This window comes from Watersipora subatra, chromosome 6, assembly GCF_963576615.1.
Source record: "Watersipora subatra chromosome 6, tzWatSuba1.1, whole genome shotgun sequence".
Lineage (NCBI taxonomy): Eukaryota > Metazoa > Bryozoa > Gymnolaemata > Cheilostomatida > Watersiporidae > Watersipora > Watersipora subatra.
In genome coordinates, this window is record NC_088713.1 from 44087273 (window position 1) to 44159361 (window position 72089).

Consider the following 72089-nt stretch of genomic DNA (forward strand, 5'->3'; position numbering starts at 1 on the left):
AAATAAATTATGGAAATGTTTTTGAAATGGAAATAATATAGAAATGAAGTAAGGAAATGTTATGGAAATAGAATTAATATGGAAATAAATTATGGAAATTTTATGAAATGGAAATAATATGGAAATAAATTATGGAAATGTTTTGGAAATGGAAATAATATAAAAATGAAGTAAGGAAATGTTATGGAAATGAAAATTGTGACATACACGTAATCCCTGATACCTGCATGACTTGCAAAGGCACTGAATAGATAGTGTTAAGTAAATGAGTTAATGCAATCAGTTACTCATAGATAAGATAGATAGTCATACTGGGGTTGTATTACATTAGTGTGATGGGAAGCTAGTTGACTGCCATCAACTATGAGCTGTACTACCCGAGTTGCCCGAGTAATAAAAAAGTCTTTGGACAGAAAATTTATTTTTATATAACATTTACCATTCTAACTTTTAAACTTCATATAATGAGAAAATATTTTTAAGCAGTTCAAATGAATTAATAGAAAAAAGAAAACAACCGTAATGGTTTTCAAGCTTTTTAAAAAACTACAACTTTTAAATTTCACATCATGAAAGAAGTGTTTTGTTGAAATAAATTAGGAAAAAAAACTGTAAATGTGTTTAAATGTAAAATAATTAGCAAGTAATGGCTAAATATAATCTGTTTAGCTATGATTACAATAAAAAATTATTTAATAAATAAAGTAATAAAAAAGTCTATTTTATTTTTAAATAGTTAAAATTTAGTATAATTAAGTATAATTTATTTTTATCTAACATATAACAACATTTGCCACACTTTCAAGCTTTTTGCTTGCTTACATCAAGCAGCGATGTCCACTAACTAGTGGACATCTTTGCTTCAAGCTAGTCTATGTATTTGATTGATATGTATTGAAATCTAATATTACATGCAAGGGCTGTTTGTGGACTGTGGGTCAATGAATCACTCTATCACCATACAATGTCAATACTTTCAGTTGATGGCAGTCGATTAGCTTCCCATCACACTAATGTAATACAACCCCAGTATGACTATCTATCTTATCTATGAGTAACCAATGATATACAGCCCCCCCCATGTGTGGGGGCTGTATATCATTGGAGTAACTGATTGCATTAACTCACTTACTTAACACTATCTATTCAGTGCCTTTGCAAGGCATGTAGGTATTGAATTGCTTTAAATAATAAGCATATATTGGAGTAATAAACTATAATCATCATTTCTTTAATATGAGCAATAATTACTATCTTAACTGTGGAAATTCATGATCATTCTCATGGCTGATGTTATTGTTCTGTCAATTACTACGATTGACTAGCACAAAAAAGGGGCGTGGCCTAAACGCTCCTTGTTGGCACCGGAAACGCTCGTGTTGCTGAATGCACAGTTATCACTCTAGGGGGAGATTACTCTATGGTCTCACCAACCACCTCAGCCCTTCTCAGGGCTACCATTTCCATTTTAAGAGTTTTGTTCTGCGTCTACAATGGCGAAAACTCAGTGTCGTACTTATCATCCATTTTTTTATTACAGGTTGTCACTTTACAACCATAGCTGACATAAGAATAGTAGAGTATTGTGTCACCCGCGTTAAAAAATTTTAAAAAATGACCATACTAATAATTACTAACTTGGAATCTAAATACTCAATCAACTCAGCTTGCATATATATACACTATATATATATACTCAGCTCAATCAACGATCTTATTATCCTCTTTTAGAAATCATATTATTGTAGCCACTATCAATTTTATTCTCAATTATCATATTATACCACATTATATTAGCTTTAATTTTTAAATATGAGGTCAACAGAATACTATTTTCTCATGAAAACCTCAATAAATAATATTCACAAACAAACACGAATGAACAAAAGCGCAAAAAGTTAAGTTTTTACGGGTGCGGATCGCTACAAAACTTACCCATATCCTCAAACTGCGAGAAACGATAGATAGTTAAAAATCTATAGATATTAGCCGAAGTTTTCAATGTTGACTAAGCTTCAAACTACAACTTGATTTTTACAGCCTCAGAACTTTCTTGTAGCACTTCGGCTTCAGTGACACAATAAAAGACGAACAAATGTATTGCGTATTTCTATTGCCCCACACACGTTTCCGAAAGAACTGCTAAAAGAAGGCGGGGTTTCGATGCGAAAACTCGTGAGATAGTTTTGCGAACCGGGGCCTTGGTAACGCGTACACTTATAACACTGTTATTAGCACTCGTGCGTAGGGTAAATTGAGGATAGCTTACACGCTCGACGATTGACAACAATTTTTTTCTGCTAGTTTAAACGTACGATATAATCCTGGGTGGAAACAGAGTAATGGCGGAACAAGATAAACAGGGGCCTAGCTATCAAGAGCCGGGAAGTTTTGAAGCTCACGAAGAAGAGGGTATGGTTTTATATACATGTAATGGATGCTACTGTTCGTGTCATGTTCAGACCTGCCAACCCACGAGTGGGGCAATGCGTGAGATTTGGTTTTGGGGCAATTGATGTATCAATGATAGTATATATAAAATTTTGGAAATTGGGGCAAAAATCTCACGCATTTCTCACGCATTTTCATTTTTCTTTGGGGTGATTGCGTGAGAGTTGGCAGGTATGGTCGTGTTTCTGAGCACTTAAGGATTTTAGTTGCTATTTACTAGCTTCTTGACAGGCTAAAATGTGTGAAACAGTAAAATAGTGACATACCTCAATAGTTTTTTTATATCCTAGGCCTATTACACTTTTATGTGAGCTATTGGGCGACAGATTTCACTAGAAAAAATTGACTTAATTCTAATTGACATTTTGGTGGATATTGCATGTTTGTTCGGTGATATATCAGGCAATTATACGAAAATATCTTTATTAATGTAAACCTTTATTGGCATCATTTGTGATTAACTACTAAGCGCTATAAACTTCAACCATGTAGTTGTACTATTGGTTACATGCATACTAAAATATTTTGTTGCTGTATTGTTTTAGTGACTGTTTGTTACCTACGAGCAAAGGCTACAAGCTTTTTATCTGTTGAATTAGTACTGATATTGTTTGGTTAACATTGTTTAACATTTGTAATACATTCAAGTACTGTGCATATTAATATTGTAAAATATACGAGCATTAATTTTGGAGATGCTCAAAGTTTATTTCCTTTTCAATGCAAATCGTTTCACAACAGGAATGCATAATTGCGTACATCGAGGAAATTTTTTCTTAATGCAAAGGTGGATTATTGAGTTTCTAATCAGATAGATCGGGGCATATTTATATGGAAAACGAAAGTTCTAAGATTGCCGATCGAGCTAAAAGTTATATCGAGCTAAATATCACTAAATATTACTGCTAAAAGTGACAGCATTACAATGATGATAAAACAGATGCATAAGAACAATAGATATGGTTTTATTGAATGCGTGAAGTATATTTGTGAAAATATTTCGACGAATAAGGTTGCATGAAAGTGTAAACAGAAACCATCTAACACAACTCCGTCACATTTGAGCCGTTTTGGAAAGAGAATCCAAACTACGGCGGTCTCGTGTGGCTGCGATTAACTGTTCGTTTTTGAGCTTTTAAGAGCTTGTAATCACATTTCCACATATTTTGTACCTACAACACAGCAGAGTGAGACATGGCGAATCTGTTGATACTAAATAACTGTGATGTGAATTTTGTCGCAAGTCAACCTTTAAGTTTTAAAACACCTAGACGTAGTTTTGTGCTAGCTTTAGCTAAAGAATCCATTTAGGATCAAAGTTTGCCAACTACAGGTGATAGTTGTGTTACATGTATGCGTCATCGATATACTGTATGTATAAAACTCTGATTGCCTTGCAACCATGCTTGATACTATCATGCTGATGAAATAATAGGAGCTGTGATTAAAATGCTTCATAAAAGATCGCTGCAGACGGGGCTCGAACTCATGGCATTCAGCATCCTGTACCAATATTCTGCTAACTGCACTAATCTAGCTTCCTTCCAGATTTGTCCAATTATTTTTACTATAATAAGGACAGTGTCCACAGTGAAAAGGCTTCGCGTAAGTGAAGAGTTATAAATGTAGACTGCTAGAGGTCTACAATAACTAGTGTCACAACTAGTGCTACAAATCTTTGAGCTTCGAAGTTGGGGTTTTGATCATAGGAATGAGGAAGACATATTTACATAATATAACTCCCAATTGTTTGTAGCTGATGAGTTTACATGCTACGACAAAATTGTCGCACAAATCTGCGTTTTCTATATTAGCCTGTTGCGCTTTTAGTTACAACGAAGCGCAATTTTTATATCGCGACTGACACTATTAAAATGTGTCCAAGGTCAAATTTCAATGTCAAAAAATGTGGGAAATTTCTGTCTTAAATTCGGAGTTAATGATTTTTATTTCAGAGATAATATCTATAAAACATGTGCGTTGAAAACAGAGCTGTGTAGGGATGCTGTAAGAACATCACTAATGAAGGCGATGAAAATCCAATCTCCGATCGCAAAGATTTATGCAATAATACGAATATTGATGTTTACATCATACACAGTAGCCTACTTGGTTGTTGATACGATATTTTCAAAAATACCCTCCTTGAATCGTAGGTTTAAATCGCTCCGAAGAATTACGTATATATGACATTTGAAACCATTTACTTGCTGCGAAGATGAAAAATTCAACAAAAATTCGTAGCATGTAACACTAGTGAATGTTACTTTTGTCTCATTTATCATGCAAAAGCAGGCCGAACTCGAGCAACGCCTTGCTAAATCTTCAAACTTTTATATTCCATATAAATGCACCATGATCTATCTGATTATAAACTCAAAAATGTGTCTTTGCATGAATTATAGACCCTTGTTTTCATGGATTGTTGTCCTTGTAGCAAATTGCGTTTAAAATGAAAGAAATCCTGAACAATGCGGGGGCTCACTGCTAGTAGATAATGAACAGTAAATATTTGTGGCATAGCAAATTACTATATCAAGAAAGTTATCTCAAATGATTACAAAGCTAGAGAGTGTTTATTACTCACTCGACCACACTCAATGCAGAACTAAAACATTCCATTATGAAAATAACATCAATGCATTCCAAGGATACATATCAAGACTGGTTCACATTATATCGCTGTATCTCAGCGTTGATGCCACAATACTTCGGTGATGATAACAATTTTCACACTATCACAAACCCATCCGCATTTGTATCAGTAAATATTCCGTGACGTAGTGTTGTTTGTTGTTTTTTGTTTGTGAAACCTTGTTGTTTTCGCGTGCTTAAATAAAATACTAATCCTGCAGCGACTATCATAAATGGAAATAAATAATGCACACTATCAGCGACCACGACTTACTATCGCCGAAATGTTTTACCATGTACAGGTGTTGGTCGATGCTCGGCGAAATATCGGCAAAGTTTGACAGCTGCAAATTTTTGCGACGTATCTGCATTGCTTCGACGATGCCATTAGTTTACGGTTCACATAATGGATGATGGATGCCGAAAGGAAAACGCCGTCATACAGCGATATAGTGTGAACCAGCCTTTAGTGGTCGATGACATAAACTGGGAAGATTTGAAATCAATGAGCATAATGCTGTCAGGATTTGTACGTTTTCTTTTTGTTCACCATTGTCTTTGTTGCTAATAATAGTTTGTTTTGAGGTCAGCAGACCATCACACAATTCAATGAATGATTTGATTTTAATAGCTTTAGACCGTACCCTAGTTGATTAGACGTACTGTTACCATGGTAACCCTCTCCACAAATATATAGACTATACCTAACTCAGACTTCTATAAAACCTAGTTGTCTCAACAACGTCTAAGTGATTCCGTTATTGTGTTCGGTGACTATTCAAATATTCATACATGCCAACTTCATTTATTATTTAAGAGTGTGCATAGAATGTCTGACCCTATTATGATGAAAGTAAATGTTTATATTTCATGTTGTGCTATCTAATTAAAATATGTGCATTAATGTATAATGCATAAACGTTCGAAACTGGATCAAAAACTCAGTTTATTGATTAGGCGTTGAATGGAAAACTTCTCAAGTTGCGTCTAAGAATTATTCCAGTGGAGCCAACTTAACAGAAATAAAATAAGCTAATATAAATAAAAAATTTGGATATATTATTTGTCAACTAAGTCCTATATTTTAGACATTTTAGAGACGAAGTTTGTTAATGAAGTAATGCTATATTTTAGATATCTTAAAAGTGGCATTTGTTGGCAAAGTCTTATTCTTTTGGCTTTAGTTGCTAATCATAATTATTAACAGACGAATATTATGCTTTCGGCATTTGTCAAGATTACAAAAAAGGATGAAATTGAACACTCTAAAAAAGATTTGTTTTTAGGAATTAGTACTTTGGCACTCTAGAGAGCCGTAAAAGATCGTCAGGTTCACTGATAAAGCACAGAAAATAAGTATATGTGTAATATGATATATAATAATTAAAGAAAATAATATATAGAATAAGCAACAATTATTCTTTAAAACTCGAAAATTTAAACAATTTAAAAAAATAGCAAATGCAAAAGGTAATATATGTTAATAATCAAAATTGCACATTTATCATGTGCATACTGTATATGGTATATGGTAAGAGCAATAGAACGCCAAGGACTGTATAGCTCAGTGGTCAAATGTGTGGTTTGAGAATAGCGAGCTTTTAATTCCTAGATTTCAATAGCTATACCTGGACAAATCGAAGTACAGACAGACACACAAACATTGACATTTATATATATGGATTATTCTTAAAAACCCAAAGATGGTGTCGGTCCACCAAGCCGAATGTTTAGAGTTTGAATCCAGTATGAAACAGTATATTACTCCTCTAACCCTGACTTTGGACTGATGGACAAAACTCATCTTATAGTAAACATTTGCATTCATAATTGCATTTTTTGCACACATGATATCTAGCAACAGCTTGAATACATTTCGGCATCGAGGGTTTCCAAGTGAAGACTCTTAAACGTGTATTCTATCATTGATCTGTCTTCCCACTTTGAATACATTATCAGTAAGTTCTATTGATTTTCTGCTTTCAACTCTGCTTCAACAAAAGCTAAATATCGTTGACGTATCGAGTTTCCGTTTGCATGAAAATTTTTAAGACCAGTGGATATCAAAGCTGCTATTATCGATTGTTGAGTAGCAAAGACAACAATAAGTGTGTCGTCTGCTCTCAAACAGTGACCTGCTCTCAAACACTTTTACCAAGCTTTGCATTGGCCTGAGAAAGTATTTAATGACAAATTCTATTGTAAGACAACATTTTTGTCTTCACTCTCTCAGGCAAGTAAACCGTAGGATTTTTATCAGCCTGAAGAATAGTATACCTAAAAGTGTCGTACAAATTTACTGATTACTGAATTTGTATTTTGGTGTTGCTTTTGCGAAAAATGTGACCATGTATAAATGCGCTGTAACTTGAGTATTATATACTTTCTATGACTACTTTTTTAAGCTACTAGCATATTCTATGTCACTAACAAAGTTCTTGCAAGGCACTACACTCACATATATACCAAAATATTTCGCTTCATGTTGTCCAGCCTCTAAATACTACGCTTCATGACCATACTTGGTACAAAGCCGGCAGTTTTTATTTTAATTAATTTTGTGAAACAGTTTTGAGGTGATCATATTGTAAACACGGTCAAACATGTTTCTCAATTAGTGTTTGAGTTTGTATTGGTAATTAATTTTAACAGCTGAAAAGCATGTAACAGGTTATTCAAAATGTATTTCATACGGTTATAATACTATTTACAAATTTAAAGATTTCAGTTCTAAAATAATAGTATTAATTCTCAATCCATTATTATTTTAAAAGAGCTTTCCTGAAATAAATTTTGTGATAGTTGTGTGTATTTTTGACATCCCTGCTGAACTTTTAGCAGTTTTGATTAGTTTCTGACAGCATTGGTGTATCTGTGACAGCACTTAAACTTTGGTATCTATCTTACTAGATGTTCACAACCAGTTTTATAATCAATATTATGTATCTCAATACTTTGTTGGTTTTTATGTTGAAAGTGTAGCAGTCAGAGAACAATCAATAGCTCAGTTCTAAACACTTCATCCAACACTTTACCACTAAAAACGCTGAAAGTATCCTCGCTAGAACTTTAGCCGTTTGAATTTTTTTCTAAAAAATCATGGTATGCTGTTTTTATGCCTCTGGTGTCTGCTTAACTCACTGCAAGCCGAGGCTGTATGGGTTATTTAGGAGCATTGTCATACAAACAATAGTTCTGTTGCCTTGTCTGCACATGTCTGACGGAACCTTGAGCAATATAAGTTTGGATGTCATTCATGTCATATCATATATTATATATATATTATATATAATATATTATATATACAATATTATTTATATAATATATTATATATAGTAGATATTATATATAATATATATTATATATATATTGTTTCAATAATATTATATATATAATATTATTTACATAATATATATATTATTTATTATTATATTGTAATATACATGATATATTATATATTACAATATATATATAATGTAGTATTATATATAATATATATTACAATATATATAATGTAGCGTTATATATAATATATATTATGCTGTGTATAATATATATTATATATATATTAGTAATTGATTTTTATTGTTTTATGTAATAGCCGAAACAGTACTGTCTGTAGCATGAGTATATGATATATTATATATAATATATATATGTAATTAATGTTTATTGTTTAATACAATGTATTTGTAGAGCACTCAAGCACCTGCTGTGAGATATGTCTGATGCTTATATCCATCCTGCTCATCATCCTCACGCTGCCCTTCTCTCTCTGTATCTGTATAAAGGTCAGTTGATTTTATCTCTATTTGTAAAGGAGTCCGAGAATAGATAAGCTTCAAGTCGGTTTTATTCTAATACGGCATTAATAATTAATTATATTATTGATTATAGGCTGGCATAGGTGGTTTACCATTGCTGCCTTCTAAATCATACATTCAGTACCAGGTTTTCAAGGATACAAGTGTTATAGGGCTGAAATATCAATATACATTTATATTATATATGTAATATAAATATATATATTTATATTAATTTATATATATACAGTCAAACTCAGATAACTCGCCCTCGAATGGCTCAAACACATGGTTAAATCGAACGGATTTGTTTGGTCCGTTCCCACGCAATGATAAATTGCTTTAGATAACTCGACCTTAACATCGTTAACTCGAACAGTTTTTTGCCCAACGGCTACCGAGAAGATTGTTATCACTTTAGAATATCACTTTATTCCAAGCCATAGAGATAAACATCAACTTTTAGTAGTTCTTAAGCGTCATTATTACCATCATCAGCAAAATATTTTTGTTAACGACCTTTCTAAAGGTTTTCAAAAATTAAATTTTACCAAACATCCGCTTTGCGATGGCCTTTCGAAAACAAGGAGAAGCAAGGTAATCTACGGAAAAACTGAACATACAATCGGCAAAATTGATTTTGGTTAAAACGCTCAGGAAAAAAGATGTCTTCTTTTCTGGGCATTTTAAACACGATCAAGTTTTGCCAAATCTCAAGTGATAGAAAAATATCTATACTTTTTGATAAAAATTGTTAAAACTTTACATGAGAGGCCCTTTAACTTGCAACAAGCATTCTATACTTTTGATTAATACATAGTTTGTATATGTACATGTATCTACTGATAAATACATGGACTTGTGACAGTGCTCTAATAACTTGAACGCTCTAATAACTCGAACACTTTCGCTCGGTCCCGGGAAGTTTGAGTTATCCAAGTTTCACTGTATATATTTTTTTTTCATTTTTCAACTCCTCTGCTGTAATGCCGGTCAATTGGAGGTGGCATTCAAATAGAGGCTGGCGGTGCGTTTTTCAAATGGTTCGTCAGAATTTTGGAAATATAAGTTTAGCCCATTTTCTAGCGAAGCGAATGTCGCCTATATTTTGCCCACTTTTCTGGTGGAACGATATTAAACCCTTTGGATGCAATAAATCTGCCAACTTACCTCCAACTTGTCAAAGATCTCTTAATAGATATGATTCTCATGTTTGTTAATGAACCTGCAGAAGATGAGACCACTACTAAGATATGTTGGACCACCCACTAAGATATGTAGGACCACCACTATGATACATAGTCTGCAGACGAGCAGTTGCCGTTTCAACAAACACATCTCATTGGCAGAAAAATTTCTCAAAATACAAGCAATCTGTTGAAAGAGTATTTGTTATCAAGGAAGACTGTATTTTAAAAAGCTGTCACTAGAATTAAGTTTTTATACAGCGATAGTGTATGGAAACCGGACGAGTATAACTGGAGTGGCTCAGAACCTGGTCACTTGACGGGGGAATTTTCTGTTTTTGTCACATGTCTTGCACATGCCCAGTTGCATTTAATCATGTATCATGATTAATATTAGACACTGGCCACAATGCTATATTCTATCACAGCAATATTGCAATAATCCTAATAACCCAATACTGTTAAGAAATATAAGATAAGATATTATGCAAAAATGTGCATAAATAGTTGCAGAATCTTGCATAAGATTATTGTACACAGAGAGGTATTTGGAAAATGTATAGAAAAATAGAGAAACGTATAAAAAGAATATAAATCTCGAAAAAATTGGTAAAATTTGGCATGAGATATTAAATATTAGACAAAAACAGAAAATTCCCCCGTCACTCCAGTTATACTCGTCCATGGAAACCTATGAAAAGCAGGTCAATAAATGGGTAGGGAACCTATGGCTCTCTAGCCATATGTGGCTATTTTGATTATTGCATTTGGCTTTTTGATAAATCAGTGGAATAATAATCCTTAATTTGGTTTTTAATTTAATTAACATAATAGTACTATTACTAATACTGGTAACAATGAACAAAATAAAAATGATATCCATTTAATAAAAATATATTTTAATTTGCAACTTTTTGATGTGGTGCGCGTGGTAGAGAGTTTCTAGTGCTTTTTGTACTCCGCTCTGCGCAGGCCGTCACAGAGACCGAACAAGACATTTTTAGATCGAAAAGGTAAACCCTTCAAACCAACAGATTGCTAAAAGAAAAAATTGTTATTTGAACATAGTTGTTCGAAATAAATCCAGTTTTCTTATACTCTAAAATTGATCAAACATATTAAATTCGTTGGTCTTCCTTTTCATTTTTATGTTTTCGAGATTCAAAATACACATATGGTTCTCCTAGAATTGAATTTTAAAACATGCAGGTTTTTTGGCTTTCTCAGTCAAAAGGTTCCTGACTGTTGGTTTAGAGAATCAACCTAGCTTTGGTGAAAAAGACAGCAAATGATGACAATTGTTTGAAGTTCATATTATCGACTCTCCTTTTAGGTTGTACAGGAATATGAGAGAGCTGTTATATTCAGGGTGGGAAGGTTGGCATCTGGTGGAGCTAAGGGTCCAGGTAGGTTTGATGGCTATGTAATACTACATTTGGTAGCAAGCTTTCGAGTACGATTGTTTCCTTCCCCAAAGTCTGCTTTTACTTAAAACAATGTGATATCGATTGGATGATATGCTCGAAAGGGGACAAGCTTATAGATGAACTTTAGCGAAATTTCAGTAGCTTTTATCAGAAAACATCGGTATTTTTCTATTATTTGCGACTGTTTTTGATGTTTAGGGTGATCTGACTGCCAGGATGTTTTGAGATGAAAATTGACAAAACTTGATCACAGTTAAAACACTGAGATCAAGTGTAAGTGAAATCATATACATGTAGTTGCAAAGAGACTGACAGAATAGAGACCTGTAATGCTGCAACTGGAATGCTATAGCCGATATCAACTGTAGTAATTCATGGCAGCTACTGACATCATTTAAGGCTAGTTCACACTATATCGCCATTTCTCAGCGTTGTCATTTCGGCATTGGTCGTCGCTTATGTGAACCGTAAATTGGTGTCATTGACGAAGCATCGCTGACACGTTAGGAAAGTTTGCAGCTGTCAAACTTTCCCGATGCTTCGCCGAGCATCGACGACCGCTTTTCAAATGGGAACCATTTCGGCGATAGTAATTCGCGGTCGTGGATAGCGTAATTTATTCATATTCGTTTATGACAGTCGCTGCAGGACTACTTTTTGATTCTCGCCTGCGAAAACTTTTTGATTCTCGCCTGCGAGGTTTCTTCGCGAAAATAAAAAAAGATAAATGTCACGGAGTATTTTCTGATGCAAACGCGGATGTGTTTGTGATATTGTGAACATGGTTATCATCGACGATCGCCGGAGTATTGTGGCATCAACGCCGAAATACGATATAGTGTGAACCAGCCTTTAAGCGCGTAATTTGCTTCTGAGCATTTCAACCGTGATAAGGTTTTGTTGATTTTAATCTTGAAAAGTTCTGGCAGCCAGATCATCTCAAACGTCAAAAACAATCACAAATGATAGATAAATATCTTTACTTTTTGATAAAATCTACCAAAGTTTTATGTAAGTACATCTTTAACCAGTTAATGTACACATGCATGCCCTTGTTAATATGCTACTAGAGAAAATGGTCACATACAACTTTTCATTTTCGGGACCTTTAATATTATGAAACTAGCATTAAACTCGGCATTTCATTGGCCGATCAACGCAAGCACGAAAATTACCTGCCTCGTCAAACTTCATGAAGAAAAAACATCGACCTGCACGTTTAGCGCCAGCATATCTGGACATTGTCCCTTTCCATATATCACTGCCTGTACTGCGCCCTTGAGAAGGCTATGCACTGGCAGCATGGCATAGTAATACAGCATGGCGTGTGCCTAATAAGCAGCGTAATTATGATAAGGGTAGACTGCATGCTGACTCGTATCTCTATCTCCATAATTACTACTTGATGCTGTTATACACATAAATATTGAGTGAATTCCTTATACAACACTAGCCAGCTAAATTAGATGCGTAGTAGGAGCCATAGCAATAGCATAATAGTTAGCCTTAGGTCAATGTAAACACTTCTCACTGTATGGAACTTGTTTATTCTTTCCGTATTGTATTTAAACACTAAGGCATTTAAGCATCTTTTGTGTACATTGTAAAAATAGGTCAATAACCAGGCCATAGTTCTCCCAGTATGAATATAATGCTAACATTGCATCATGCTTTGGTCATAGCTTTATATATTAACCCTTTCGCCGTGTCAAATTCTCAAAACCTTGCGATCTTTGTTGGAAAGTTGATAATATCGGTATTCTGTGGACATACATGGCTTGAACTCAAATTTATTTGCATTAATTTTTTTTCTACAAAAGAATTGATTCATATGTATTACGTATAGTACGCTTTAGAACATTCTTTTTGGCAGACCGATACCACGGTCCGTACATCATGTTTTTATGTGTGTTCCTTTATCTAGAGCATCACGATATTGCGATTTAATTGTTTGGTAACAATTTTTAAGTCAGGTATTTTGAAAACCGCCACCAATTAAAGAGATGTCGTCGATTGTATCAACGATATAATCGTGTAATGGCGCTTTATCTTATAGGCCTACCTATACATTTAGAATTTTCAGAGTAAGCGATCCTGGAACTAAAACACATAAGGCTTCTAGCCTTATAATAAGCTCATATCATGGCCTTTCACACACTGGCTTTCATGGGATAAATGTTTCTAATTATCACCAAAACAGTTTCTTTTAAAGTTAACATAGAAATTATCAACAAACATTTACAAGTTATTGTACATAATAATAATATCGCTATATATCGTGAACCGTCTATTTGCAAAATTCAATCGAATTATCTAGTGATCTTTGAAAATTGTGAAGTATTTTATTAAAGAAGGTTGATGTATTTGAAGTATTTTATTTACAACCGTTATGTACCTTACATGATGACAATATTCGATGGATTTAATAATTCGCAATTCCGTGAACAGTCAATTCCACGAATTATTGAATTCCGCGAATAATTAGTGCTATTTTTAAACACAAGAGAGAATAACTACTGCCTCAAATTAAAAACTAGTCGCTAGGCAGAAGTACTAAATGTAGCTGAGTTCCAAACTTTTTTAAAATCATCGCCGGGGCTTTAGATAAATAATATATAAAATACATAATAATAAATAAATAAATTAGTCCGCGAATATGCATGAAAAAGACATTTTGCGTGAAACTTAACTCTGCAAATATATTCATACTGTAGGATATTTTATAGGTTGTGAAGGTTATAGTCGCTCAAACCTTTATCATTGTTTGAACTACTATAGCCATCACTTTCCTCATAGTATTCATCGTTCACATCGTCACTATCGTTTGAATTAGTATCATATTGATCGGATAAAAGATCATCGACCACTACGGGATCAAAGGTATTCTGTTAGCTAACATCTACCAAGATACCCTGATATTCTAGCCTGTCTTGACAAACTGTTGTTTTTGCGGAGTTGTCCACCCGTTGAGCGTGGCGAGCAAAACAATAGCGTGTCCCAAGACGCACTGCACCTGGTGCATCAGCTGCACTGAAAGGGAGTTGTTCTTTTCCGTCTATGCATCTTGGCTGCAATGTAATGTCGGTCGCTCCATTGGTACTCATAATGGATTTCGCGCCAAAATTTATGTAGAAAAAAATGAGATGGAAGCATTCAACCAGAGACCATTCTCTGCGGTAAACTTTAGTAGAACCAAAAGCAGCTCTGTGTGGGCATGGCTTTAGATGTTGTCTCATAGACCACACATAAAATAGGGTAGTGTAATCACTTCCATGTTCGTAATATTTGAAATATCTTAGCGAGATGTTTTTATTAGGCTAAGATTATCTTTGATATGGCCTGCGATCAAGTGAATAACTCTATGGACTTAAATCCGTTATAGACCACACATTCAATAGGATGGTACATGTATAATCAAATATTATAGTCATCAAATATGAAACTATCAGATATTTGTTTTTATTACTCTAAGGTTATCTTTTATATATCTTAAGATTCAGGGAATAACTCTATGAACTTATACCTTATAGACCACACACATCAAATGGATGGTATAATTACTTATTGTATTCATTAAACATGAAAAGTCATAAAGAACTATTTTTATCAGCCTTAAATTCAGTGAATAATTATATTTTAGGTCTCTTCTTCATCTTTCCATGCATGGACAACTACATCAAGGTTGATTTGCGAACAGTTACTTTTGATGTGCCTCCACAAGAGGTACGTAGCCCGTTTTGCTCAGAATCCATTTCTTTCATTTTTCCTGCTGCATACCTTATCAGTGTGTTCGGATGCTAGGTGAGTTACACATGTTATGAAATAGTTTGCCTAAAATGAAACTATGTGAAACCAAGAAAAAAAAGCACGTGGAGTGCCCTTGGCATACGCTATGTTTCCATGTTTCCATTATTCACAAATTTAAGCGAATCCGCAAGCTAACTGCATCATGGAAATGGCATGAATCCGCAAGCTAAGCGAGTTTTGCAATTCGCAAAACTTTATCGAATCCATCATGATTGCGAATAGTGGAAACCGCACTTGCAAATGATGTGCATTAAAATACCAGCTATTCAATTTTAAACATTTTCATTACTTCCGTCGTCCTTTTTCGATCAGTTTCACATTTTTGCTAATTTCCGTCGCTTATTATCAACTTATAGCGTACGGTTCCTCACCTTTTTCAACAAGGCGCCAGAGTCGATCCACAGCGTGCAAACGTCCATAGAAACACTTAATTCGCACGGTAACGCAGCGTGTGCACAACTCCAAATCTGCATGATGTGTGATGTTTTCGTGTCATGGAAACATAGTAGTGTATATCACAGTATGTGGTCGTTGATGCCACATTACTTCGGTGATCATCTGTGCTAACAATGTTCACACTATCCCCAAACACATCCGTGTTTACATGAGCAATTAGGCATAGCATTCTCATTATACGATTCATTTGCGTAAACAAGTAAATACTCTTGCAACATCTGAAAACATAGATGAAGCAATCCGTGACGTGACAGCCAATCAATTCGCTCAAGTGGTACACATTGCACAGGCTATCATGGGTGCTCACCAACTATGATGAAGTGAACTAATCGGGAGAGTTTGAATGCCGTGGCGTATCCGCGCTGCCCGATGATGCCATCGATTTATTATGCACAAAGTCGACAAATAACCATTGGGAGGACAACTCTGACATAGTACCAGCCCTTTAACCATCGACCTGTGATATACACTGCAAGTTATGCTAAAGCCTGGTTCCCATATACGCTGCAAGCACCAGCGACAGCACCACAAGGCTATCAGCGGTCAAATGTGAACCTACGCTCCGAGTACCGCTGGTAGTTGCCGGCGGTCAACGCAAGAGTTCAGCCCTGTTCAACTTTCGCGCAGAGCCATAAACAGAACTTTTTTGAAATGCGCTGTACAGGTGAAGGTCAGCATTTTCAAAACGGCATGGCAGCTAACATTTTTTATGCAATTATTAGCGATGCAGCTTGTGAACAGAAGCCTCCATGTCTAGCGTCGCAAGTGTTTTGCTGCGCAAGATTACTGCCGGGGTCTCGCATTCGATATGGGAACCAGGCTTTACTATTCCCATCTCACCATTTCATCTGAATACGGCTAGTGAATTTGGCAGAAGTCCCAACATTGTATGCCAGCCTTCTATAAATAGCATAGGATGAGTAATTTACCAAGTTTCTATACATTGAAAGTGTAGGGACACCTGGTGAGTCATAGCATTAGGCTATGCTGCCCCAACAAGCAGATACGTTTCCATGGTGCTCTGTAGAAGAGTGATGGCTGTGAGGTTTATGGGATTGTTAGCGATGCGTCCACAAGATTACTGTCAGCTATGGCGCCTTACAGTGCCTCGCCTTGCGGGTTCACAACTCAAGTTGTACAACTCGAGTTGCCGTGTTGTCCAACTCGGGTTGCCGAATTTTACAACTCGGCCTGGGTTTATGATTAACTCGCGTGGTGTTATACGCAAAACTAACACGGGTTTGTAAAAAAGCAAAGTGAGTAATTGGGGTGTCTCATTGACAGAACATTTACAGAAATTTAACACTCTTAATTTAAATGTATATACACATTTGAATTATATAATTATATTGGCGATATTTATTTCTATAAATATAACGAGACAAAAACAATTGTAGAATGTAAAAAGCAAACTAAAAACAATCTATATGAGAGCCGGGCAGCGAAATTTTTTTCCCAAACAGGTTTACATACGGCAGTAAAATTTTGGCTCATGATTGGCTTTAGTAATTGAGTTTTAGTAATCAAAACCCTTCATCATTACATTGAAAGTCAATAGTTATAATTAGAGAGGAACACTAAATTCCAAAATTTTATTCAAAATGGCTTAAATTAATGAGTTTTAAGTGAGCCCCTCTTACGTTTTAACAGCACTTTTTGAATGATAACATCAGTTTTGCTACGTTATTTAGAATTTTGTGTTCCTTTCTAATTATAACTATTGATTTCTAATGTAATGATGTAAGTTTTGGTTACTAAAGCTCAATTACTAAAGCCAATCATGAGCCAAAATTTTACTGCCGTATGTAAACCTGTTCGGGAAAAAGAAATTTGCAGCCAGCCGGGCAACTTCTTTTTCAAATGAAAAAGAGTGATCTCTCTAGAATCTGACAAGAAACTGAATGAACACCGAAAATGAACATAGAAGTTATTTCAACGGCGTTTAATGATGCACCAAAAATTTCCATATAGCTAGAGAAAATGAAACGATGAGATGTTCTCAAGCCGAGTTGTTTAACTCGAGTTGCTGTTGAAAGAACTCGGCTTGGGTTTTGATGAACTCGAGTTGTGCAACTCGAGTTGTACAACGCGAATTGTGCAACTCGGCACAGTATAATTCTAATAATTCGCCATTAGCTCTAGTTTTACAGTACATACATACATAGTTTAATTTCTATTAGCTAACGGGTGCCTATCGATGTACCATTGTTAATATAACCAGATCTATGGTTATGCTACCGTAATACCGATATATTGCACCTTACTTTTGAAAAGTCGCGTTGCGTGTTCACAACGTGTTGTGCAACTCGAGTTGTGAACGCGCAACGCGATGCACTGTAAGGCGCCATAGTCAGCCCCTCGCAGCCAATATGAGAACCAGCCTCAGTAAACGAGTGGAGCATCACGTACGCATATAATAAGTGGCACTCAAGCACGTCTTCTGGTAATTAGCCTATCAAGATAGCCCCCATGCAATTGTTTAGTAAACATTGGGATCTAGTGGAGGTCAGAGGTCAAACCAAGGAAAACATGAGAAGCTGTTATAGAGCTGATAATACAAACAGACAGTAACCCTGTGCTAACTCAATTTAGGCCAATGACACAGTTAGGCCTGATTTGAAGGATATTTTAGTGCTCATCTCAAAGCACGACATATTTCAATGCTATTCCTGCAATGGCTGACCTAAAACTTTTGGTTCTTTTTCAAAATGCAAAAGTAAGTAGGAAAATTGGCCAATGAGATGCGAGTATTTTGAAAAACATCACATTACAGGGTCACTATAGTCAAAATTTAAAGGATTTTATCAGAACGTAAAGATTTTTTCCTATCATTTGTGATTTTTTTTGTGGTTTGAGGTGGTCTGACTGCCAGAATTTTTCAAGATTAAAATCAACAAAACTTAATTATGGTTGAATTCCTCAGAATAAAATTACGTGCCAAAATGATATCACTAGCTGCAATCGTTACTCCAGTTAATATCAGCTATAGCATTCCAGTTGCAGCATTACGTTTCTCTATTCTGTCAGTCTTTTTTAATACTATAGACATCATAATATACATTCACCGTGATCTGAACGTTTTAACTGCAATCAAATCTTGGCAATTTTAATCTTGAAACATTTTGGCAGTCAGATCATCTAAAAAAGCAAACAAAACCACAGATGATAGAAAAATATTAATACTTTTTGATGAAATTTATTAAAATTTGGCTTGAGTAAGAAAATTAAATTAAATTTGAATGAAAATTAAAAACTCTGCGGCTGTCCAACGGAAAATGTCGTTGTTATTGAGTGTTTTGTACAAATCGATCATTATGATCCGCGAATAATCTTCCCCTCAATTCATCTCTCTGATTGAACCATTACAAATTAGAAAAAATAGCACAAGGTCATAAAATCGGAAAAAAGTGATGCTAAAAATAAAGAAATTAAATCAATGACCTAATGACCCACTTCTGAAAATTTAAATTGTGCCTACTGTGAACTCTATACTTTGCTGCGATCATAGCACATTTCACTCCAGTTCCTGAGCAAGTCGAGTTTCGATCAAGTGATTGACATGTTGACACTTGACAATTGACACTTGCTTCGCTATGATGTACGCTCAATGCCTAGAGCTAGTGAAAATTCTGGCCTGAACCACGAGCAAGTAGTGGTCCAACAGCCACCACCAATTCAAGTGAGACTGTACCAACCAGTGCCGCACAAATTACACACAATGCAAATGTCACTGTGACTAGGTCTGGCAGGGTATCGAAACCACCAATACGATATGGTCAAGACACTTAACATTAGCTATGGTTCGCATTAAGGATGCTTTATTATATTACATTACTTCTACACAAACTGTACACATACTCATTATATGCTTCTTGTGGTTTTAATGTATGGTTACTCTTTCTTTCAAATCTAATAGCAGTTTGTGGTTTACGTGCTGTAATTCTGAACATATCTCTTGTTGTTTTCTTTGGGAAAAGTATGATGACATGTAGTCTTATTAGTCATGTAGGATATTTGCATGTAACTGCAATTATATGATTTTAAGGCTTTTTATGAAAGTCAGAGCACTGTAGGCATAAACATCTTAATGTCAATTTTATAGCTATCTAAGCCATTCTGTCGTTTTGCCTCAGTTATGTGTTAACTCTCAGACTGAACAACACACAATAAATACATTATTTCAAGCACTACTCAATAAGTCTATACTATTTGACAGTGATCTATCTGAAAATCGAGTAGCCTGAACTAAAGGTACGGTTACTCCAGGACGATCTGTCGGCGATGTGTTTCTACTAAGAGAGATGGAGTGGCAAAAGCTTCTATTCTGTTTCCGATTTTTGATACATTTTTACAAAGGCTTTATACCAATTCAAACTGACATTTTTTCAACCAAAGAAATACAACATCGATATCCATTCCTTTAGGATAACAGAATATACCGCCATTATGCGTGTACGTACGAGGTTATTGCAAGATATGATTGGTCAATTCCAGGTTGTACACCGCCAAAAAGCTGACAAACATAGTTTGCAGTATTTCATCTCGTGTTGATAACTGGAACAAAGCTGTTTTACAGCCATTTGTGGTTTTACAACAAACAAGGCAAAGCCTTCAGGACTAGCGACTATAGCTAGTAGACTTATTCGTAATGACTGGAAGGCTGAATAATATTTACACAGTAATAAAACTCAGTTACTAATTCATTACATTCCTCATTGCGTATACTGGGCTCTAACACGGCAGCAATGGGAACTGAAATAACGTGCAGCTCATGCGATATGAACAGAGAATAACAATGCTGCGTAATTCGTTTCCGCTGATTGCTAAATCAATTTTGACGCGAAGGAACAACTGTTGTGTGGTTAGCTAGTTGTGTACTTTCATTCAGTAAACAATAGGTTGCTGAGTTTGACATATCTTTGAACCGGAAAAGCCATTTCGTTGATGAGTTTTTGTCCATCATGAAGCGCCCAGCATACCGTATACCCAATGCATTAGTTCCTCATGATACATTGATTAAATGCTGGGAGATGTTATAGCAGTTGTAGCCCAGTGGTTAGTGCGTGGACTTATGTTCAGAAGGTCGGTGGTTCTAGTCACGCAAGGACCATTGGTGGTGTTATGAGATCATGGGTTTGGGTTTCTAAAGCATCAATGGTGCTACATCAATGTAACTCATAGAAGTACAGACCATAATTCGATGGTATTGGCTTAGGGTCTGTGGAAACCCTATTGATGTATCGGCTCATCGAAATTGTTTCATTTTTCTTTTCATTACGAAGCCTACACATTAGCTGGACCAATCAAATTTTGTCTCCACTGAAACAACCTTGTTGCCAATCACGTGCAACCAATTGAAAGTCTTTTGGCTCAGCAATTCCACTTCTAATTATTTTTCCAAACAGGAAAACCAGATCGTTATCGTCATGGCATTAAGAGACTCACCGCGTTCGTTCAACGCAAAGAAAGCGTCAGCAACTTTGCGAGAGCTGGATTAACTAAACAGCCATATGCTTATCTTGTAGAGAACTTTGTTCTGAATAAGATTATAAGACTATACTCAAATTATTAACTATCCTCTGTGGTAACAACGTATTCTGATGGTAATAACACATTCTGTGTTATTACCATCAGAAGCTCTTTAAATAGTTCTGTGGTAATAACCATCAGAATATATAGTGTTATATATGACAGATTGTGTACATGTTAAGAACATATATTTGACAGCATTTGTGGTCTATTCAGATTCTTTCCAAATCTTTTGCGGTAACATTGGTTAGCATTCATTCTTTTTAAAAAGAAAGCTCACCATCGCAACAGCTTTAAAGAACAGATATGAGTGGTTGAGATTGACTTTGAATGTCTTATTCAATTATAATTAGGCAACTGAAAGTCGTAATTTCAAATGAACAAGAATTATTTAGAACAAGTAATTGTGGTGAAAAAATGGCAAGCTTTATCTGGATAACTGTTAATGATACCTCTCAGAACATAAGGACATCTCTATTTAGATGCTCATGCAGTAAGATCCGCGCTAAATGCCACAAAAACCTTTATTGATGCCTAGCTGCTGCCTTGTAGGCAGCCCTTTACAGAAACTTTCAAAGATGAACTTGCACAAAATTTTAGTAGATTTTAACTGAAAGTATCAGTATTTTTCTATGATATGCGGTTGTTTTTGATATTTGATGTGATCTGACTGCCAGTATGTTTATAGATTGAAATCGACAGAACTTGATCGCGGTTAAAACGCTCAGCAAAAAAGACATGCCAGACTTCTTCAAAAATGAAGTCTTTTCGTGACGTGACGGCGCAACGGCATGGATAGCTGAAGCCCTTTTTAGTAAGCTTACTCGAATTATTCATTGGCAATGTGCCAGGCTAATAGCAAGTGCCAGGCAACTCTCATTACCTTTGATTATTCATAAGCTGATTTTTAATACACGGATAACGCCGGGTGCACAGCTAGTTGTTTATAAGGGATAAATAAATAAACGGTCTCATCGGCATCAGGTTCTTATATGTTATATATATATATGCACAGCGTTTAGAGAAAAAAGTGGACAATTTCTAACTAATCTATCTTTAAAATTGTTTTAAACATCTAAAAAAATGTATCTAAAGCTGTAGGTATTTGAAGCTTTATTTTAACAATCAAGATCAATTACAAAATATATATCCATAGAGACGAGTAGCACTGCAACTTGAACGCAATAGCCGATGTCATAACGTGAAGGACAAGCAGGAAACACGACTGACATCATTTTTGAGACGTACTTCTCTTTGGAGCATTTTAACCGCAATTAAGTTTTGTCGATTTTAATCTTAAAACATCCTGACAGTCGGATCACTTCAAACATAAAAAACAATCGCAAATAATAGAAAAATACCAATACATTTTGATAAAATCTACTAAAATGTTGTGCAAAGTCACCTTTAAATAGACCTATGTTAGCTGGACAGTACCTGGTATTGATTTTTAAAATTTTTCTCGTTTTTTCATACAAAGTACAAACCAAAAATTATTTTTTTTATGATATGACCTTTTTAGATTCATGATATTTCTACAAGTGTCTTGCACTTTGCCTACCCTTTCCATTTTTTAAATCCATTTTACCTTATTTGTTGAATAGATTGGAAAAGCTTTCATAAAAGTTAACTCAACGTTTTTCAACTCCCTAGTCAGATGTAGTAAAATTTAGCTTCAAAACATTAATTACAATTCAACAAAAGTTGGAGATTTGAAGTGAAAATCCTATACAGGCTTTCGAGTGCCCATGATTCAAGCCTAAGGCATAACTAGCCAAAATACTAAACATCCACCTGTGTCGAGCAGATCGAGCTCGTGATGGCAGAAGTTGGAACTCTGCCAACTTTGTCTGCGCTAGCCTATACGCTCAACGCTTGAGTGGATAGTTCGCATAGGGTGGTCGGCTTGCTAACAGAGATAGCAAGCAGCAATACAAGTCAGTGCTGATACTTATTGACAGCAGGTAATCAATAGTTCTGCTGCCATCGTACAATATGTCGGCCACTTCATATCGAGCATCTGCATTTTATTTCATCCAGCTACCAAGTACTTCAAAGTCACTGGTTTTATAAAGTAATGCGAAGCAGTTACTGTTTTTATATTATTTGTTCTGTTTTATGATTCTGATATGGCATACTTTAATTTGGGAAATAATTCTGTTTGAAATGAACTTACTGCCAATATGGTAATATAGATTATATGTAACATTTATGTATAGTGTATATAAATAATTGAAACATATATAAACATAATTTAAACAAATATAAACATATTTTTAGTTATATTTTCAAAACAGCATTAGTTTCTCGGATACTGCGTTTCCATGCTTTGAATGGGTTTGGAGTTGCTTTCCCATTAAAAGATAAGACCTGAACGCATTTGCTTCAGAAATGTGTGCTACAATTACTGAGTTTTCATGCAGTGATAATGCAGCGACACCCGGTGAGCCAGTGATGGAGTGCTACGCTGGGCTTTTCAATTTTGGGGCTGATCCATACAGCCTTCTCTTCTGCCATTTTCAGCTTCAAGTAATAACATTAGATTAGATCATTTTAACAACAACATTTTCTGCATAGAGCCTGATGCACTCTATATCGCTGTATGTCAGTGTTTTCCTTTTGGCGTCCATCGTCGATTATGTGAACCGTGAAGCAATGGCATCGACGAAGCAACGCGGACAAACTGTCAAACTATCTCAATCTTTTGCTGAGCATCGACCATTGCCTTTTAAATGTGAACCAATTCGGTGATGGTAATCCGCGATCACCAATAGCATTATTTATTTATTTCCGTTTATGACCGTTGCTGCGGGACTAGTATTTGATTTCAATCACGCGAAAACAAGGAGGTTTTTTCGTGAAAATTTAAAAAGAAAATTTAGAACACAATGTCATGGAGTATTTCCTGATGCAAACGCGGATGAGTTTGTGATGGCGTGAACATCGTTATCATCAACGATCACCGAAGTATCGTAGCATCAGCGCTGAGATGCGGCGATATAGTGTGAACCAGCCTATATGAAGCCACAGGAAAGTACTCACAAGAGAGCAGTCATTGGTCGTTAAGGCCGTTTCCATGGCACAAAGATGGCGCATCGCATATGTGTTTCGCTTCCAAATGGCGACACTGAATGATAGCGACGAGGCTGTTTCCATGATGGCATTACGCTCCATATGGATGTGCGTCCGCTATGCTATCACTGTATGAAAACTTCCAGAAACTTAGTAAATCTAACTGTGGATATCCATATGTTTTTGTGGATGCGTGGGATGAGCTAGGCAGCAGTGAATGACTAGGCATCTATTATTATGTTTTACGCTTCACGAATCTGTCAAGCCAGAGTCTAACACAATCTATTTAGGTTAACAAGTCAATTATGATGTTATGAACAAGGGTAATTATCAGTACATGTAACTAACTCTCTGTCTTGGGTACGTTATGCCATCACCTGTTATTGCCTGTCATCTCCATAGCATAGGAAACAAATATGACTCAAGATAATTTTATCTAGTTTAAATACATTTTGAACCAATTTTGACCTTCACATTTTTCTAATTTGAGAAAAATCTGAACAAATTAAAAAAATATGTGAGGGTCAAAGTTGGTCTAAAATGTATTAAAACCTGCTTAAATTGGCAGATTCACACATGCTTGAAGAAAATCTTCGACCCCTATTAACTTGAAAATAATTTAAACTTGGAAAGAAAATTGCTAGTTTGTTGAGATATTACTTAAAATGCATCTGGTAAGCCATTGGGAGCAATTTTATGACGATCTGGCATGATTGTAGCCATCACACAGTGTCACGCAATTTTTCACGCGTCACGCAATTTATGAAACTCATGCCTTTGATGGCTCAGAAAATTTGCACTTCTGAATGCTCATGTCTCTCTCGCTAATTCTGTTACAGCTTTTCGAAGTCAGTGGGCGGAAGGTGCCTGCCAATGCCATAATTAGTTTTGAGACTAATGATAGACTAATTCCTTTAGCTCTGATCGTACCTAATTTGTTTTTAGAACTTTTCAGAAATTATATTCCTACTTCCGTGATAGATTCACATAAAAGACGCTGTTAAAATGACCTTGAACTTTTAACACATCACTGGCCAATACATGACTAGGAGTTATTATTGGTACATAAAGACTTCATGAAACCTTTTAGAATTTAGAGGGTATTATAAAAGAAGTTGTCTTGTCTATTTGATGACAGTGCAACTCCAAGGCTACAACTATTGGGTAGAATGTTTGGCCAAAATTACTCAAATACTTTTTAGCGGAGATGAAAGCTTGCTTCCATTTAGTATTCGAGTATTTGTATGTTGTGAGTATTTTAGTAATACCTAATTTGGTGTCAGCACCTGCCGCTCTTGCCCTTTTCTCCGTGTACTTGTTCAAAAACCTTGCTCTAAATGCTGTTAGAAATGCAGATTGAAGTAAATTAAGAAAAGGTTTCTTGTCATTGTTAAAAATTAAATGACGATCGAAAATAAAATGGCCAGTTTTTGTGTTGACTAAATAACTCTGACATATTTTTCATTTTAACTATGACCGTTTTGCAACAAAAAGTCTAGTTTGGGTTGTGTTAATTAAAAAAATGAAATTTTTGTAAGCTTTTAATTTTTTAATAGTTTTTCATCTATGGGCGTATGGTGTTTTATTTCCATCCTCTGTACATGTTACCGGCTGATCTATAGCCGCAAAATTCTAGACCTACTAGTTTAGAAGTCAGCTCTTCCTGCTGTTCAGTAGCTGTTCTCTAACATAATACAAAACACATCTATATTACGCAAATGCTTAAGAGGTCGTCTACAGTAAGTTACAAGTTGAAGTAGTACATATTCATGCCAGACTAAAATTAGATTATTTGGAAATAAGCCAAGAGGCTTTACCTCAATTGGCAGTGAGCCAAAAAGCTTAAAGTTGACTCGCAACAAAATTCATATTACAGTTATTTGGTATAAAAATGTTCACCATGTCTTACTCTGCTGTGTTGTAGGTGCAAAATATGTGGAAATGTGATTACAAGCTCTTAAAAGCTCAAAAACGAACAGTTACAAAAACAGATTTTTCAATAAAGTCAAAACAGTTTTTTTAACTGTTCGCTTTTAAGAGCTTGTAATCACATTTCCTCATATTTTGCACCTACAACACAGCAAAGTAAGACATGGTGAATCTTTTGATACCAAATAACTGTAATGTGAATTTTATTGCAAGTCAACCTTTAACATTTGAATGACAATAAAAACATCTCTAAATATTTTGGCAGTAAACCAAAAGTTTTTAAAAATATTGTGTGATTGTAAAAAACTTTATTCTGATAATAGATCTTGACGAAGGATTCTGTGACAGTCTCGGTAGATGCGGTTATCTATTTCCGCATTCAGAACCCGATCCTCAGCGTGACGGCTGTCACTAACGCCCACATGTCTACCCAGCTCCTTGCGCAGACGACTTTGAGAAACTTCCTTGGAATCAGGTAAGAGTTGAGACAGCCACCGCAAATAGAATAGAAACTAAGGCTTTAATATTAAATTTTTAGCTTAGTTGACAAAACCCATTCAGATTGCATTAGCCTAAGATCAATCATGGTTCAGTTAAAGATTGTTCCAAAACAAATTGAAAAGTGAAAAACATATTGAGAAGCCAAACAAAGAGTGCAAGAATTGCTGCCTAAAATGCAAGACAAGTGTGAATGGTTTCTTCGTTTTATTCAAAGGAATTCCCATTAGTAGCGTAGCCAAGACTACTCTGCTCTCCTAGCGAGAGCTCTCCTATATATATACAGTCAAACATGGATCGAACTCGAACTCAACACTATTAACTCGAACTGTTTTTTGCCCAACGGCTACCGAAACGGTTGTTATCGCTTTAGAAAATCACTTTATTCCAAGCCATAGAGGTAAACCTCATCTTTTCGTAATTCATAAGCGTCGTTATTACCACCATCGGCAAAATATTTTCGTCAACGACTTTTCTAAAGGTTTGGTGAAATTTAGTTTATACCAAAAATCCGCTTAGCGATCGCCCTTCGGAAGCAAGGAAAGTAAGGTAATCTTTGCATAAACTTCAAGAAAAATCGGCAAAATTGATTGTGGGTAAAACGCTAAAAAGAAAAAGATGTCTTTTCTTTGAGCATTTCAGCAACGATCAAGTTTTGCCAATGTCAATCTAAAAAACGTCCTGGCAATAACATCACCTCAAACAACAAACCAATCTCAAGTGATAGAAAAATCTCTATACTTTTTGATAAAAACATTTTAAACTTTACATTAGAAGCATTTAATTTGAAACAAGCCATTTGTGCTTTTGATTTATATTATAGTTTGTATATGTACATGTATCTACTAATAAATAAGTAAATACATGGACTTGTGACAGTGCTCTGATAACTTGAACGCTCTGATAATTCGAACACTTTTGCTCGGTCCCGTGAAGTTCGAGTTATCCATGTTTGACTGTATATGTATTTCCTCCTGTACCGTATAATGGAATCAACAGGAAACTGTATAAGAAAGGTGATTAATATGATCGCTAAATTGTTGGCTTTAACTGTAAAGCCTGCCAACTGTAAAGCGTTAAAAATTTTTAGCAATATAAATGTGGAATAGAGACAAAAACCATATACAAAAGTAATGTAAAATATATAAGAGTGATTATATACGGATGTTATGAGAATATAATGTGAGAAATAAGTTCGTGGCCCGTCGTCCGACACCATATAAGGAATTAAAAAGCTTATTCCATATTTTAAGAATATTTTAATTTTTTCTCGTTTTTCTGTTTTCAATGTTCCATTTTATCCGAGCTTATATATGTAAAACATTCTTATTAAATGAGGTTCATCATTTATATAAATATTTATTTACACGTACAAACATTTGATAGAACTATTAAACAGTTATTTTTTTACCTTTTAGCAAACATTTGCTAACATATTGTTTTACTGAATACATTTTTAAAAATAAAAGTTTCATTTTATGGTTTGGTAATACATTTTTAAGATTTTAAGACATCCGTTAGAAAATATAGAAACTTGAAAGATTTGTCATCGAACAAGTATCTCGGGATTGGACCATCATTTGGAAGCATGGCCTTGATTGGCTACATTGTAATATATATCCAATTACTTTTTATTTGGTAGGAGTCTTGGTGAGATTCTTAGCGAGAGAGAGGCCATAGCCAATGAGTTGGAATCAACTTTGGACACCGCTACTGATCCTTGGGGCATTAAGGTAAGAGTGGTCTGACAAGGTCCCTTTCTGGTTAATGAACCTTGCTACAAATCTCAGCTAGTCAAATTATTACGAAGTTAGCACAAAAATCAGCTTATACTTCAGTTTATACCTCACACTAGCCGACCGCCTGCCATTGCATGGGTAATAAAATAATTACCAAATGAATTTGAGTCACTTACGTGGTAAGCTAGTAGTCTAAATTTGTGCTTAGCATGAGTACATCCTGGCCAACGAGTTTAGACTCCGGCCCCTTCCGTTTGGGTTTTTCGAGTATCGAGTAGATGGTAGTGCTTGGCATGAGTACTTCTTGTCCAACGGGTTTTTCAAGTATCGGATTTGTTGATACAGGTTTTATGTCTAAAATTTCAAACATCAGACATATCTTAAACTTTAAAATGCAATTATAATTCTATTCAATTGATTTACTATTTTCTATCAACTGAATTCATGCTCACAGCGTTAAAAGGCGGGTTGTTAAACAGTGCTTAGAGCGCAGGGTGCAATAGACAGAGTTTTTGTCCACTTTACTCGACAGATTTGTGTACCAAACCCAATTTCGCACGTCAAAATTCGAACCCGCAAGATCGAATATTCTATTACCCGAGACTCGAGAGAAGATAAACCCGCGAGTTCAACGAGTTTTGTTACCGGTGCCCAGCACTAGTCTAATCCTTTACTAAAACAATAGCCATGTTTGAAGCAAGTTTAGCCACAAAGTCCAAAAACAGCTCCCAATGATAATTGTTCAAGTTGTCTGCCTTGTTGTTGATTATCTGGGAATACATATCTGATAGCTTCGCTGTTGCTAAAGCAAAGGATTTAATTACCAAACAATTGAGTGATATACTGTCAAGGAATGCCCACGCTTGTCAACACTTGGAGCCCAGTCATGCATAATTATGTAATCTAGTCCCTTGACCCGTGACCGTATTAACAACTTTCCATCGACTGTGAAAGTAAGAATAGCACAATTCCTTTTGAACTGTGTATTATTTTGAAACTTCAAGCTTGTAGAACTCCAAAAAACAACAGAAAGCAAATGGAATAAATAATTTTTTCCACACTCTTTTAAAGAAGTGTTGTTTCGGTGTTAACTGCAAAAACATAATGATTGCAGTACACCGAATCTGATAGAGTGTGTATATTAGCTATGGAACAATATAAGTTTTGTGAGTATATATATAATATATATTTTATATATAATATATATTTTATATATAATATATATTTTATATATAATATATATTTTATATATAATATATATTTTATATATAATATATTATATATAAAAGTGATATATAAAACAATTAGTTTTACTGTAAAGCTCTTATTCGTTAAGGAGAAAAAGCTTTCTAGCTTTGCATACTTTTTATACTTTATTACCAAGAATTTAGGCAGTCTGTCATTAGTAACTAATGTTCTTTCAGCAGCCATTTTTCATTTCTCAGTATGTTAGAAATTCCCTCAGTATATTGGCGATATCTCAAAAACTATTACTCCAATTGGCTTGAAAGTTTGAAATTAGGCTAAAAACCCATTACAAACAAGCAACTAAACTTTATGATCCCATGTGAACTGAAAGTGCAGAAAAACAAAGCGAATCTTTGCGGCTGGGTATAATTGGGCATAAGATCATGTAGGGACCCAATTAATTAATCCCCATTAATTTTCAACTCTGGCTTCAGAGTGCTAATATTCATTCTATGTATACATTGTATATGACTATATTTCTATTAATTTTATTTCAAACTGAAATTTTTTTCCCAAATTGTATCAACAAGAATGATAACAACTTTCATAGTGTTAGCTTAGAAAGATGGGCAAACCATGCAGTTTCTTACTTCGAAGCTCAGAAACACCTTGATGAAATTTAAAAAAAATTATGTTATTTATTTATTTTATATTTTTTTTGCTTGTGGAAAGTGATAGAATGTCTTTTTAAATTTTGTCGGTAGCAAGTAAAAAATCCTTTTTACATTAAAAAATATGTTTTGTGCAAAAATGGGAAATTTTTTTTATTGTTCTTTGATTGCTTCTACTTTAAATCCTTGGCTAAAAACTCATCTTTGCCAGAGATGTGAGATGTCTTTGGAGTCGTCTGTCACACAGCTGATTGGCATAATAGAGAGGGAACAACTTCTTATCCCAAAGCTGGAAAACCTAGCTTACACAAACATTCATGTCTACGATGTTTCTTTTAATTCGCTCATCGCTCAATAATGCACATGCTTCTTTTATATGAATTTTTGTTCAGTTAACTCAATGCTATGGTTGCTACAGGCAAAGCTCTCGTCGCTATGGCTACCAACAACAGACCTGTTCAAATCTACACCTTACCTTTTTAAGCCTAATAGCTTAAACATTGATTAATAACTTTTGCCTCTCAGCCTTTCTAATAATAGACAGTCAAACATTGATTTCTACTTATTTATGAAGTTTGCTGATTGTGCCTTTTGGTGGTGCCACTTGTTTATTGGTAGCTAGGCGCAACCAGCTGTTTTGTTGACAAAGCGATGGCACTTGTGTACTGAGTTCTTTGCTATCGTTGATAATATGAATATCATGACGGATGATTCTCTGAAGGCTGGAGTCTCTCTGCTTATAAGTCGTAGCTATAATATTAGTAATTGTTGTGAGTTGCTATAAGGGTGCAGTCATGGCTCAGTGGATAGTACAATGGCATATAATCAGTGGGGTAGTGGTTCAAATCGCATTAGGGTCATTGGTAGTGTAAAGCCTGGTTCCCATATACATCGCAAAGCACCGGCGACAGCACCGCAGGCTATTAGTGGTGAAATGGGAACCTATGCGCCGGGACTGCTGAGGACCGCCGGTAGTTGCTGTCGGCATCGCAATAGTCGCTGCTCAAATTTTGCAAAAGGCCGCAGGCACAACCTTCCCGAAATGCACTGTACGGGTGAAGGTCACCATTATAGCAATGGTGTGGCTAGTGAGCATTTTATTTGATTACGCGATAATGTTTAGCGATGCAGCTTATATGTGAACATATGCCGCCGAGGCTAACGTCGCAAACGTTTTGCTGCGCAAGTTACTGCCGGAGTCTGGCAATCGATATGGGAACCAGGCTTTAGGACGGGTGTCTAGCCACAGTTGTTCCTTTTTTCATTTTTATGAGCAGATGGTGACACTATAAGCTATACCAGGATTTACTTTTTGCGGTAGCAACCCCTAATTGGGAAAGCCAAAAAAAGATGAGTTGCTTGGGCCATTTCTTTTGTTTTATCGTTAACGATAAACTTACACAAAATTCTACAAGATTTTATCTTGAAGAATCAGTATTTTTATATCACTTGCCATTTATTTTAATATTTGTAGTGATCTGACTACCAGAATGCTTCAAGACTAAAATTGACAAAACGTGATCCCAGTTAAAATGCTCAGAAAACAAATACGTGCAACATGACGTCACTAGTTATCATTGCGATAGTTTATATCAGCTATTGTGTTCAAATTGCAACGTTACGCGTTTCTATTTTGTCTATTTTTCTATTTTGCGATAAAACACTCGTAAGAAAAATACGTTTTTGAAATGATATCACTAGTTATGCGGCTGCGTGTCTATCTTGTTGTTGATATCGGCTATTGTAGCCAAGTCATAGCATTATGTGTCTCTATTCTGTCAGTCTCCTTACCGAAGTGCAACTATAGACATCATAATCATAATTTTGCTTGAATCGGACCATTTAAACCGTAATCAATTTTATTCTTGAAACATTCTGGTAGGCAAATTACCTCAAACATAAAAAACAACAAATGATAGAAAAATACCAATGATTTCTGATAAATTTTATTAACATTTGCGAGTTCACCTTTAATAAGAGTATAGAGTAATTTATTCAGATACATTTCTTCTACACATTTTAACTACCATCAAGTTTTGTCAATTTTAATTTTGAAACATTCTGGCTATCAGATCTCCTCAAACATCCAAAACAATCACAAATAATAAAAAATACCCGTATTTTCTGATAAAATCTATTAAAATTTTGTGCAAGTTCATATTTTAAATATTTTAAAACAATTTAATTTTAAAAGTTCACCTTTAACTACTCATTTCTGCCAGCGAATCGAACTGAGGCCTCTTTTTAGGGCTCTCTTAGATTCCTACATTTAGTAGTTACAGGATTTGGCTACATGTGTTCAGGTCGCCATTGCGTAACCCACACAATATTGGGAATTCGCTGTAGTTTTACCGTAATCGTACTGTGTGGTGGTTTGCCCGAGTCTATTAGGGTGTATCGACAGCCGATAAGCTCATGAGCGACGATGCATTGACAAAAGCATTAGCCTGAAACATTTATAAATCCTTTACTTTTTTATGCTATATTTTATATTAGAATCAATAGAGTAATTGAAATGCCCGAGGCCAACGTGGAGAGGATAACTCTAAATTCATGATTTGCGATACGGAAATTTCATTGTTTAGTGGTGATTTTTAAGGTAGATGAATTGAAAATCGCCACCATTTAAAGAGGTATTGCCAATCGTATAAACAATTTAATCGTATAATGACACTTTATCCCACACCTGACGATTTTCCGAGTGAGCCAAACTGGAACTAAATCTACTCTTATTATAAGCTCATTCCATGGCCTTCCACGCACACATACATTCATAAAATAAATGTTTTTAACTATCACGAACACAAAACACTTTCTTTTCAAGTTAAAGTATACAACATATATTAATAAAAATTAAAATTTTTTAACATAATATCGGTATATATCGGGAGTCGTTTATTTGCAATATCGAATCGTCTGATGATTCATGGAAAGCTCTATAGATAGGACTAAACGAGTGCTTATCGCGTTTAGCAGTATGTAACATATCTTTTCATTGTTTCTCACCTCTACCATCTTAGCGATCTCGCAAGGAATCTGAGAGCACCTCAGGTTATTCATTAGTTTCCTGTGTCAGCCGCAGTCCCTAGGCACTCCCTCAAATGTATTGGTGCTGCTTTTTCTTCTCTCAGATGTCTTGGCATCTTCTGTCGTAAAGGAAACTTCAACGAGAGAAATGGTTGGTCAAAACTCAACCAATCAACCATGCTTTTATATCCTAGCAGAGCTCTAAATTTCTTTAGCCTTGTAATAATTAACAAAATGGCTCTTTTTTCGACTATGTCTGATGCTTGCCTCACCAACTAAAACTAGTTTTGGCCCAACTTTTAAGCTAACATAATCTCTTTGTGAACGTTTATATAAAAATTAGATTTACTTTTATAAAAACTTTTATAAAAGTTTTATAAAAATTTATAAAAGTTTTATAATAATAAAATAAGTTTATTATTAATAAAAGCTTAATTAATGTTTAAACTTAATAAGTTTTAACATAATCTCTTTGTGAACTTTTATATAAAAGTTATATGAACTTTTATAAAAACTTATAAAATTTTTTATCAAAGTTATTATAAAATTATTGATACTTTGAGAAGTCAAACGTGTGACTATTATACCTACTAGCAGAATTGTGTCATCAGCTCGCAAGTGTCTAAGGAACTAAAAGTACATCCAAACGTAACGAATTTTTCGTTCATTCTGACCGAAATCACGAAATGAACGAAAAACATAGAATTATTCAGCCGAAATTCACAGAATTGTCTGAGCTGTGCATGCACACCGAAATCGTCGACGAAACTGTTTTAATTTGCTAAACAAACTATTAGCGAGCAAGATTCTAGACGCTTTTGCAATTTATATAGTCCAAAACAAAACACGACACGCAAGAAAATACTAACGCAATATGCCATAGTAAATATGATGCAACTGACTCGATTGCGCTATTGTTGGTTCTTTATTGTTCGGACAGCATGGCTACTAATCATTTCTTTCTTATTATTATTAATTTTTTTTAACAGCAAATGTTCCGTTGTAAAAAGAGTTGTAATCTTTAGCGCAATTAAGTCAGTTGCATTGTGTTCACCATGTCAAATCGCGTTAGTACTTTTTGCACACCTTAACGCACAAATGAACAATATTATTATCTCAACTGCTTGTTATTTTTAAAGTTCCTGCAGGTGGTAGCTATAGTTCAGAATTAAATACTAAACATTTAGGATGTTATCTTATAATTAGAGAAAGCTTGAGCATGAAAAACTTTGGGAAAACTTTTTTTCACGGTGTCTAAGAATTTTACATGTAATTTTTAGACCTGTACAGCAGTGTGCTGTCAGCAGTTACCAATGCAATGACTAGCATAAGCAGTCAGTATACGGTCTTAGTGCACAGATGACAAGTTCCTGCATAAAATTATATATAAATTATAAAACTATATATATATATTCACTGGTAAATTACATGTATACGCAAAGCTTAATTCTTTAACATTTTATATAAAATGAACTCTTACATGCACATCATAAATAAACTAGTTTCTGTGTTGCAGGTGGAGAGAGTAGAGATCAAGGATGTGCGCCTTCCTGTTTCCTTGCAGAGAGCCATGGCTGCTGAGGCTGAGGCAACTCGAGAAGCTAAGGCTAAGGTAATGTTTCCTGTCTGTTATGTCAGCTGATGACATGGAAATGTTTAGTTATAAATTACTTCAGCAAATAAAAAAACATTGATCGATCAAAACCAATTGAAAATATTTTTGTATTGCTAAACATTTACTCGCTAGGTTAATTCAACCTAAGATTTGTTTGTCTTAAAATCATTGTATGTTGAAGCAAATATTTCAATAAGAATACATTGTAATGCGTTTAATTTGTTCCACATAAAAAAGCCAACGATATTTTTTTCGTAGTTATACATTGAAGTGACATAACTATATGAGTGAGGTGTTAAAAAGTGGAGTGTCCAGAGGGTGTGAGGCTCCATCAAGGAGCCTCATTTAGAATCGGGAACAAGTTTTTAAAATTTTTCATATTGATTTTTACTATCTTAGAATAAAGTGCATATGCACCCTCTCTGATTTTAACATCACCTTTTTTAAAGGGAGGATTCACTTGTTAGTGTAAGGGTGTTGCTCACCTAGTATGCAGTGAACAACAGCAAAGGGATGAAATGTTGAATCTTTTCTGTTGCAACCAATTCTTTGTTTCAAATTGGTCCGTATTTCTTTCTTGTTTGTGTTTTCTTTAATGTTAATAAGGATACAGTATTACGCAGACGTGTGGGTGTGCGACATTTTTCTCTTTTAGGGAGAGGCATGACAGAAAATAGTTGACATGTACTGAATTAAAACAAGCTTTATACAAAGGATATATAAATACTAAAGTTTTTGTAAAAAGCAAAGTTAATTAAAAGAATTTTTTGTTGTTTATTGGAATGCGAATGGAAGTGCAGGATGTATAAGCTTGGCATTAGAGTAAGATATGAAAATATGTGGAATAATGCTATTCTAGACATCAGTTTAAGTGGTGCGTCTTTTTGATATTTTTAGATTTGTACAGTTTCTCTTCAATTTTTTGCTCAGCCTCCTTACCTTCGCTTAGGATACTGCGACGATTACACAAACCTTTCTCTGTGTGTTTCAAAAAATCATTTTGGATGTAGAGTCAACTATGCGCTGGAACTTAATATTACATTCACATAATATTATACAATACTATTTAATGTAATGTCTTTAAATATTATATTTTATTGTAATATTTTGTATTAGATAATATAGTAATATGTTATATAATTTTATATTATATCATAATATATTTATATATTATTTCATATAGGTTAGATTGTTTATATATTAGATTTAATTGTATTACTTTACATAATATTATTAAAAGTAAACATATTAAATAAATAAAAATATATAAATATGAGTATATTATACCATAATATATGATATCATATTATAAATAAGATTGTTCGTATTTTAGGTTTAATTTAATTACAGTACATAACATTTTAAATATAAATATATTCATGCTAAATAAAAATATATAAATATATTATACCATATTATATTAATATATTATATTATAGGTTAGAATGTTTGTATCTTAGGTGATGGTAAACAGACACTGTAATTACATAGGCCTACTTGAGACTATATGAATATATGAGACAATATGAGACCCTTGGCTCACATATGATTTACGACAGCATTCAAAATTCATCACAATTTGTCAGCTCTATAACCTTTTTGTGCTCTCCTCAGTTTTATTGGTGCTACACTTTTGTATACATCAAAATATTCATTATTATTAATAATAATAATAATGGATAATAATAATTGTTTCAAGCAGCCTAAATATCTATTACCTCTGGTTATATTGCTAGAGTATCAAGTAGCTGTAGGGTTCTTCTATATTTAGATACATGCTTTTCTGTAAAGAGGGAAGATAACTTCAAGATGATGCGTTATGTGTCTTGTTATGATTTAAAGGTGATATGCAGGAAGAAAGCACTATTAGCTTTTTTAACCTTGTTACAAAAGCTAAAGCACTTTCTTCCTGCAAGCACTTGTCAAACTTGCAAGTACTTACCAAACTGCAAGCCCTTGTCAAATTGCAAAAGTGACAAGTGCTTGCAGTTTGACAGCACACCTGTCAAACTCTTTTTTATAATTTAAGGCCTTCTAGATTATGGGCAGATAACTTCTTCATTTATACAGTACATGTATTTACACAATTATTTTTATTTTTTATTTTTTCATATATATTTTTATATTATATGGGTGGCTGAGTGGCAAAGCGATAGTGTGCTTGCATTTCAGCCTGAATATCAGGGTTCGATTCCTGTGCAGTGCAATCTTTTTTCCTAAAGCTTTTAGCGTGGCTCCAAAGAGACGAACAGACAAGAACGGCTCTTATTATAGTAAAGATCATCTATATTTATACTTCTCAATGTTTGTGTGTATGTATGTGAATATGTGTGTAGTTCCGGCTATAGCTATTAAAATCATGGAATAAAGAATCCGTAAAGCAGAAGATTTGATATCCGAACCTTCAGTTCGCCAGGCCGACTGCCTTACTAAGCCACACACATGGAGTAATGAGAGTTGCCTGCCAGATTAATAGCAAGTGGCAGGCAACTCTCATTACCTCTCATTGTTTATAAGCTGATTTTTAATATCTGGGCAACGCCGGGTAGCACAGCTAGTTATTACTATTATTGATGCTTTCGTCTCGAACATTACAGGTGATTGCCGCTGAAGGAGAACAGCGAGCTTCTAAGTCCCTAAAGGAAGCCGCTGACGTGATCTCCCAATCCGGCACTGCTCTTCAACTTCGATATCTCCAAACTCTCAACAGTATTGCTGCTGAGAGAAACAGCACCATCATTTTCCCGCTGCCAATTGACATGATGCAGGCATTTGCTAAAAAAGCATAATCTGTCATCATTATCTCCCATAAAACAACATTTGTTGTAACACTTTACATCGTTTCGACTATGACTTTCGATTATTGAATGCTATGTGATCATTTCTAACTTTTTCAAATTAATTCTAGTATTTTTAACGTTATATACCAGTAAATATTTTTATGTCTTTGAGTTGAATAATATTTTGTTATAACGAAATTTTATTGCCTCTTTTCTTAATCGTGGTGTTTTTCACTGTTTTGTTACTTTTAGAGACTTCAAACCCTTTTTCTTCAATATTAGAGATTATTACTGCTCATCCGCCTTTTAACATCTGTTACTTGACCATGTATCTTATGAAAATTAAATGTATCGTGATAAGTTTGAAAATGATATGTATTGAATTGAGCTCGATATGCGAAGCTCAAACTATGCTGACAGTTTGTAGCTGTTTAGAAAAGCTATATTTAGTTTGACTACGTTTTTAGCAGCTTAATAATAATAGTGGTAATCTTGTTAGCCAATCCTAACAGGGCTGAGCTAACCGACAGTCCTGCTATGATTGGCTAACATATTCAAGGAGGTTCTGTCTATCTCAGCACAGGACAACTAGGTTGATGGCAGGAAATAACACCAGCCCAAACTGATAAGACCGATAATTAAAATATTTCATTATTTAATGTATGTGTGTATTTCATTTCACCAATTAAGAGGAAATATAACATTGAGCAAAATGATGATACAGTTATAATACTGATTAGGTTAAACAAAGTAAATAAGGCTTAGTTCCTACTTGTTAAGGCCTGCTGAGGCCCGCATGCTGAGGCCCGCATGCGCAGTAGCACTGCAGCTAATCGAATTGGCATACTCAAACAGTAGGTCTGGATTAATCTAATGCATGGGCGGCGACATGCGGCCAACCCAATGAATGACAAAGGGCCGCATGGCCCACCCAATGAATGACAAAGGGCCGCATGTGGCTCTTTGTCATTTATTGTGCAGCCCTTCCTCCCCTTCCAGTAATTTTGCATATATAGATGCGTTTGAATGAGTAAAATGCACTAAATATAAAAAATGCTACATGGTAGTGAGATTTTGTTGAAAGTGTAGTGTCCCTCACATGAACTGGAATCTTTAGTTGGCTTTAAACTTTGGTAGAGTAGTCATATATAGTGTTGTATAACGTACATAAATGTACTCACTGAAAAGATACCATCTATTTATCATTCAATCCTCATCTGTGATATTTCTATACAAGTATTTAGATTACAGTCACAGGTTTGTCTTACACATAGCATACACTGTAATGATGTAGTTGTTTACAAATAATCATTCCTTTTCAATGATTGGTTGTTTGTTCTTGCCCGTTATTGGTCAATTTACTTTAACAGCTACTTAACTGTTGATTAATAATTAAGTGCTGTCTAGTCATGGCTACTAAAAGAAAAAGAACTGTGGCTGAAGAAAACAGGAAATTCAATATTGAATGGCAGGATAAATACTTGTTTACATAAGCACATAACAAGACTGTATGTTTAATCTGCCAGAATTCAGTAGCTCAAACCAAAGAATACAACATTAGAAGACATTTTGAAACAAATCAGGGTGAAAAGTATGGCAGATACAACACAGAGAAGAAAATACAACTTCCAGAAAAGTTGACCAAAAGCCTGAAAGGGCAGCAAGTGTTAACTCAATCATGTGAGGTTGACATTGCCAATACTATAGTCAGCTTTGAGATTGCGAAGATTCTCACCAATCACCAAAAGCCATTTTTCTGATGGTGAAATAGTAAAAGAGTGCTTACTGAAACTTGCTGAAGTTGAGTGCTCGCAAATGCTAAAAAGTGTTTCAGATGTATTTCATTCACGCCGCACAGTAGTCAGACGAGTAGAAGGTATGGGCTCAGACATAGCATATCAAATAAAGGTGAAGCTGGGTGATATTGAATGCTATTCACTTGCATTTAATGAGAGTACAGATATCAGGGACACAGCACAGCTGGCTGTATTTATTCGAGCTGTAGATAAGGATTTCAATGTAACTGAGGAACTGTTCGACTTAAGCCCGTTGAAAGGTACTACAAGAGGTGTAGATATATTTGAAGGTGTTCAAGCGTTCAAACTGGAATTGAGGATTTCAGCAAGTGCGTGTCACTGTGTACAGATGGTGCACCATCCGTGATAGGGTGTCACAACGGTCTTATAGCCAAAGTACGTGAGCTCCAGCCAGATGTTATTGCAGTTCATTGCATCATACACCAGAAGAACCTGAGTGCAAAAATTATCATTACGGATCATGCCAACTCAGTAGTAGTAAAAATAATAAACTACATACGCTCACAAGGACTAGACCACCTAGAGTTTCAGGAGTTCTTGACACACCTGGACAGCCAGTCTGAGGATGTTGTTTATTTCACAGAGGTTCGCCGAATTAGCAGAGCATCAACATTGCAATGTTTCTGGCTATTACTAAATGAAATCATTTTATTTTTGAAGTTTAAACGAAAGGAGGTTCAAAAACTGTGTGATCCTCTTTTGCGAATGGACTTCGCATTATTAAATGATATCTCTCAAAAATTATCTCAACTCAATGTGAGGCTTCCAAGACAAGACAATTTGGTACATGACTTGTTTAAGCACCTCCGAACATTTGAAAGAAATCTTCAGCTCTATGAGCAAAGTCTGCGTGAAGAAAAAGTTGATCTCTTCCCCACCCTTAAACTGTCTTTAATGGCAACAACGAGATCCTGGGTAGCTATGCTCAGAGAGTGGCAGTACTTTGGGAAAAGATTTACTCTTGTTTTACTGAGTTCAGAAGTCTCAGAAGTGAGATGACTATCTTCTCATTGCCTTGCACTTGTGAGATAAGCTCAGCAGCTATCCAGCTCCAGCTTAAACTGAACGTGCTGCGGAAGGATGACATTCTCATCCAAAATTTCAAAGAGATGTACCTAGTTGACTTTTATAAGTCTTTACCAACTGCAGATTACTGTAATATAAAGCAGTTTGCCAGAAGATTTGTCTGCATGTTTGGAAGTACATATACCTGTGAGCAACTGTTTTCCAAAATGAAGCACACCAAAAGCAAACTGAGAAGCAACCTGACAGCATACCTGCCAACTCTCACACATTGGGCGTGAGACTCACGCAATCACCCCAAAGAAAAAATGAAAATGCGTGAGATTTTTGCCCCAATTTCCACAATTTTATATATACTATCATTGATACATCAATTGCCCCAAAACCAAATCTCACGCATTGCCCCACTCTTGGGTTGGCAGGTCTGGACATGGCCAAGTGGATGTTTGGTAAAACTTGACCTTTTGCAAACCTTTATAAAAGTCGTTATCAAGAATATTTGGCCACTGATGATAATAATGAAGCCTAAGAACTACTAAAAAAAAGTTGATGTTTGTCTCTATGGCTTCGAATAAAATGATATTCTACAGCAGGTCTGCCTGACAGACAGTCATATGCTGCATATTTTGCATCTGTGCACATCGAGAATAGAACCTAACATTAACCAATTGGCTAAAAAGATCCAACACCAAGCTTCTCACTAACTATGAATATTATAAAAATATTATATTTTGTATCTTCGTACTTTATTTACTGTCTACTGTCATTTATAAATCCAATACATACACATTTATTATTGTATTATATTCAAGTTGTATATTATATGCTACTTTTTTAAAATTTTAGTAAAGACAGAAAATACCAAATCAGGGATGTATGATGCGGCCCTCGACAATAATTACATTTTGCAAAATGGCCCTTTTCTTGAAAATGTTGCCCATCTCTGATCTAATGGCTTTTATATATGAGCAATCTTTATTGTGGTAATCAATAGTCATATTTTACAATATGTTTTCCACAAGGTACCACGGCAAGTAAACTAACTAAAAAGCGGTGTACAACAAAAAAATAAAAAGGACCGCAAAGAAACTATAGTCTAACTAAAAAACTCGTGAATAGTCTAACTAATATAATAATATTAGAACTGAATGCATAAAATATGTAGAACGCAAGCTTGAGGATTGATATGAGTATTGTTTAAACAAAAAGTGGACAAATAATAGCTCAGTGAAAATAGTATACAAATATATGACAACAGTTTTCTAGTCATGAAAACAAAGTGTAATATAAAATGGTTAAAATAGGTAAGGCTATATGGTGAATGGTATTATTGGTCAGAGGATAGTAGGTGTAGTTTGAGTTTTGTTTTAAAAGATTGCAAAGGAAGAGTTCTTAAATGAGTGCAGAGATTATTAAAAGAATTTAGCAGGTTACTGTTGAGTTTGTTGTGGTTTATGGCACTAGGTAATTTAAATCTGTTTCTGGTTTTGTGACTATGGTTTACGGTTTGAAAGCTATAGCTGAGATATTTAGGGCAGTTATCGTGGAGTATTGAATGAGCAGTGAGGCAGGTGAAGTAATGTGATAGCTTAGGTAAGGGAAGAACACCGGTAGTGCTTGTTGTTAAGTTGGTAGGTGGTAAGTGATGGTTTTTATGGGGTATGTTTAGGTCTTTGCATATAAGTCGTAAAGCTTCTTTTTGTAAAATAAATAGTGTGTTGGTATATTTTACAGGTGTTGTAGGGTTTTTAACTTTAGCTCTAAAACTAGTTAATAGCAGATGTTTGTGTAGGTCTATTAGAAGACTGTTCCGTTGTAATGGTACTCTGTATTCAATTGTTTTTTTACCTGAAGCAATATAAAATAATGATAAACGTAGATTGGTTTCAATCGTATGGATATAAGCATGCAGGCTTTTCCGATTTCAACTTATTTTTGGAGTTGTGTTACTGTTGGAGTGATTCGCCTTGCGAGGCACTAATGGTACGTACTGTTGGCGGTACTATATACGTACTTGCGAGACACTATAGACACATTCGCGATCATAGAGATATCTTCTAGCGGAGTAAAAATACGTTCGTTGTAAACCCTCGAATGCTCGAGCCGAGAGCTTACAATATTATTAGCCTTGGAAAAGGAAACTATGTCAACTCACCAATCTTTTTCGACTCGAAGTTCTATAAACTAAAGTTTACGACTAAGTTCAATGCCAGTTAAAAGGTTGATGATCGCGTAGTGTTTCCGGCGCTGGCGATAATAGAATAGTTACTGTCATCCGCAATGAGTAATTTTGAACAAAATGACGGTTTTTATAGCGGTAATTATAATGAACAGCAACAGCCTGGTTATAACATGAGTTACACTCCGGCAGCAGCTAACGAATTTGGATCGTTTGACTACTCACAATCGCAAGGATTGCCTCAACCAGCACAACCCGTTGGCAATTTTCAACAGCAGTCCTTTGATTCCATGCAGCCCAACAATCTGCCATCATATACAGGAAACATATATACGCCAGATCAAAATGCTTATGTACCGCAAGGTTTGACAGATGAAGATGATTTTGAAAACGAGCCACCCCTTCTGGAAGAACTTGGTATGATGTAGCCTATGATAAGATACAGGATAAGATTATCATAGATCCCTTATTAAGTATTATATAAGATACAAGATAAATATATATTGTTACCAACATTTTCCTAATACAGTTATACTCGTTTTTTTATTTTGAATACATGTGAACTTACACTTTATTTTGTTTTTTGTATCTATAGGCTCCTTTATAGGCTTTTTGCTTAATATACCTGAAACGAAGTTTGTCCAGCTAGGAGAAGCAAATTGTCTGGCTTGAGTAATATTTAATAAAGAGGCCTATACTGGTCTTAATTTTCTCTTAGCTGAAAATTTTTGTATTTGTTTTTGTAGTACATGTAGTTGCACAACTACTATTAAAATAGTAGAAATAGTAGTGAAATATAGGGAAAATGGTAGTGAAATATATATACCCTTCAAATGTTAAAACTACACATGTAGTTTTAACATTTGAATGGTATATATTTCACATTTTTAAAAACACGCTTAGACAAGCAGCATAAGCAAAAAGTAAAAAACATATATATATTATATAGTAGCGAGTCAAACAGACATAAATGTGGTTTAAACGGAAACATTGATATCTATCAAGTTACATCACAGTAGTTATTTTATATAATTATGTAAAGCTCCTTTAGACACTGTATTAGCTCAAGATGTTTAGCTACAATCTGCCTTTCTTTCAGTTAAATTACTAATGTTGAACAGGGTCTTCTACATGGATTTGAACATACATAAATTAAAAGTGTTCTACAAATTTTTGACAGGTATAAACTTTGACCATATTTATCAGAAGACTCTTGCTGTTCTAAACCCAATGAAGGGCACAGATCACGATGCGGTTGCAGATTCTGACCTGGCAGGTCCTTTCGTCTTTTGTATGGCTTTTGGTGCTACTCTCCTACTTGCTGGCAAAATTCATTTCGGGTAAGATTTTTTTTTCCTATAGATGGGAATAATTTTCCATATTAATAATGTCATCACTCATTCAGGCTCTCATATTAGATTGCCAGCAGACAGTACACGCCATTCAATGTGTCTCTAGAGAATGGTATACGTATATACGATTTCTTTAAAACATTTTAGCTTTGTCATGTCATAAAAGTCAGCAACATATTTATTTTATATTTATATAGCTATAAATATTTATATCTATTTGTATTATATGTTTATTTTTATTTACAACGGTTCATTTTGTAAGTTGTAATTTTTTTGGAATGAATTTTCTAATTTGTAAACTTTTAAACTATGAAAACTAATATATATAAATTTAAATTTTTTTAAATCAATTTGAATAATTTGTAAATTGAAATTCAACTCTGTGGGTAATACATTGCTGCTCTATTCACCAGAGATTTGAGAAGATCTTGTTCAATATTTTTAACATGGAGCAGGTTTTTTATGTTGGTTTTTAAATTCAATTTGGATTTGTCTCCCTCGAGATCCTATCCGATCACTAGTACATCAGGCCCATTATATGTTTTACTGCTAGCAGTTGAATAGTTCATTAAAACTGATATTAAAGATATTGCTTTTCTTAAATAAATTTCTTAAATATGCCCATATTTAAGAAATTTGCTGTTTTTAAATTTTTTGGACAGTTTGCACAAGATTTGTATTTACGCATCAATTTTTGAAATAATCAAAGTCTAATATCAAAAACTTTATTTATTTTTAAAATTGTTCTAATAGTTGTAGTATAATTTTTAATAGATTATTTTTCATAGTATAGTTGAAAGTATCTAATACAATTGACATTAGCTCTTCAGGAGTCAGTTCACTTATATGAAACCGAAATACTGGCTGAAAAATTGAAGTCTTTAATGCACCTATAAAGAGAAGCCATGACATAAAAAAACTTCATAAAGTGGGGATAATGTAAACGGGAGAAGACCGGGTTTAGTAAAATGTGTGATGCGTGAATCAGCGTGATGATTAAATATACTTCTAAATCACATAAAATCATTCTAAAACAGTCATAGATGAGCTTTGGAGGATTTTCAGTTAGGTAACAGAAATTGAATGACACTGCGTGAATGCTAAAATCATGCCAGACGGTCATAAAATTGCTCCCAATGGTTTACCAGATGCATTTTAAGTAATATCTCAACAAACCAGAAAAATGCGTGATGGCCAAAACTGGTCAAAAATGTGTTAAAATTAGTTATAAACACTTTAAAATATAATAGAAATCGTCAGGAGTCATATTCACACATGCTTGAAAAACAACTTCTACCTGTATTAGCATGAAAATAATGTCAACTCAACTGGTAACTTTTACCTGTCTGTTTTATCTGTCTGTTTGTCTGACTTGGCTTGTTATCTTAGATTTACAATTATATCATCTTAGTATCACCTTGAAATATCAATCTGGTAAAGCAGTTCCCTGGTTTTTAAGCGAAGTAGGGTAACATTTCATTAGCAATTCAGTATCACAATGAAAAGACAACTCCAAAATTATATTTTATTTTTATTTTTCACATGAGAGGACAACTCTGAAATATGTTAATAAAATTTGAAATATATACACAAAAAATTGTAATATAATTCCTTGATATAAACACCATTGAAGAGGCAAAAAGTGCCAAACCTGTAAGAAATAATAAAAAAGTAGGATGAAGACAAAATCATGCGAAAATAATTTATTGTTGGCCATACCATAGTTCAAAGTGCAAGTAATTTGTATTGGGTACAGATCCTACTGTTTCTAGTCATTAAACAAAAACAATTGTGCTCAATTATCTTTACTTGAAATGAAATGTTATTTTCTAAATTTATGTTTGAAACTTGCAAATTGAATTTGTTCCGAGATCTGGTTGCACACTAAAGCAGTATGGCAGTAAATACAGTCATACCTCGACATATGAGCTTAATGCGTTCTTGCGTTGTCATTGTTCTCATATCTCAATGCAATATTTTTATATGAATCAACTAAATACAGATTAATCTGCTCCCATATTATGAAAAAAACACCTAGAAACAAAAAATGTTATGATGGAAAAAGTGTTTTCAATAGTTTTAATTCAGTACCGACGCTCACAAAGTAACAAATACCTATGTAGTGGTTAATTACCTGCTATAAAATGTAACATTACTATGTACAATACCGTACACAGTAATATTACTGTACAGAACTGTACATAGTATTTCGAGACAGATGTACATTCTGAGACTTTTTGAGAGAGACTTGACAGCAATGCGCTCAGTACACCAGACTTTTATGACGCTATGTAACATAAACTTTGAATTTAATTTACATGAATTTAGCTTATTAAATAAACTCTTAAAGCTAAGTTTTAATCTTTTACTAAACATAGATTTTGTCATCATCCTATTTTTTATTATTTCTTTCAGGCTCGGCCCTTGCTGCTTCACTTAGGGTTTTAGCCGATCTTTTAAAAACTTTTTTTAATTGTTTTGAGGAAACAACCGAGTAATACTGTTCTCAAAACTAGCCTCGCACATACTTGGACATTTAGTGGCCATCGAGAACTCGTCGGTCTGCTCGTATCTCAAAGCTTTGTCATATCGCAAGGCGGAAACTTGCTCGAAATTTTGCTCACATCTCAATTTTCCGTATATTGCACTCTTATGTCGAGGTATGACTCTTATGTCGAGGTATGACTCTTATGTCGAGGTATCACTGCTATGTTGAGGTATGACTCTTATGTCGAGGTATAACCCTTATGTCGAGGTATAACTCTCATGTCGAGGTATGACTCTTATGTCGAGGTGTGACTCTTAATGTCGAGGTGTGACTCTTAATGTCAAGGTGTGACTCTTAATGTCGAGGTATGACTCTTATGTTGAGGTATGACTCTTATGTCGAGGTATGACTCTTATGTCGAGGTATGACTCTTATATCGAGGTATGACTCTTATGTCGAGGTATGACTCTCATGTCGAGGTATCACTGCTATGTTGAGGTATGACTCTTATGTCGAGGTATAACCCTTATGTCGAGGTATAACTCTTATGTCGAGGTATGACTCTTATGTCGAGGTGTGACTCTTAATGTCGAGGTGTGACTCTTAATGTCGAGGTGTGACTCTTAATGTCGAGGTATGACTCTTATGTTGAGGTATGACTCTTATGTCGAGGTATGACTCTTATGTCGAGGTATGACTCTTATATCGAGGTATGACTCTTATGTCGAGGTATAACTCTTATGTCGAGGGATAACTCTTATGTCGAGGTATGACTCTTATGTCAAGGTATAACTCTTATGTCGAGGTATAACTCTTATGTCGAGGTATAACTCTTATGTCGAGGTATGACTCTTATGTCGAGGTATGACTCTCATGTCGAGGTATGACTCTTATGTCGAGGTATGGCTGTATTCCAATATTTTACTACTTTGTTCCATAGCCCTAAAACTATGAGCAATAAATAGTGCATGTATAGTAACAAAGCAAATGCACCATAGAGATATATGATGTCTGTGAGAGATTTAACTTAGTCTAACATAGACTAGGGGAATTATGAACTAAATCTGTTTATGTATCTTCAATTTATATATTATTTATTATTATATTTTATTTAATATAACAGCTGTAATATATATAAGAAGCTATCAGAAGTTGTCACCTGATAAGAACATACTTATATCTGCTTGAAACAATTTGGTAGTAGTTAACCAACGGTTAAGTGCCTTTTATATTCTATCTATATAAATACCAAAGCTTGTCATCGTCTGTCGTTCGGTCTGTCCAGCTATAGTTGACTAGTATCTAGCAATGACAAGTTTGTATCATCGCAGAAGGTTTGATCTCTGAACCTCCCTTTCACAAGGCTATAACCTAACCCATTAATTAAGTTACGCAAGATGCAATGAATTCATTGGGCGATATGAGTCATGATCTAGGTTAAAATACCATAGCACTCTGTGTTACGCGCAACATCACTAAAGCTTGCTCTCACTGGTCTTATTAGTATGTTTAGCAATACGGATACTAGCTTACTCAAATTAATTATTGGCAATGTGCCAGGCTAATGGCAACTGGCAGGCAACTACATTACCTGGCACTATTTATAAGCTGTTTTAATATCCGTGCAATGCCCGGTATTCAGCTAGTATTATACTATAATTCACTATGAAATTGAGTATTGTATGTATTGAGTGCTATTTTTATTATTCTTTACAAAACTAGTGTTTCTATCGGTATTAAATAATCTATACATTTAAATCTCAGTGTTTGTCTGTCGTTCGTCTGTCCAGCTATAGCGATAAAGTTTTAGCAACGAAAATTCACCTTCTATTGGATTCGATCTCACAACATTCAAACCGCAAGTCTACTCACAAGTGTGCGTAACCACAAGGCTAAACCATTCTTATTATTTCCATTGCTTTTTTCGTATGTACTGTATATCCTTTTACAATTAGACACACTAAATGTGCACTTTTAATTATCAATTACTATTACCTTTTTGGTTTGTTATTTTCTTGAAATTTTTTGATAAGATAACTTTTTTACCATTACCACTTTTTTAATTTGTGTTTAATTTTTAACTTGAATTATTAATTCAAATGCGCCGTTTCAACTTCAAATGTCTCGTTACACTCCTATTTCCGGTTTCCCCCAAGGTTCGATCGCTAAATCTGTAAAGAGTAAATACTTTTCATGTGGACAATTGTATTATCTTTGCCTCTACGTTCTCTCTCCGTTCGTTCAGACAACGATCTGACAAAGACTGTCCAACATCTCATCTTTACGTTTGTACCAGTATCAAGAGGTACCATTATTGTACATCAAAACTTTAAATACAACGAGCTTCTGCTGCTACAGTAACCTTTTTATATAGACACTTAAAAAACTTTTTTATTTTTTCTCTCAATTTATTTGAACTGCAAAAGGACGCATTTCTCATGATATGAAGTTTAAAAATTAGAATGGTAACTGTTGTATATATTAAATTTAAATAAATTTTCTGTGCAGAATTTTTTATTACCTCTTCTTTATTTTTTTATTACACGGGCAATGCTGGGCATTCACCTAGTATGCTATATTTATAATATAACTAGTTCATCTTAGTGGTTACGCGCGCATGTTTGGTGACTCATAATTTGAATTTCTTGAGTTCAAATACTCAGTGCAAAAAGATTTTTTTAGCTACAATTTCATCGCTGCTTTAACTGAACAGAAGAACAATGGCAGTCCCTCACATTTATGTACTGTATATAGATATAATGTCGTATGTTTTTTATATCATTTTCATCTCCACTTTCTTACCTGTTATACTACGATGCTTCAGAATCTTTGGAAATTAGGGCCAAATTTTACATCTTGGTTTTGGAAGTTTTAATGTTGAGGTTTGACCATATAAATTCAGTTTTATATTTTAGATACATCTATGGTTTGGGAGTCGTCGGCAGCCTGGGAATGTACTCTCTGCTAAACATGATGTCTCTCACAGGAGTCTCAGTTACCTGCGTGGTCAGCGTTTTGGGCTATTGCCTGTTGCCCATGGTTATACTTTCTACAGTAGCTATACTCACTGCATTAACGTAAGTATTTGGGGTGCAGCAGTTTGAGGTTCTCAGGCTTGTCACTGTTTAACTTTTGCTGCTCCTTGCAGGGCAGGTTACTCATTGTAGGGCAGAACTTACCGTAAAACCTCTAATTAAAGGCCAAAATACTCTATTTTTCAACCCTTCCTTTATAGTAGCAATTAAATAGAGTTGGCGCTCAAATAGAAGCTGGCATTGTATTTTTCAAGCACCTCGTCAGAATTTTGGGAAGATAAATTTTGCCCTTTTACGGGCGAAGCAAATTTCGCCTACATTTTGCCCTCTCTTTTTGGTGGAGCGATATTAAACCTTTTGGATGCAATAAATAGCAATTCAGTTGCTACCTTTCAACTTACCAGAGATCTCTTAATAAATATGCATTGAGAAACCGAGAAATATCTCTATCTGTTGCTCGCAATTAACCTGCGATGATATTATAGCCATTGTCCTGCTTTGCAATTTTTTAGAGCTTTCAATTTTTATTTTATTCTGAATTTGCAGACATATTTTTATTTTATATCTATACTTACTAATGTTGCATAAAAGTTCATTGCGCTCATTAATATGTTTGCTACAATTTGCAGCCAAAACTTGCTTTTTATGTGCAATAGAAGTGGAGTTATGAGCTTTTAACCATAAGCTTAGCATATGGTAAGACAGAGAAAAACAATTAATAGTTTGCTATCATTTTGTTATGTTTTCCTAGTTAAAGTTCTATTGAAGTTATCTCCTCCTTCATTGTAGTTGCATCATCTGAATAATATATCTTAATAAATTGTAGGGGTGGCCTCGGAACTGGACTCACTGTTCTTGCAGTCCTTTGGTGTAGCTTTTCAGCGTCAAAGTTATTTGTATCTGCACTGCAGATGGACGGGCAGCAACTGTTGGTAAGTAGTTCCAGTTAGACATGGTTGACTAGTGTCAGCAGGTTGTAGAGTTGTATAGCTTGAATTATACATGTTTGATTGGTGTCAGCAGGTGGTAGAGTGAAGTAAAATTTTAGTTAGATGTTTGTCTAGTGTCAGCAATGATATACAGCCCCCCAAGGATAGGAGACAGCTATCATATGGGCGGGGTTTAATGATCGTGCTCTGTTAGGATTGTGCTAGCCTGGGTTCCGGAGCTAACACAATTCTCGCGGGGCGGTCGTGTTGCCTTGTTAGGTTTTGGAAAACGCGACTCAACTCGCTGTTATTGTGTCGTTAGCTCATTCAGTCAGTAGGCCTCACGGTTCACAATAGCAAACCTTGAATTTCTACAATGTAGGGGTAACACCTAACTAAAAAATTGATCCATGCGAAATAAAACATTTCAAATTATTGACTTTTACTGATTTTGAAATTGGTAAAGGTCGTAGTATATGCTTAAAGTTAAATATAATTTACCCAAAATCACCCGAACAATGGCCTTTTTTTCCTAGTTTTTGATTAATATTTTGCCAACCCTACCATAAAATGACAAAGTCTTTCATCGTTGTCACATTGTTTTACCTGGCCAATAAGATGAGACAGCAGGCAAAGCTGTGCAGTGTAGTTTTCATACTCAAAATCTAAATATAAAACCGAATTAGGGCTATTTTACGATTGCGACGATTAATATCGTGGATGCTTGTGAATAGCAACTGACTGATCATAACAGTGACAATATTGAGCAGCTATATTTATTTGACAACTAAATGAAACCAACAGATCAGTAAAATAACCACTATTGTTCATAATATTTGTAAATTTACAAGGGGCTTTATTCAGCATATTTGTTTGCTTGGGTGCCGTGTTCGGGTTCATCCCAACAGAGCTCGATCATCAAACACCGCCCACATGAGGCCCGTCGCCTATCCTTGGGGGGGAGGCTGTATATCATTGGTGTCAGCTGGTGGTAGAGTGATATACAGTGTCACTTTAAGATAATTGATTAATTGTATTGATTAATTGTATTGCTGCTGCCATACCATTTTTCTCATTTGATTGCTGCTGCCGATTAATTTTATTTGACTTTTATTTATCAAACTATCAATTTTCAAGTCTCCACATTGTCCAAATACTATTATACGGATAATAAATACTGTAAAACCTCAATTTGAACGCCATGGCGCTCTATTTTTCAACCCTTTCCTTATAGTGGGCTGTCAAAGTAAAGTGGAGTTCGAATAGGGGTGGCGTTGTATTTTTAAACTAGTTCGTCAGAATTTTTGGAAAGCTAAATTTACCCTTTTACAGGCGAAGCAAAGGACACCTATCTTTTGCACGGAGCTACATTAAACCTTTTGGATGCATTGTATCCAATAAATCTGCTAATTTACCTCGAACTTGTCAAAGATCTCTAAATAAATATGCATTAGGAAGTCGAAAAATATCTCTACCAGTTGATATCGGAATGATTTCTATTAACCTGTGATGATATGAAAACATGCTCTAAATTTTGTTGCAACTTTAAATATTCAATTATATAAATGAAGGCATGTTTTCATTTTATAACTATATTTAACAATGTTGCCAAAAAGCTCATTGCAGTTATTGATGTTTACCACAGTTTGCAGCCAAAACTAAGTTGTTTTGTGCAAGGACGAGGAGTTATGAACGTTGATTCATTGTAAGCCAAGTTAAGATAAACGCAAGGATGCTATTAAAGGTTGACTTGCAACAAAATTCACATTACAGTTATTTGATATCAAAATATTCACCATGTCTTACTCTGTTGTGTTGTAGGTGCAAAATATGTGGAAATGTGATTACAAGCTCTTAAAAGCTAAAAAACGAACAGTTAATCGCAGCCACACGAGACCGCCGTAGTTTGCATTCTCTTTCCAAAACTGCTCAAATGTGGCGTAGCTGTGGTAGATGGTTACTGTTTACAATTTCATGCAACCTTATTCGTCGAAATGTTTTTACAAATATACTTCACGCATTCAATAAAACCATGTCTATTGTTCTTACGCGTCTATTTTATCGTCATTGTAATGCTGTCACTTTTAGCAGTGATATCTTATAACTTACCGTAAAAATTCATTTGATTTTTTAGCCTTACCTCGAAGGAGTACATATCATTGTCTGATAATCATGACGAGCCTGTTGATCACCCGTGATAATCGAAAAGTGCTGCAAAAATTATTTGCGAAGTATTAGGTCACATGATCAGATTACGACTTGGCGATTTGATCAAGCCGAAACGAAACTGTAAAGTAGCGAGCATCTATATTTGATACGGGGTCTTCGGTAAAACCCGAAGTGTTTTTCATAAACTAGTGCTACGATAAGTTTTATATTGAGCTTTTTATTGGCCTTTCAATTCACGTGAGAACATCACGTGACAAGACACTAACCAAACTGTAATGACTACGTCAGATAAATAAACAGATTCCAATCTATGGCGGCTTTTCGTTTTTGAGCTTTTAACAGCTTGTAATCACATTTCCACATATTTGGCACCACAACACAGCAGAGTAAGACATGGTGAATCTTTTGATACCAAATAACTGTAATGTGAATTTTGTTTATAAGTTATATAATGATAATCTATCAAATGCTACTTATATGTGTGTATATTCAAGAACAAGTGACATAAGCGAACCATACTTATAATATATACAGAAACAAAAATTAACAATTTTGAAACGAACATTTGCATCATTTTCTCTTGTCATTTGCATTCTGATTGTTGCATTCAACAGAACGAACATGCCTGTTCAACACTTTCCACAATGTCTTCTGGTCTCAACTTTTCTTCTGCACTACTGAACTAATTGATATCAGCGTCCAAACAGCTTTTTAGCAGAGAAAAACTTTTACGCATTGCGTCTCACTCAAATAATAAAAAACTTTTAGCCGGATTGCCGCTAAGCACAACTTTTGGTCTAAAACTAGTTGTTCAAAGACCATAAATGTAAACCATTTTCCACATGTGTCGAAGTATCAAGACCATATTGAACAAGGACTACTATTAGCCTGATACAGTTGCTAGTTATTTTTATGGTGTATATTTTAAAATTTTAATGAAAAAGCCGAAAAGCTTTCAAATTGGAAAATGGACTTTGATACAAAAAGCAACAAAGAATCAAATGTTATTGATTTTTTGTTATTGTTGCTGATTACTCTGGATATTTTTCTACTGATCACTTATGGGTTCGTAAAAATCAAACAATGCAAAAGCAGCAGTCAAATAGAGGGGCCCCTCAATTAAAGGATGGCGCTCTACTTTTCAACCTTCTCCTATAGTGGCGGTTCAATAGATGTGGTGATCAATTTGAGCTTTTATGGTAGCTGATGTGACTTCTTTAACATTGTGCTGATGAAGCATTATCCTGATATCGTTTAAAGTTTATAGCATTATCCTGATAATGTTCTAAACTTCTTTAACATATTGCTGACAAATCATTATCTGGATATTGTTTAAAATTTATAGCATTATCCTGATAATGTTCTCAACTTCTTTAACATATTGCTGACAAAGCATTATCTGGATATCGCTTGAAGTTTATAGCATTATCCTGATAATGTTCTAAGTTTATAGAGTCTCATACTTTTGACCAAAAGTTTAATCTAATACCTTTGCTAGCTTATTAGGATAAATATCAGAATTCACATGGCTATTTACAAACTGAATAAATATTGCCAATTCCACTGTATTCTGGAATTTTGGTTGATTCCAATGCGGAAGCTGGATGTTTTCAAAATAACAAACAGACATTGGAAATACTAACCATCGCTATAAATTCAAAACTGCATTATCTAGACAATATCTATTCATTTTACAATGACAAATCTATAAAAATAATTCTATGACCCTACTTATATCTAACACATAGAGCAAGACTAGTGATGTCATGTGTGCCTTTTTGTAGTTCTATTGGTATGTCTAATCCTTACAAAAGCAATGATAGCTACTTCGTGAAAACTTAATCCTATATTTTTACAGATAGCGTACCCATGCGCTCTTGTCTACGCAGTATTCGCTCTACTCACAGTGTTCTAGAAGGATCGAACGAATTGAATTACTGGATGTACCCTTATGTGATATAACACCAACACACTAGAATTCAAGCGCAAAAACAAGAAAGGATAACTCCCTTGATGGTTTTACCAAGATGTATATTTGATAAGGAGTATTTTATTATTTATCTGTATTGGAAGTTGTGCTACTAATAAAAAGCTTCTCAAACATTTTGGATTAAGAATTGTATTTTATAAGCATAAATTAGATGGTGATTTGCTGTGAAGTAGCTTATATATACTACAGCTAGGTGAATGTCTGGCGTTGCGCTGGTGTATGCTACATATTCGTTCAAGATGTAAAACAACTTATAAACAGTGGCAGGTAATGTAGTTGCCATTTGCTACATTTCTTTACCCAATGAGTTTGAGTAACACAATCTAACCGTTTCAAAAGCCAACTTGTGCTCATAAATATGTTTATAACCATTGGGTTATGCTAGTAACTGTGTGAGTAACTAACCGATAGTATTTTTGCAAGTACTGCATAAGTATTTTCGCAATTATCAAGAACAATAGCCAGAACAGTGTAGTGTAATAGATAAGCATGTCTGTCTGCTGAACTGGAGGTATTTTGCAAGCACTGCGCAAATGCTTTTGCAATTATCAAGGACAACAGCCAGTACAATGTAGTGTAATGGGTAAACCCCCTGTCTGCAGAACTGGAGGTACTGTGTTCAATCCCAGTGCGAAGCAGATTTTTCGTTGCTCAAACTTTATTTTTATAACTTGACATACGATTGACACGCAAACCCTGAGATATACATATATAGATGGAAACATTAATGAAACGACTCCAAGTCTATAGCATCAATTGATAATTGATTTGGTAATCAATTGATCATTTATTACCAAACCATTCACAGAATCCAAATCTCTCTATGACTGACAATGCATAAGAGATAGGTTTTGGCAGGATATAAAAATATGCATAAAGAGAGCTTCTTTAATTGAAACTCCTAACTTTGAAAAAAGGGTTTAATATTTGTTTTAGGTGCTGACACTGTTTTTTCTGTATGTAATCATTATGCTGTTTTTAGATGTATAGCTCTGTGTTTATGCTAGGTCAACAAGTCAATAGAAATCTTGTTAATCGTTTATTAGTTTAAGATGATTGACTTTAAAAAATTCCTGGTTGAGTGCAACTGTACGTTCTATTTGTTATGAAGTTGCTTAGCAACTGACAAAAAGGAGATTTATAAAGGTATATTCACAATGTGCAAATCTTACGTCAGCAAACTATACATGCATGCATTCAGCCAGGCTATCGTTTTGCTTTTGTTATAAGGTTATTGATAAGTCGATAGCATACCTAATAACCACCCATAAAACTGATTAAAATTCTAGGCTACAATTTGCTGAAGCATGTAGGAAGTGATGCCGTTATGTCTTGTACCCTGGCAGTTAGCATGCATTTTCGCCAAAGTTCATTTTATATCAAGCAAAAGGGTATTGCTCTGAATTTTGTTGTAACTGAAACCATTTTAGGCAATCAGTAGGCAGGGTAATAGTATAACTTGCCGCTATACAGAAATGTTTTAGGGCTATGATACAAAACATATTACACCACACTGAACTTCTGATGGTATAACTTACCGCTATCCAGAAATGTTCTAAGGCTATAAAGTATGTATCACACCACACTGAATTTATGTTATTAATAATGATAATTATAATGATAGGGACAGTTGAATGAGAATCGGGCATCACACTGACTGCCACCTATTATACTCTAAACAGTAATGATATGTTTTATTCAAATATAGCCTGAGAACCTAAATATTTATAAAGCTAATGTATAAGTTATAAGTTGGTCAGCCCTACTGAATATATATTGTACTTGAAAAATGAAAAAGTTGAATCTATTGTAATATTACTAAAAGCAAATATTTCCTTTGCTTACGGAGGCTGGCTATACACATATAGCAGAGCTTCTATTGTAATATTACTAAAAGCAAATATTTCCTTTGCTTACGGAGGCTGGCTATACACATATAACAGAGCTTCAAACCTTGTTGACCAAGTTTAAGCTTCTTTTAGTTCTCAAACACATGATTGCGGCAGCAGGCAGTTGATTGCTGACTCGATAAATGAGGCATTCTAGTGAAACATCCACAGTCATTCGAACTCCATACCAAGTTGTAACTTTGCTACAGGTACGTACCGCTTAAAGGTAAAATTCACACGCACAAATGAACTGAAACTTTTTATAATGAAATTTGAAAAAGTCTAAAAAATTAAAAATAATTTTGAAATGAAGTCATTCAGTATTGCTACAAATTACATTCTGTACTAATTTGATTGGACATTGATGGTAGTTTTCACTAGCTCATTGATTCAAATTCCAATTTGTAAGTCCTGGAATTCTATGGTGTTTTTTCAGCAGTTAACATTATATATCATCTTTTTAACATATTTGCTTGTGGTTGTAAGCCGCATCATTTCCTACACTTTTAAAATAATACATAATATATTATTATATAAATATAATATATACATATATATGCATACGAAAATGCATAAAAGAAGTATCTGCAGCCTGGTTAACATATTGAGCACTCGCTTCAATATATTAGAATTTCCCAAGAAAGCTTGTTTCTGCAATTGACTTGTGTTAATTCTGATTGGATTTTGGGCAAATTACATTTATTGTGCAGGTGGTTTATTTACATATAAAAAAAAAATATATATATATATACTCATGCAGTCATGCTACAGATAGTACTGTTTCGACTATTGAAACCTCATCAGGGCGGTTCAGAGCAAGCAAAAAAGACCAATCCCATTGCCACTGACACACACGCACGCACACGCATGCGAGCGTGTGTGTTTGTGCACGCATACACACGCACATAGGCTATTATAAAGGGTAACGGTGCATCTCAGGTCGGCACAACGGGCATACAACGCATGTGCAACGAACATACAAGGCACTTGCAACGCACAAACATTGTTTATACAACGCCGACACAAGTAATTAACAACGCATCCGCCACAACGTAACACTGTTAACACAAACGCACAAGCAACGCCATCACACGACCCTTGCTTTGGCACAACGCAAAATCATCAGACAAACACGGCTTCAACGATGTGTCCTTATTTGATGCTTGGCGTGCAACACTTTCGATTCACTCTGAGATCAACGCATATGCCTTGCAGTGGCCTTGCACTGTGCTACTAGTTTTTAAATATTACAGTCAAGTTCTGAATGTGAGCAACATTGCACCCCATAAAACCTTTGTGCAGAGAGGGAGTAACTCACACCCCCGAACAGGTACATCCCAATTCATAACGATATCAACTCAACCTCAAAAAATTGCAATCATGCAAGAATGGTTGTCGCTATCCAACATTACATCAAGCAAGATTGAACACTATAGTTTCCTGCTTCGAGATTCCCTCAAGGACATGCCAGGACCTAGATGATTTTTCATGAAGACTTGTACTCCATGCATGCTGAATCATTTTTTAACCAAGAGCCACCAGCAACCATGTGTAACCAGTGATGTAGACCACTTCTAGGTTCTATGTACTTGGTGCAAGAATTGACACTTGGAAAATTTGTATGATGAGTCACAACAATGACATATAGGTTCCATGTCTTTGGTCACATCCATACCAACCATAGATATAGTAAATCTATTACTATATCTGTTACTATAATATCTATGATACCAACTATGATTAGAACCATGAAGTGCTGAAATTAAACTTCAATGCCAAGGGTTTACACCATCACTTCCTCAAAATTGGTAGACGAAGTTGCATCTTCCTGTCTCGCTTATGCTGGCCTTTTGGACAAATGATATAAATTACAGGAGACGACTGTAATTTTTGAACTGATTGAAAGGCCATGCAGCCATGCATTTGGGACGCCGTTGTCTTGTGTCTGTGCGGTGTGTGGGCAAGCTGGTCGGCGCGCATGCACTGTCAGACAGTTGTATGTGCGTTGCGATGATGTATCCACAATGTTTGTGCGTTGCAAATGTTTTGTATGTCCGTTGCGCATGTGTTGTATGCAGGTTGTACCGACCTAAGATGCACCGTTACCTTATACAGTTTAAATGTCTGCTTATTTTTGTTTCCAGCTACTGCCAGTTTCGTGCTTCTGAATTCTTCAGGCTGTACTAACATAGCAGATTACATATACAGTATAAAAATGTACTGTATATATATTATCATTTTACTATATTATTAGAAACACTAACGCCATTAATAATTAAAAAGAGCCCTGAATGCACCAAGTGTATTTATCAAAAAGTGCTGAGAAAATCTATCCTTTACATGCCAGAGATAAAAGTACCAGCCTAATTAGAGCCCGCTATATATGGCTTTTATATTTTACAGAAGTAGCAGAATGACAAACAAGAAGGGTGAACTTGAAAGACTTCTGCATGAATATCTTAATGACCCGCACCTATGGGATGACAAAAGATATAATGACTACATTTCTGGCCTTTACAATATTTGTACCGGGCACTTGGCTTCCGATGTCAAATTTCAACTGCTCAAGCAAACTGTCGATGAAGATGGACAGACAGTGCTACATGTTGCTGTGCGTGAAAAAGATGCCATCGTTCTGGAGATTTTGCTGAAACACCTTAAAAAAGAACAGGTGGAACAGCTTATGAACGCGGAAGACAAAAACGGTAAGAAGGTGAATGACATCAATCACGTCCAATTTCTAAAGTTGACGAGCAAACGTTGGGCGGGGAAGAAGAAACGTGCTAGGATTAGAATAAGAGGTAAGTCTAACATGGTAAGATTTGTCATGATAGAAGATTGTACCCATGACTAGAATGAGTATCAACAGGGTTTAATGCAATGCAAGTAAACATTTTAAAATGTTTTTAAGCTTGTGGTAAAACCCCATCATTTTATTGGATGATTATCAAACCAATTACATGCTCCACATTGTAAATTATTTTTTTCAAATAATAATTTAGTTTAAGTTTTAATGTAGATAATTGTTGTACAATTTATAACCGAGTAATTTAAAAATCTTTTCAGACAAAATGGAAGAGCTGGAAGCGCATAGAAAATACCAAAAAGAAAATTCGCCCAGACTAATAGAGCTTGTTGCACGAAGAGCAAACATAGAAAAGGAATATATCAAGTTGCGTGAAGAAATTGATATGCACAAGGATGAGAAGCAGCGCAGACAACATTTGGAGACTAAACTAAATATTCTCAAAAGGCAAAAGGAAAAAACAGAAAGAGCAATTGAAAACAGAACAAGAGCAAATGACCACAACAACGAGGTTTTCAAAAATCGCTTCCAACATGGAAAACTCAGCGATGAGGCTTTGAAACACTTCAGCCCCCATGCTAAGGGAAAAGCTGCTCTTACTGTTGACCAGATGGAGAATTGCTACCACGAGCTTGTGCAGTTTTACTCTAACAAGACTAAAGGTAATGTGTCAAAATCATTATAATGCATTGTTATAGATGGTAGTACATACTTCTACGAACTAAAGATTAATATATTCATTTGCTTGCTATTGTTTATTGCAGAACTAAAAGAAAAACTGGCCAATATTAAGGAGGAGTTGAAGCATGTTACAGATCAGATAGAAACGTTTGACAAAAATCATCCTGAATACGAGAAGCTGAGACAGCTGCGCTCTGATCTGGAACAAGTGGAGAGAGAAATTGCAGCGGTACATTACATTACAAAGGACCTTTGGAGATATTCCGTCACTGCAGCTATCATCAGCTACTACACGAGTGTAGAGGTAGCATGTTCTGCCATGGTAGATGCACTTGGTAAGTTGTGTTTAGAAGTACAATTTGAACCTCATCATTTAGCTTTCTAGCTAGGACTCTTTCCTATAAGCCTGAAGATGAACTTGCTCAAAATTTCAGTAAAAGTTATCGTTTTTGATGTTGGCAGTTGACTTTTTGAAGTTTTCTGACTACCAGAATGCTTCCAGACTAAAATCGATAAGATATGGTTGTGGTTAAAACACTCAAATTAAGCAAAAGTGGGACTATGATGTCTGTAGTTGTAGAGACCTACAGAATAGAGAAGCTAATGCTGCAGCTTGAACGTGATAAACGATATCTGTTGTCTACATAAGTGTACTTATATGAAATTGTAATAAAGAAAAAGTGTTTTATTTTTGTTCCACTTATTTATATACTACTCAATACTGCCTAATCCATTGGCTTTATTAAACGTAATTGCAGCAACCACTTGCTAATGCTTTGACTTTGAATGTCAATATACCCAAATTCCATAATTCAACAAGAGACTTTTAGTGCTCAGAGAAAATTACCTCTCATTAGATTTTTAAATTAGGCAGTGTTGAAGTTTTGCTAAAAGTAATATTATAAAACTAACGATGGGGTATAATCCTTGCCGAGCTTTATGAGGAAGCTTTTTTAATTTTCTTCTGCGGCTATTACCCGCAATCAGGTTAACATTTTAAAAGTTCACCTAATACATTTAACAAAACAGCTGTCTACCACAAAGGCTCTATAGTTGCAGAAAAGTCGAAATGGAAGCATTTTGAGCACTGTATGTATATGTACCCTGTATATGTATTTTAAGATATATGTATAGGCATAGTATAGAAGCAACAGACTTACAGCATTTATATATATGTACATTTCAGCATATATATACATTCCAATATATATATACGTTTCCATATATATATACATTTTAGTATATATATACATTTCAATATATATATACATTCCAATATATATATTCATTTCAATATATATATACAGTTCGCTATATATATACATTTCAATATATATAGATATATATATACATCTGAAAGTTTGTCATGTGATCACCCTACCTCCTGTTCACTAAGCTAACCCACTAATCTAAGGATTCATTGAATGATATGTGTCATTATCTGGGTTAAAATACGCATAGCGACCTAGTGACTTAAAAGGTTTGGGAGAAAGCTTCAGTGACGTTGCCCGTAGCGAAACATTGCCCATAGTGACGTCGTAAAATTGCTTATGGCACAACGCTTTAAAGCTTGCTCTCACAGCTCTTAATAGTAAGTTAAGCAATAGGGTATTCTAGCTTACTTAAATTAGCCATTGGAAACTACATTACCTGCCACTGTTTGTAGGCTGTTTTAAATACCTGTGCAACGCTGGAAATTCGGCTAGTGTAAGTGTGTAGTAAGGTTAATCGTCGGTAAGAAAGCAAATCAACACTTAGTTTTTACATAATTCACAAATAAAGTTATTACTGAGGAAGTCTGTAATATTATCTTCATAGTCAGTCATAATTTATTGAATTCGTACTTTCAACGCAACATGCTCTCAAGGTTTGGTGTGTACAGCGGTCAAGGATGTCTACTAATGAATGGATGTTAGACAAACTCAGTTTCAAGCATAGTGATATTCTTTGCTCTGCAGATAAACACTTTGAGATAGAAGATCACGAAGACAGAATCGTAATTCCAGAACCAGATCCAGATCCAGATCCGCAACCCTCAGCTCGTGGTAAAAATGCAAAACTTGTCAGGGAAAAGCAACTACAAAATTACTGAATAACTACTAAATGATTTGACATAACGTGAATCGCATGAAAGGAGAATATACGGGTTTTTAACTACAATAACCTGTTGCAAAGCTATGCAAACTTCTATTCAAGCTACAGCTGTCATACTGAAATTAGAAAAAATATTAAAAACGAAAGATTTTGATTTTGAAGAAAATTTTTGCAGATTCAATGTCTTTACAACTTGTTCATGTTACCATCTTTGTTCAAAGTTGCCATTAGCTGACCGCTTTCCCGATCTATAAAAAAATTTCACCAATTTTGTTTTTTTGTTTAAGAATAGCTTTAATTACAGAATATTACTGCATTTTGACAAAGTATTAAATATTAGAATACAGTAACACTCTTAATAAAGAGTAAAATTGAATGAGCATAAGATTTAAATATCTACCTGCAAGTTTGGAGCAATTATTTTAAAATGGAACAACTGTTAGACTAATACCAACAACTTTTATTATTGAAATATAAATGAAGCCCTCCATATGTAATAATTGTATTCATAAAATTTTACTTAATCCACAGGTCAAGTTTGCATTGTATAATGAATCACCTTCTTGTTGATTTTTAGGTGATAGAAAACGTTTTTTAAGGAATTTTTGTAGAACTTATTTATTTATTTTTATTCAAGTTTTAGTTGAGAAGCAAAGGCTTGAGAGAAGCATTTTTGACTTTAAAACCGAGCTAAATGAAATCCTTGAGAATCTCAAAGAACATTCTTCAAGCCAGGCAACACATGAACGTATTGTGAATGAATGGAGAGCCAGAATTGAAGGTAAGAACAGAATTGAGCCTTATTATTTCCCTTGTTCTCTTTTTCTGTAACAACATAAATAATTTTATAAAGATGCTTTTAATTTTGCTGTTTTGATCAAACCAAAAAATTTGTTTTGCTAGCGTTGTTTTTGGATAGCCTTGAGAAAGCTTTGCTTTTTTCACATATATTTGTTGATGCAAGAAGAATGGTTAATGAGCCGAAGATGCGCTAACAGTTTTTTACGATATGAAAAAAGAAATGTATAGAAACTCGATCAACAGCAACTGTGTACATTTTTGTGATAAGCAGAAGCTGGATAACAATGGAACCTCGGTTCTCGATCAATTCGGTTTTCGACAAAAAAAATTTGGATTTGTTCGTCTCTGATCTCGAACATAAACTCGGTTCTTGAACAAACCGGCGCATGCGCATCAGAATTAAAGGTTTGGAGGAGGATTCTCCTTCAAATATGTGAAGTAAACATATATCGCTGTTTATATATGTACAATGTGTGTGTGTGTGTGTGTTTTATTTCACCTTTAAAGATTACACAATTGAATTAATACTCGAGACAAAATATAATTAACCAATGCGTGAAAAAATAACAATAAGTAAGAAATGATGATGGGGCCCATTGCGAAATGGCAAAGCCAGTGGTACGCGAGCCCGAGTCAGCAGCACAAAAACCAGACCGTAACACTCACTCTCCAGACTGGAGATGGTGCCTCAGTTCCACCTTATATTTACCGAGACATTTTATTGATCTTATTGAATTAGGTAGTCGATTCCACAGCGCAGGTGTTGCAAAGTTTGAGGATCGTTGACCGGCTACAGTTAGATGATTAGGTACGGGAAGAGAAAGTAATTGATGACGAGTATTATAAAATGGTAGTGCTGGATCACATTTTGAGTAAAATAATTTATGGGCTTGAATAAGCAACTTATATTTATGCAATTTATCAATATATATGTATATATATTGATATATAATGTATATATATATTGCTGTTTATGTTTTCTTTTTCACACGATTTTTGATGTAACTGATCTATTGCATTATTTGCTGTTTCATTATTAACTTTTGCAATCTTTGGTATTGTATCTAAACCTAGAATGTTTTTGATGTTTTAAGAGCAAAGCATACGAAATGTTTACTTTTTGTTTTCTGTTTTCATCATCATAGATAGCAAATCTTTTATTTAAAATAAAAACGATCTATATCTACCTGTTTATATTTACAGTAAGTAGTATACAGTACAGTTTATGGTGTAGAATGTTTAAAAACGTTTACCGAAGTAGTTTTCTCAACTTGGAATGGATTAAAATTTACATACACTAATTCTAATAGGAATAATTGTTTCGGATATCGAACAGCTCGGTTTTTGAACAACCTTCTGGAATGGATTATGTTCGAGAACTGAGGTTCCACTGTATGTGCGTGATAATTTTAAAACAGTGAAAGGCGAATGATTAGTACACCGGCTGGCACACGCAAACGCAACAGGATTGAATGGCATATGATGCAATTTGTTTACCAAAATCAAACTATGACTTTGAACAAACATGCGGGCACGGCTCTTATTATAGTAAATACTAGCTACACTGTTATTCTCAATGTTTATAAGCTCAAAATTTTATTTTATATTATTTTTTATATTTTTACGATTTTATATTATTTTATTTAACTCTTAAATGATTTTATATTATTCTTAATGTTTAAAAGCGCAAGATTAATATTTTATACTATTTTTTATATCTACATTATTTTATATTATTTCATTTAATTGTTATATGGTTTTATATTATTTTCAATTTTTATAATCTCAGGATTACATTTTATATTATTTTAATTTTTCTGATTATATATTATCCGCTATATTTATAAGCTGCCTGAGCAGTGCTTATAATAAAGTGCTGGTCAATCTATCTACTTATTAGTGCAAATCTTGTTTATAGCAATTTCTTATTTCAATTTTTAACTGCGGCTGAAGAGTAAAACAAACATGCAATCATTTTAATATATAGAAAATTACGGTAAAATAAGATAACTAGCATTTTTGTGATAGCTGTTCATTACTAAAATAATAATAATTATTGGTAGAACAAGTGCGAGTAAATTGATGTAAATTGCCAAATTCTACATGCTCATTTGGTCTAAACTAGCAAACAATTTTTGCTTTGACTAAAAACACATCGGCAGCAAACTTTTTGAAGGAAAGGAGCATATGTAAAATTGGTCGTAAAATCGTAAAAATGTTTCCCATGTAAACAATTGAAATGTTGTTTTTTAAAACACTAAAGCAGTGAAATGATAGAGGGGGCTCCGTCGAGCCGAATGGAGCACCAATATAGATGCAACATAAAACTTTCTGTGTGAAAAGTTTTTTGCTTTTACAGTCCTTAAGGATTGGCCTTCGAAATAGTTGGTTGTAGAAAAGCGCACAAATTGAAACGGAGCATTTGAAAATGGCAAACTAAAAAGTATGGAATAAATATAAGGCTTTTAAAAAACTTACAAAAAAACAAATGCATAAGGTAATAATAATTAGTAATAATAAAGGCATACTTACCTTGTAACCTGTCATCGCTGCTAGAAGTAAAAGTGGTAATACAACTTTGATATGCCGAAACAATGCAGTGCAGGGAAACAATGCCAAACCAATATATTTTAGATAAGGATAGGTAATATAATACAGATTGATAAAGACTGCTTAGCATAATGATTAGACACACCTGTCTTAAGCCTTGGAGCTTTGAAGTTCAAATCCAGTCAGAAGCAGTTTTCTATTTTTAAGATTTTAACTGCTATAACTGGACACACAGAAGACAGAAAAGAAGACAAACAAACCCTCACTGTTATTTCTATAGATAGATATTAAATTATAATATAATACATTAAATTATACTATTCTACTGTATACTATTCCATATATACTATACCGTATATTATAATATGTTACCAGTATTACCTTATAATACTATATTTTTTGCCTTATATTATATTGTACTGAACCACCTTTTTACTTTAATATTGTAAGATTAAATACTACATGGTATTATAATACAGGGTGTTTTATTATACTATTTTATATTATACTACATGACATACTATACTGTAATATATTCCATTATATGTTATTACATTAAACTTTATTGTATTGCAAAACGTTGCGTTATAAAGTTTCATAAATGTGTTACTTTCTATAAATTCTATCAAATTATTCTGAACACAATTTGCCAGAACTTTTTTATTGATTTGAGAATTTAATTTCTTTTACGAGCTCACCTTGTCTGCTTACAGAATTGGAGAGGCTAATACAAGAGAGTTGGGTTCAGCTCAACTCCTTACATTAACATGAGCTACTTCTGTTTGGTAAGTCTATGAGTAAAGCCAAGCCTCTTCTGAAAACATCAAAAACTGGAACAGCAAAGCATATATATAAAAAAATTGTTTCTTCACTCCGGATACCCCGTATGGGTGATAAATTCTGCTCTAACTCGGGTTTCCTAACAGAGACCTGGGAGTTTGAGCACTCGCCTCAAGATCTTAGCTGTTCCCAATAGCGCACTTTTCTGCAACTCACCTGAGTTGATTGTTATTGGTATTTGGGCAAGCTACATTTTATGCGCTGGTGTTATTGCTCCCAGTGCCCCAATGACTACTGGGATTACAGTTGTTCTTACATTCCAGCATTTTTCAATTTCTTCTCCAAGAGGGAGATATTTCTCTACCTTTTCTTTTTCTTTGTTGGCTATATTGTAGTCATTGGGTACTGCTATATCTATTATAGTAGCCCTCTTGTTCTCCTTGTCTACCACCACTACATCTGGTTGGTTTGCTAGGACATGCTTGTCAGTTCGGATGTAGAAGTCCCAGAGAATCTTAGCGCAGTCATTTTCATTGACCCTACCAGGAGCTTCCCACCAGTGTTGTGGTTTATTAAGGCCATACTCATCACATAGACTTCCATACACAACACCTGCGACATGATTATGCCGCTCAGTGTATGCGTTCCCTGCTAGCTGCTTGCATCCACTGATGATGTGTTGGATGGTCTCAAATGCATCCTTGCACAGTCTGCATGTAGGATCATCTCTAGTGTGATAAATTTTCGTTAGGAGTTGCCTTGTTGGGGGCACTTGCTCCTGGGCTGCCATGATTAGCGATTCTGTATTGGCCGTTAGGTTTCCTTTGTTCAGCCACATATATGTCTGGTGAAGATCGCCAACCTTAGATATTTGTTGGTGGTAAGCACCATGAAAAGGTTTCGTGTGCCAGTCAATTTCCTCATCATCAGCGCGTAGGTCTGTTGTAAGAGCAGCCGATTGAAATTCAGCTAGCAAATTATCTGAAATGGCCATGGAGGCTGCATATGCCTTGATGCTTTGCTCCTCTTTTTTTACTGTCTGCTGTACACTTTTGAGTCCCCTACCGCCATTTTTCATATCAAGATACAATTTAGTAGTATTAGATTTTGGGTGGAGTGCTCCATGCATGGTCAGCAGTTTACGAGTTGCTATATCTGTTTCTTTGATGGCTTCCTCAGTCCACTTTATTATGCCTGCTGGATATCTTATTAGATATCTACCTTTACCTATCTTATTAGATATCCAGATGCATTGAATTCTGGGGCGATATGAGCCGTTATGTCTACTAAAATACGCATAGTATTCTGATTTACGCAACGTGACTAAAGCTTGCTCTCACGGCTCATATTAGTAAGTTTAGCAGTATGGATACTAGCTTGTTCAATTTAGTCATTGGCAATGTGCCAGGCTAATGGGAAGTGGCAGGCAACTACATTACATGTCACCGTTTATAAGCTGTTTTTTAATACCCATGCAACGCCCAGGCATTTGGTTAGTCTTTAATAAAACAACACCAACACAATTTTAGTAAAAAACGCTAATAGCAAATTGACCGTTCATTGTCTTGTTGTTATCAGACACATAATTATCCCCTCCTTTTGACTTTATCCTTGACCAAAAAAACATGGCTAATAATAACAACATATATGTTGTTAGACTAAATTGTATTACATAAGAGTGGAAGGGGGTGGCAACGTAGCAGTGCATCCCATAAAAAATATTAGAAACAAAATAAAATCAACTTTTACAAATAAAGCAATTTATAATTTTGAGAAAGTTTACTCCAATTGCTTCTTATAATAAAGTGATGTGAATTTTGCAATACAGTGACAAGTTATATCATCACTGGCTAGCGGATATTGCATCAATTTTAAAAAAGTTATTTGTAGATAAACACCATAAAACAATACTAAATTAATAAATTTTAATTTTGTCGTCCTATTTTTTATTATCTATTTCCTGTTTGGCATTTCTTGCCTCATTTTTGCTATAACCTTTAGCCAACCTTTTAAAGACTTTTTTGAACTGATTCATGGAGAAAGACTGAGCAAAGCGGTTTTTGAAAGTAGCCTCTTGCATACATGGCCAGAGAGTGGCCATTGAGAAACGACTCGTATGCTTATAGTAGGGTTTTTTGCAAATAAACACTCCAAAACCAAAAATTCAAATACGATGGTGACAGCTGTTGCAGCTATTGTACCAACATCTGTTTGGTTTGATCTTTTGGGAGTTATTTGCACCATTCTCCCTGATCTAAAATCTAATGAAGATATTCCTACACAGAAAAGCAACCTTGCATAGTGCGACCCAATATTATTACTTATCGACAAAAGTTACATTACTAGAAATATATTTTACTTTTTCTTTTTAACTCACTTCATTAAAAAGCATGTTTTTATTTTTGATTTATGTTATATGGGAAGTTTCTTCTGCTGCACAGTATTGGTGTACTCTTTTTTTTCTGATATAGGACAACCTCAAGTCGCTGACGCTGGCCTACCCATTCCTCCGTTATGAGATATCATGTATTTACTCAAAGGACAGCTTCACACGCTATACTTCCGTAATGTGTTTTTGTGTGTTTGAGTATCATCTTACAAGCAAGCCAAATATTGTTGAAGTAACTAATTTGTTAGGTTTTAGCAAAGCAGCTGCCTCGCCATGCTCTGCAAACATGTTTGAAAATGAAAAGCTGCAGATTGTAACATTAGACATGAAACAATCAGATATCAGATAAAGTAAATTTTAATAGCTGTGATGAAATATATACTAATTCTAATGTTTGGAGTTGTGCTCTATTGCTGGTATCACTTGAAGCCTTCTGTACCAGCAGATACGTTTTTAGTGTTTTTATTTATTTTTATTTTGAACCTAATTATGTGGTTTGTTTTATTTTGAATATTTCAAAAATTATTGAATGTTTGAGTGTCATCTGCCCCGCTTTCCTACGAGAAACGATGATTCAACCATAAATATAATTTTATTATAGAACAAATTTATGCAATGTAAAGAAATTGATTGTCTGAGCATTCTCCTGAAAACACAAAATGACACATTAAAATGCACAAAATTTATAGTTTAGAGGTATTTTATACTATTCTCAATAAATTTGAATAATGCAATACCCCATTCTACTATAGCCCGAGTTTTATATATAGTCATCTAGTATAATAGCCCGAGTTTTTCATTTTGTGCTTTAATATTCTTTATATGTAAATCTTTCTAGTTATGTGGAGATGAGTTTCACACAAAGTTTTTACTTTTATTGGCATAGATCAAACTATAGAGACACGTGAAAATGTTTTCTTGTTCAAAGACAGTTTTTCATTGAGTCAATCAAATTTTGGAGTGGTCTTTTCAAGAAGGCTCCTCTATTTGATTGCATCACAGAGATAATGATGAACTGGAGTTAAACTTGTTCATTAAATACTGTTATGTTTAGAATTTTCCAACGACTGCTAAACACAAAATCTTAATGATGCAATAACTCATCACTCCGACATTCTTGCAGAGAGAAGACAACTGCAAGTTAGTATTACAGAAGTAGTAATAGCAAAAGTGATAGTAGTATGAACAAAGGTTCAGGTAAAAGCCACAGGGACTACACATGTTCCCATCATCTTGTTAGGAGTGTGAGGTTTTCTTCATCTGGTCCTAAGTGACTAGATGATAAGGTAGTACGAACTTTAAAGGTACTGCGGTTGATTTTGTTTTGATACTGGCGCTGAAGGTTCAACGGTAACCGAAAAATTGGCTAACAGTTTAGATGTTCAGTTAAGAATGCCATCAACTGCTTTGAACATTTAATGATGAACAATTAAAAAGGGTTCTTTCCATACAGTTTAGAGCCTCAATCAGAAAAGATTAGAGTTAAAATAAAGTGTGACAACAGAGTGTACTGGTTTTTGTCTTGGTCTACCAGTGTACCTAATGGCGACCCGACAGGTCGGCTTACATTAGCTTGCCGTGCCTATAACTGTATGTGATTATAGAAGACCACGTCAACCCTAAGGTCCGTCGTCTGATTAGCTTAGGTCGACCTCTCTGCTACTAATTAGGTCGACCCAGTCAGGGCACCTTTAGCTGCTGACCCCCGTAGTCAACCAGCTGACCGATGATGCCTATACTGGTCAACTATCCTGCATTAATTCTTGCTGACCGCTCAAGCGAGAAATGAAGAGAGAGTGTGTGTGTGTGTATAATTGTATTGACTAGACTACAAAACAACTGCCCCCACTGCGGGCTATGCCTTCCTTTATATAGGTTACAGCTCGCCCATATAAGGGCATAATGACTATATATGGTAATAATGACCATATATGGGTTAATGACGCGGGGTTGACTAATAATGTAAGTAAGCATGCACTTGCAATGAGCTGTATAATATGATGAGTAACAAATCTGCCACATACGCCGCCCCTATAGACGGCTATCCGTCTATATATACATATATATAAAATAATAATAAAAAAAAGGATAGTAATGGTGATAAAATAGCGAATGAAATGAGTTCCAACTACTTGTTACCGTCGTAGCTACGGTCTGGCCTCTTGCTGGTCGGCCAGCTTTTCTAAATATGCGGCCGTCCTACGCAATTGCTGAGCCTCTAACCTCAACCGGTCAGCGGCTGACATTGACTTCCTTGGCATCGAGATTTCCAACCTCTCTGGACGTACACTCACAGTCCGAACGGAAATCTGAGGCTGGTGTTGACTGAATGATTGGGGCATGGCAGCACATTTTAAACTAGCCGCTGCCGATGAAGTAATCGCTCCCGAATTGTTTAATTGGATACTGTTCAACTCATACTCCCGCAGGTGCGGAGGCAGATTCCTACTCCTCTGAGGCCTGCTAACATTGTCTGGCTGTCGGTGGACAGCTGACTCTCCTGCCTCCGCACTTGCTGGAGTGCAGTTTTCTGTATCTCGGCATTGTCCACTGGAAGGCTGGCTCTCTGGGTTGTCAAAAGCTTCCTTAGGAGTTGTCCCATCGCCACCTTCGGAGTTGTCCTTCCTATTTGCCTTTGCTGCATTTTCAGCTTCTAAGACAGGCTCTGCCTGAGTTTTTCCATTGTTTTTCCTTACTCCACGCATGTTAGGCCTTCTACTAGGCTCAAGCAAGACTGGGGCTTTTCCATGATAACTGCTGCAGGGTTTGTAAGCTCTCAACCGGTGTTCAGACTGTACAGAACGCTGTCCCCGGCGTTCGATTGTGTACGTGTGATTTGGAAAGCTTTGGATTACCCGGTAAGGCCCAACTCTCTTGGCCGACAACTTGGAGTTCTCCCCCTTCCGTCGACGTCTGCGGGTCATCCAGACCAGGTCACCAGCCTTGAACAGTGGTGGTTCAGTGGTGTCTTCAGCCACGATTTCTAACTGCCTGTGCCTGAGAATCTCATGGGCTCGTAAGAGCCGATCTTGGATTTCAATAGCGTACTCATTTGTACTCTGAAAAGATTCCACCGAACTCCCATGTTGGAGTTGGTCAGGGAGGCGCAACTCCCGACCGAGCATCATGTAATTTGGAGTTTCTTTGGTGGCTGAATGGGGAATCCCCCTCAGTGTTCTCATTAAATGTGGTAACACGAGATCCCACTCCTCCTGTCCTCTTCCAGTAAGGAGGGCTCGCAGGGAGTCTCCGAGTATCCTGTTATTTCGTTCGACTATACCGTTACCTTCAGGCCGGTATGGAG

At 35.0% G+C, this 72089-nt stretch overlaps 3 protein-coding genes across 3 annotated transcripts; all 3 read left to right on the forward strand.

The window, feature by feature from the left end:
* Positions 1 to 2198: 2198 nt before the first annotated feature.
* On the forward strand, positions 2199 to 38182 carry LOC137398870 (band 7 protein AGAP004871-like). Its single transcript, XM_068085044.1, has 8 exons — positions 2199 to 2412; positions 8782 to 8876; positions 11409 to 11481; positions 15143 to 15225; positions 26619 to 26770; positions 28436 to 28526; positions 34935 to 35030; positions 37631 to 38182. The coding sequence occupies exons 1-8, from the start codon at positions 2343 to 2345 to the stop codon at positions 37820 to 37822; spliced, it is 852 nt and encodes a 283-aa protein (XP_067941145.1). The 5' UTR covers positions 2199 to 2342; the 3' UTR covers positions 37823 to 38182.
* Positions 38183 to 39691: 1509 nt separating this feature from the next.
* On the forward strand, positions 39692 to 40629 carry LOC137398289 (general transcription factor II-I repeat domain-containing protein 2A-like). Its single transcript, XM_068084397.1, has 2 exons — positions 39692 to 39869; positions 39959 to 40629. The coding sequence occupies exons 1-2, from the start codon at positions 39692 to 39694 to the stop codon at positions 40627 to 40629; spliced, it is 849 nt and encodes a 282-aa protein (XP_067940498.1).
* A 2249-nt stretch (positions 40630 to 42878) lies between these two features.
* Positions 42879 to 54913, forward strand: LOC137398524 (protein YIPF5-like). Its single transcript, XM_068084643.1, has 5 exons — positions 42879 to 43249; positions 44013 to 44172; positions 49588 to 49749; positions 50534 to 50639; positions 54664 to 54913. The coding sequence occupies exons 1-5, from the start codon at positions 42934 to 42936 to the stop codon at positions 54718 to 54720; spliced, it is 801 nt and encodes a 266-aa protein (XP_067940744.1). The 5' UTR covers positions 42879 to 42933; the 3' UTR covers positions 54721 to 54913.
* Positions 54914 to 72089: the final 17176 nt, after the last annotated feature.

Coding starts and splice junctions, on each gene's coding strand:
- LOC137398524 (XM_068084643.1), top strand. CDS start 42,934: ATGAGTAATTTTGAACAAAATGACGGTTTTTATAGCGGTAATTATAAT. Junction 43,250..44,012: donor ACCCCTTCTGGAAGAACTTG/GTATGATGTAGC, acceptor AATTTTTGACAG/GTATAAACTTTGACCATATT. Junction 50,640..54,663: donor TGGACGGGCAGCAACTGTTG/GTAAGTAGTTCC, acceptor ATATTTTTACAG/ATAGCGTACCCATGCGCTCT.
- LOC137398289 (XM_068084397.1), top strand. CDS start 39,692: ATGGGCTCAGACATAGCATATCAAATAAAGGTGAAGCTGGGTGATATT. Junction 39,870..39,958: donor CGACTTAAGCCCGTTGAAAG/GTACTACAAGAG, acceptor CACTGTGTACAG/ATGGTGCACCATCCGTGATA.
- LOC137398870 (XM_068085044.1), top strand. CDS start 2,343: ATGGCGGAACAAGATAAACAGGGGCCTAGCTATCAAGAGCCGGGAAGT. Junction 8,877..11,408: donor CTCTCTGTATCTGTATAAAG/GTCAGTTGATTT, acceptor CTCTCCTTTTAG/GTTGTACAGGAATATGAGAG. Junction 11,482..15,142: donor TGGTGGAGCTAAGGGTCCAG/GTAGGTTTGATG, acceptor ATTATATTTTAG/GTCTCTTCTTCATCTTTCCA.